The 60,948-nt window shown below is 49.8% G+C and overlaps 1 long non-coding RNA gene and 1 other non-coding gene across 3 annotated transcripts; both read right to left on the reverse strand.

The window, feature by feature from the left end:
- Nucleotides 1–18,290: 18,290 nt before the first annotated feature.
- Nucleotides 18,291–42,578, reverse strand: LOC129467843 (uncharacterized). 2 transcript variants are annotated; one of them, XR_008652489.2, is made up of 2 exons: nucleotides 42,222–42,578; nucleotides 18,291–18,563 (listed from the first exon to the last, which is right to left on the reverse strand). It is a non-coding gene; the product is annotated as an uncharacterized lncRNA (long non-coding RNA). The 2 variants fall into 2 exon arrangements; XR_008652490.2 differs by having other exon boundaries at nucleotides 42,161–42,578.
- A 16,520-nt stretch (nucleotides 42,579–59,098) lies between these two features.
- TRNAT-CGU (transfer RNA threonine (anticodon CGU)) lies at nucleotides 59,099–59,170 on the reverse strand. The gene has a single exon. It is a non-coding gene; the product is annotated as a tRNA-Thr (tRNA).
- Nucleotides 59,171–60,948: the final 1,778 nt, after the last annotated feature.

A 60,948-nucleotide genomic window follows, 5' to 3' on the forward strand; every position in this document is an offset into this window, starting at 1 on the left:
CGGGGAGCAGCACGGAGGGCTGGTGATGAAGGAACAGCCTCGGCTAGCGGGGGTTGAGTGGCAGCACCTCCGCTTGTGATGTGTGCTGAGTGAGTGTAGAGGCTCCCACCCACGGAGGGAAGGGAATGGCCAGCTGTTCATGTTTGATTGGGGCTTAACTTTCCCCAGCCTTCCCTTTCAATGTGGGGGGTGCGGTGGCTCATGCCTGTAATCCCAGCACTGTGGGAGGCTGAGGCGGGAGGATTGCCTGAGCCTAGGAGTTCAAGACCAGCCTGGGCAACACAGTGAGACTCCCATCTCTACCAAAAAAAAAAAATGAGCTGGGCACGGTAGTGTGTGCCTGCTGTCCCAGCTACTCAGGAGGCTGAGGTGGGAGCAACGCTTGAGCACAGGAGGTCAGGGCTGCAGTGAGCTGTGATCGTGCCACTGCACTTCAGCCTGGGTGACAGAGGGACTGTCTCAAAAAAAAAAAAAAAAAAAAAAGGCTTATGGGTCTGGCTTCCCTCTTGCCCACCCTTAACTCAGCCACAGGGTCCCAGTGCCTCTGGTCTGTCCAAGAGGGCCGCACCACAGATGTGCAGCTTCTGGCAGGGCAGCGAGGAGGGTCAGCTCCAGTGATGGCTGTCAGGTTCAATTTCTCTCCAGAGCCTCAGCCAATGACATTGGACGTTTCCAGCGCTAAGGGGACCGAGATGACGCATGAGAACCATGCCAACAGGCTTACCTCCAGATGGGACAAAATCGGAACCTGGCTACCATTGAGCATGGCTGGAAACATGTAGCTATGGTTTGAAACCCTGTGGGCAAGGAAGGTTTTGTCGCGACTACAGTCATTCAATCAACAGATACTGTGTGAGCTCCTGCTACACCTCAGACATGTTGGAGACACTGCCCGTGGTGTGTGGAGGTGAATGAGAGTAGAGTCTGTGGATCATGGGGCTTCTATTCTGGGGTTAGGGGTGGGGGTAGGAAAAAACCACCATGGAAATGAAGAAATGAGGATGTTGGCTTTTGAGTTGAGCTAGAAATGACCAGCAGGAATCAATCCTGCAGGGACCTGGGAGAGATGATGTTCCAGGCAGAAGGAATAGCATGTGTGAAGGACTAGGGGCAGGAAAGAGCTTGATGTGTTTGAGGAATCAGTGGGGCACCAGCGTTGGGGCTCTGTGAGCTGGAGGAAAATGGCAGGGTTGGGCTTGGAGAGGCAGTCAGGGCAGGGATTTGCGTACCTGGGGCCAGGGTGAGAGCTTCAGTGTTCTTGTAGTTTTCCAAGGGACACCCATTGAGAGTTGTAAGCAGAGGAATGATGTGATCTGGTTTTACCACAAAAGATCACTTTGGCTTCTGGACTGAGGTAGAATCAGGGCAGGGAGTTAAGATGTGGTTGGGGCGAGGAGGGAAATGGAAGCAGAGAAACTTGGTTGAACTCAGAATATTTCAGAGGTGGAGTCAGTAGAATTGGATATTGGGGTGTGAGAAAGAGAAGAATTTTGTGGACGACTGGGTTTTTGGTCTAGAGCAGCTGAGTGGAAGTAGAGTCATTGACTGGGAGAGGAAGTGGGTGTTGGGGCTGAGTGTCAGAAATCATACATTTTAGGCCAGGTGTGGTGGCTCATCCCAGCACTTTGGGAGGCCAAGGCGGGCAGATCACCTGAGGTCAGGAGTTTGAGACCAGCCTGGCCAACGTGGTGAAACCCCATCCCTACCAAAAAAAACAAAAATTAGCTGGGCGTGGTGGCGGGCTCCTGTAATACCAGCTACTTGGAAGGCTGAGGTAGGATAATTGCTTGAACCTGGGAGGCGAAGGTTGCAGTAAGCCGAGATTGAGCCGTTGCACTCCAGCCTGGGTGACAAGAGTGAAAATTAGCTGGGCTTGGTGGCAGGCACCTGTAATCCCAGCTACTTGAGACCTGAGGCAGGAGAATCACTTGAGCCTGGAGGCAGAGATTGCAGTAAGCTGAGATCGCACCACTGCACTCCAGCCTGGGCGACAGAATGAGACCCCATCTCAAAAAAAAAAAAAAAAAGTCTGGTAACAGCAGGTCTGAGACGGGAGAAGAGAGAGCCACTGAAGTAAAGGAAGGATGTCATGGAGGACTCCATGAATGTAGAACTTACTTCTTGGCTGGGTATGGTGGTTCATGTCTGTAATCTCAGCACTTTGGGAGGCTGAGGTGGGAGGATTGCTTGAGGCCAGGAGATCCAGACTACCCTGGAAAACATGGTGAGACCCCATCTCCATTATTTTTTAAAGGAAAAAAAAAAAGCTTACTTTCACTTGCTCAAACCCGGAATATATGAGTCATTGCTAATGGTGGCAGGCATTGTTGGTGACTGAGATGTATCCCACCAACCTGTCCCTGGCCTGGCTTCCAACTCTGGCACTTGCATTTCTTTGCCCAAGGACATCTTTTGACTTCTGGAGCCTATTCTACCCTTTCACGTAGCAGGAGAGAATACTGACATTGATATAGTTTGGCTGTGTCCCCACCCAAATCTCATCTTGAATTCCTATCTGTTGTGGGAGGAACCCAGTGGGATGTAATTGAATCATGTGGGCTAGTGTTTCTTGTCCCGTTCTCATGATAGTGAATAAGTCTCACGAGATCTGATGGTTTTATAAAGAGGAGTTCCCCTGCACAAGCTCTCCCTTTGCCTGCTGCCATCCATGTAAGATGTGACTTGCTCCTCCTCTTCCAATTGTGAGGCTTCCCCCGCCACATGGAACTGTAAGTCCATTAAATTTCTTTTTTTTTTTTTTTGTAAGTTACCCAGTCTCAGGTATGTCTTTATCAGCAGCATGAAAATGGACTAATACAGACATATTAACACTCCCTGGGAGCAGCCTTAAACCAACTACTGGCAAGGTCTGGAGTATAAATACCCCAGCTCTCTTGCCTCTCAGATGAGAACAGTGTATGTTCAACATTATCTCCCAAAGTTCCTGAGTGAGACTGAGCTGCAGTTGCCCACAGAGGTAACTCATTTCATAACACGCCCCTGCCTGTGGGTGGGCTTCCTTTCTTGTCTCTCTTCCCTACTTCCTACTCATGCTTCCTCAAGTCCCCCCACTTTTTTTTTTTTTTGGGGTGACACAGAGTTTCACTCTTGCCCAGGCTGGCGTGCAATGGTGCAATGTCGGCTCACTGCAATCTCCATCTCCTGCGTTCAAACGATTCTCCTGCCTCAGCCTCTCAGGTAGCTGGGATTACAGGCACATGCCACCATGCCTGGCTAATTTTTTATATTTAGTAGAGATGGGGTTTCACCATGTCGGTCAGGCTGGTCTCAAACTCCTGCCTTCAGGTGATCCACCCACCTCAGCTTCCCAAAGTGCTGGGATTACAGACATGAAGCGCTGTGCCTGGCCCTCGAGTCCCTTCTTATGTAAATGATTTCTACCACTCAAGTCCTTGTCTTATAGTCCACTTCTGGGAGAGATCAAGCTAATTTCTAATACTTCTTTTCACCCTCCAATCCAATCTCTAAGTCCTATCAATTCTTCCAAAATGCATTTCAAATTAATGTGTTTCTCAACTCCAGAGCCATTGCCCTGGCCCAAGCCACCACCATCTCTGACCTAGGTAACTGTACCAACAGCTTGATTAATGTCCCTCTTTTCATTCTTGCCTCTCTTTGGTCTGTTGTCCATACAGCAGAGGTATCTGTTAAAATCTAAGTAAAATAGACCAGGCATGGTGGCTGACACCTGTAATCCCAGCCCTTTGGGAGACCAAGGCAGGAGGATCACTTGAGGCCAGGAGTTTAAGACCAGCCTGGGCAACATACTAAGACCCTGTCTCTAAAAAAAAGTTGGCCGGGCATGGTGACACACACTTGTAGTTCCAGCTACTTGGAAGGCTGAGGTGGGAGGATCCTTTGAGCTCAGGTGTTTGAGGCTGTAGTAAGCTATGATTGTACTACTGCACTCCATCCAATTAATTGAACCCACTCAATCAAAAATTTAAAAAGTAAAAAGTAAATACAAATAAAAATAAAGAAAATAAATGAAAAAGAAAACCATGTTATTCTTCTGGTCAAAACTTCCCATTACTTTCCCAACACACTAGGAGAAAATTCCCAACTCTTTCATGTAGCCTCCAAGGCTGGCATGATCTGGCCTGGCCCACCCTTCCTTCCATCTTTGTCTCAACTCACTTTCCTCCCGACTTGCTCTGCTGCAGCCAGACCTAGAAATCTCAGGCTCTGTTCTTCCTTGGGGACATGGCCTGTGCAGTTCCTTTTACCCAGATATTTTTCCTGCAACTCTTTGTATGTTTCATTCTTGTAGACCCAGCTTAAACATTGTCTTCTTAGAGCAATCTTTCCTGATCACATGATCTAAAGTTATTCTACTCATAATTTTCTCTCCTTAGCACCTATAGGTTTCTTTCTCAATACTCTGTGTATTTTGTAATTGTTGGGTTATTGATTTACTTTTGTCTGTCTTATTCCTGAAATATCAAGCTTCATGAGATCACAGACCGTGTCTGTTCCTTACTGCCACATGCCTCACACCTTGTATGGTGACTGTCACATGGTAGGTGTGCAGCAATTGATTGTTGTATAAATAGAACATTGACGTTAATGTCTAGGGAATCCACCCCAGGACATACTTCTCTTCACATGGATGACGTGGCAGGGTATTTGTTGGTAATCAGGGACACTGTCCTCTTCATCTCTGTGACCACAGTCTCTGCTTCTGAGAGGCCCAGATCCTAGGGTGGGAGACCTGGGTTAAAATCCTGGCTTCACCTCTTATAATGTGTTTGTTCATCTTTGTTGCATAACAAACAATCCCCAAAATGTAGTGACTTAAAAGAATAACTTACTTTTCTACAAAAGTTAGCTGGGCGTTGTGGTGGGCGCCTGTAATCCCAGCTACTCGGGAGGCTGAGGCAGGAGAATAGCTTGAACTCGGGAGGTGGAGGTTTCAGTGAGCCAAGATCGCGCCACGGCACTCCAGCCTGGGTGACACAGTGAGACTCTGTCTCAAAAAAAAAAAAAAAAAAGAAAAGAATTTATTTTTCAGGCTGGCTGCTTCCTCTGACTTCACTCATGGCCTGCAGTCAGTTGGAGGTTACTGGGCTAGAGGGTCCAAGATGGCCTCCCTCACATGTGTGGCCGTTGGCTTTGGCTGTTGGCTGGGTTGCCTCAATTCTCCTTCATGTGACCTCTTGCCTTCCAACAGGAAAGACCAGCTTCCTTACATGGAAGCCTCGGGTAAGCATTCCAAGTCAGTTCACACAGAAGCTTCGAGGCTTCCTGAAAGCCTGTTCTCAGGACTTGCACAACACTACCTCTGGCATATTCTATCAGTTGAAGTAAGTCAAGAGGACAGCCTGTATTTAGAGGAATGGAGAAACAGACTTCACCTCCTTGTGAGAGGAGCCACGGGGAATTTCTGGCCATATTTAATCTATCACAGTAGGCTGTGAAGTCTGGGGCCAGCCACTTACCCTCTTGGTGCCTTACTTTCTTCTTCTGTAAACTGGGTCTTTTGGCAACTTTTTTTTTTTTTTTTTTTTTTTTTTTTTTTTTTTTTTTTTTGAGACGGAGTCTTGCTGTGTCGCTCAGGCTGGAGTGCAGTGGCGCAATCTCGGCTCACCGCAAGCTCCACCTCCCGGGTTCTTTCTGAGTAGCTGGGACTACAGGCGCCCGCCACCACGCCTGGCTAATTTTTTGTATTTTTAGTAGAGATGGGGTTTCACCATGGTCTCGATCTCCTGACCTCGTGATCTGCCCGCCTTGGCCTCCCAAAGTGCTGAGATTACAAGCGTGAGCCACCACGCCCGGCCTTGGCAACTATTTCATAGAATTGTTTGTGAACATTAAACAGATGATGTTTCCAAAGTGCTTACTGTAGAAACCTGTTTCTTAGAAAGTACCTAGTGGATAGGAACCACTGTTATTATTGTTGTTATTAATATTACTGTCATAATTATATTGAGAACTTAGCAAATTGATGGATGGATAGATGGGTAGGTAGATAGGTAGGTAGATGGATGGATAGGTTGGGTGGATGGATAGATGAGTAGGGAGGTGGGTGGATGGATGGGTGGGTTTAGGGGTGGATGGATGGATGAATGGATAGGTGGGTGGATGGGTGGATGGATGGATGGATGGATGGGTTTGGGGGTTGATGGATGGATGAATGGATAGGTAGGTAGATGGGTAGATGGATGGATGGATAGGTGGGTGGATGGATGGATGGGTAGGTGGATGGGCAGATGGATGGGTAGGTGGGTGGATGGATGAATGGATAGGTGGGTGGATGGATGGGTAGATGGATGGATAGGTCGGTGGATGGATGGATGGGTAGGTGGGCGGATGGGTTAGATGGATGAATGAATAGGTGAGTGGATGGATGGATGGATGGATGGGTAGGTGGATGGGTAGATAAATGGATGGATGGAAAGGTAGACAAACGGGTGCATAGATTGACAAATGGCTTTTGATGTTCAAACAACATGTAGCCCCACTGACTTATCTGTTAATGATAAGTCATCTTATTTCATGGGGTTTAGAATAAACAGTAGTTCTTTGCTGTTGAGTTCAAACACCCTTGATTTCTAAAGGGACCTGACCTCTCACTTAGTTTACTTTTTCATCACCTGTGTTTGTGTGGGAAGAGGGGTGGCGGGGGCGGCGGTGGGGGTGCGTGTCAGGCAATTCTACCGCAGGCTTTGTGTCTGGGAAATATGCGAGCTTGTGCGAGCACCCCTCTCACTCACATGCACTCTCCTCCACAGTCTGAGTTAAACGTCACCAGACTCTAACTGTGAAAAACAGCCAAGCTTGCCACCGCAGAGTTCAGCAGCAAAAGGAGTTTGCCGATACACATCCCTACGGGCTGGGGCCAAGTGCGGCCAGTGTGGGCAGCTGTGAGGGGCAGCCCTTCTGGCTCCTGCACAGTGGAGGCCACCTCCTCCCAGGTCCTGAGGCACAGAGCCCAGGTCTGGCATGCAGCACACACTATGAGCATGTGCACTCTGTGCTACTCTTGTCGTCTCTGTATCCCAGCATAGGGAACAGTGCCTGGGAGACACTAGTAAATATTTTCAGAATAAACGATGGCATGGCTGAGCATGCAGGGAGCTGTGTCCTCCCCAGCTCTCAGGCTTGAAGACTTTGTGCCCGAAAGCTGGGTGGGACCAAGGGGTTGACGGCAGGATTCTCAAACTTCCCCAGAGGCAAATGTGTGCCTTCATATCCTAAAACCCAACCAGGCAGGGTGCAGTGGCTCATGCCTGTAATCCCAACACTTTGGGAGGTAAAGGTGGGAGGATCGCTTGAGATCAGGAGTTTGAGACCAGCCTGGGCAGCAGAACGAGATCTTCTTTACAAAAATAAAAATAAAAAAATTAGCCAGGCATAGTGGCACATGCCTGTAGTTTGAGCTACTCGGGAAGCTGAGGCAGGAGGATCGCTTGAGTCCGGGAGGTTGAGGCTGCAGTGAGCTATGACTGTGCCATTCCATTCCAGCCTAGGTGACAAAATGAGACTCTCTCAAAAAATAATAATAGGCCGGGTGTGGTGGCTCATGCCTGTAATCCCAGCGCTTTGGGAGGCCGAGGCAGGCGGATCACAAGGTCAGGAGATCAAGACCATCCTGGCTAACACGGTGAAACCCCGTCTCTACTAAAAATTATCCAGGCGTGGTGGTGGGCGCCTGTAGTCCCAGCTACTCGGGAGGCTGAGGCAGGAGAATGGCGTGAACCCGGGAGGTGGAGCTTGCAGTGAGCTGAGATTGTGCCACTGCACTCTAGCCTGGGCGACAGAGCAAGACTCTGTCTCAATAAATAAATAAATAAATAAATAAATAAATAAATAAATAAAAATAATAATAAAACCCAACCTGTCCCGGCAAGGCGGTGTGATCAGATTTACATTTTGAAACAGTTCCTCTGGGTGTGATGGGGAGCTAGATTGGAGGAGAGGGGCAAGAGTGGCTATAGGAGAACCAGGAGAGATGCACTTCTAGAAGGCCAGGGAGAAATGAGGGCGGCCTGGTTATGGGTGGGGACATGGATGGGACAGGGAGAGAAGCTGCTGCGAGGGCCACCAAAGAAATTGCTCGGCAGGACTTAGTGAAGCTGGGATGTAGGAGACAAGGAACCTGGAGGGGTCAGAGATGGTACCTGGTTTCTTTTTTTTTTTGAGAAGGAGTCTCACTTTGTCACCCAGGCTGGAGTGCAATGGCATGGTCTCGGCTCACTGCAACCTCTGCCTCCCATGTTCAAGCGATTCTCCTCAGCCTCTCAAGTAGCTGGGACTACAGGCACGTGCCACCACACCCAGCTAATTTTTGTATTTTTAGTAGAGACGGGGTTATATTATGGGAGGCCCGCCTCGGCCTCCCAAAGTGCTGGGATTACAGGTGTGAGCCACCGTGCCTGGCTGGTACCTGGTTTCTAGTTAGTATCTCTAGAGTGCCAGATGAGGGACCTCAGAGGGAAATCAGTTTCGGTGGAGGCTCTTGAAGTCAGTTTTGGACAAGTTGAATTGGAGCCACAAAGACCCTAAAGAATTAGCCCAGGTTTGATCTCCTGAGAACATAGTGACCATGTTACCTGGGCAAGCCTCCCTTACCCTTCTGAGCCTCAGTTTCCCCATGTGCAAAATGGAGTGCCTCACCAGGTAATTGTGAAGACCCTATGCAGGAATATAATGAAACTGCCTGCCTTACAGCCAAGGCACCATGCAGAGAAGCTATGTAACCCCATTACTTAGCATTCTTCAGCAAGAAGCAACAGACACAAAGGTAAACTGGCTTAAGCAGTAAAAGAATTTACTATTCCTGTAACTGTCAAATCCAGGAAGTAGATCTGCCTTCCTCTACAGGTGCATCTGAGGCTCAAGCATTGTCATAGGGACTGCATATCTTTGGGGGCTTCTTATATTTCTCAGGCACCTTCCATGTGTGTTCCCAGTGGGCACCAGCTCAGCAACGGTAGGGTTGGGGAGTCTTTTCCTATCTGGCACTGAAGTCTCAAGGAAGATTCTGATTGGCCCAGCTTGGTCATGTGCTCATCACAGAGCCAATCACAGTAGCCAGGCCCGGGTCACATGACTTTCTGCTCCTAGAAGATGGCAGCAGGCAAGTGGAACCAACAGTGCAGCAGCTGTGAGGTTCCCAGCCGGTCCAGTGGGAGTTTTAGGATGGGAACAGATGAGAATGTGGTTTGTGGTGTACAGTAGAAACTCAGTTCATGGTGATGGTTTTTATTTCGATTCCAGAGGTAGATCACCAAATGGCCCTCCATTTGGGTATTTTAAAGTCCTTTACAAATATGACCTTCCCCCCTAAAATCCTAAGTTCAGAGGTATCCTCAGCCTCCTCCAGATAGTCTGTCACCATGCTTGGGAGATGGATGTGAGAGGTCAGTCCTGGGGGGCTTGCGGCACCCTTTCTGCAGCAGTGTTGGGGGTCACGTTGTCTGTGGTGAGCCATGAATGGGCTCTGAGCATCCCTGTCACTGACCCTAACCAGGAGACCCAGGGACTCCCCACGCCTCCTAGGGAAATTCCAAGGCGTCTGGTGTCCCCCAACAGCCAGATCAAGAAAACAGGTTCTGCAGAGTTAGGCAAAGACCTTTGCGGTTCATAACGTCAGCGAGAAAATTCCAAAACCTCTGAGCGAGCTGTAGTGTGGACGCTGCTTTCAACAACCTGGTTCTGATTGGAGCTGCCTGGTAACTCCCTGCCAGTTAGCAGCCATGCTGCGCAAACCTGGAACTTTATAGCTTAGCAACGAGAAATCTGGAAGAACTCTGGAATTAATTTAAGGAAAGGGGAAGGAAAACATCAAGAAGGGAATTAGCAGCCAAATAATCAGGCTGTGCGTTTGTATCATTACCTTTCCTGCCAAGATAAGTATTGAAACTTTTCAGCGTTAATTACCAGCAAAGAGGGAACCAGTGAGATATCTTGTCTCAAACTGTGGGGCTAATGTTTGTTTTTGTTTTGTTGTCCTAAGCTACTATTGAAGTAGGGATGTGAGCAGAGCTAAGAAAATGTGGTCAGAACAGGTACAGTAATTAAAAACCACACCAATCCTGCCTTCCACATCCTCCTCCAGGAGCCTCTCCCTTTGCCAGTCTTTTTCTGGGATCATTTTCCATCCTGTGACATCATGGATAGCAGCCTGTCTGAAATGGGCAGTAGAGACCCTGGTGGCTATGGAGGGTTTCTGTGATTTCAGATGGAGGCCCAGTTGGAGGTGATAGCACTCTTTGGTGGAGCCGTTCAATGACTTTATTTTTTTTTTTTCCTTTTTTTTTTAGACAGTCTCGCCCTGTCACCCAAGCTGGAATGCAGTGGCATGATCTCGGCTCACTGCAACCTCCGCCTCTCGGGTTCAAGCAATTCTTGTGCCTCAGCCTCCCGAGTAGCTGGGACTACAGCCATGGACCACCACGCCCGGCTAATTTTTTGTATTTTTAGTGGAGATGGAGTTTCACCATGTTGGCCAGGCTGGTCTCGAACTCATGACCTCAAGTGATCCAACTGCCTTGGCCTCCCAAAGTGCTGGGATCACCGTGCCCAGCCATTTTATTATTTTTATTTTTATTTTTTGAGATAGGGTCTCACTGTGTCTCCCAGGCTGGAGTGCAGTGATGTGATCTTGGCTCACTGCAACCTCTACCTCCCAGGTTCAAGCAATTCTCCTGCCTCAGCCTCCCGAGTAGCTGGGACTATACAGGTGCATGTAACCACACCCAGCTAATTGTTGTAATTTTTAGTAGAGATGGAGTTTCGCCATGTTGGTCAGGCTAGTCTCGAACTCATGACCTTAGGCATTCTGCCCACCTCGGCCTCCCAAAGTGCTGGGATTACAGGTGTGAGCCACACGTCTGGCCCATTCAATGACTTCTGAGTATCATTCATGTGTCTCCACTGAGTCAGGCTGTAAAACAGTGAACATCACACACCCACCCCTGCCCCTGTGGGCTGACAGTCTAGCCAGGGGTGGGGGAGGCTAGATATTAATAATCAGCTAATTATACAAATAGCTGTGTAATTACAATTGCACTGATGTCATGGAAGAAAAGGGTAGGATGCTAAGATAAAGGTTACGTGGGTGAGGGGAGGGTGCAGTGGGAAGTCTTTGGTTATCCTGTCCTTGCTTGGAATTTTGTAGGGGTGAGGTGGAGTGGGTTGCAGAGAGAGGCTGCACCAGGTGAACAGAGGCAGGCCCACCAAGGGTCTCCTGGGCCAGCAAATTTTATAGTTTGTCCTAAGGCAATGGGGGGAAAATGAGAAACCATTTAGGTTTGCATACTGGGACATGGGGCAATTAGGTTTATGATTTAGAGCACTTCAGCTGTTTGGGGGCAGAATAGGATGCCAGGCCATGGGCCCCCGCGGAGGCCACTGAGGTGACACATAGGTGGAACCTCCAGGGTATCATAGACATAAAACCCTAGTCTGTCAACAGGGTCTTGATGGTTCTTGTCAGCCAGCTCCATCCCAAAGCCTCATTTCCTGGAAATAACCATTTAAACACTTTACTGTCTATGGGACGGAATGCCCAGTTCATACCAGTTGGCCCAGAGCTTTCCTGGTTTTAGCACCTAATGTCTCCAGTCCCAAAAACCTCCTAGTCCTAGGCACACTGGGATGGCTGGCCACCCTACTTTGGGACAGGATTACATGGGGCAGTAAGAGTTGGCTTCCCGCACTGAATAGGGCTTCCCTGCACCATCTCCCCAAGCAGTGTGAACACAGGCTCAGCCACCCATTTGCTATGTGGCCCCAGTCAAGTTACTTGGCCTCTCTGGGCCACTGTTTCTTCATTTGGAAAATGATCTGGAGAGCTTTTCAGTCTTCTAGCAGCACTGACTTCCTGGCCCTGCTGTGGCATTTCAAAGCTTCATCAATGCCCAGAGGGCTGAGCACAGAAGACAGGGCCACAGAAGGCCACGCCAGTAGTGTGGCCTTCGGCAAGGTATCTCACCTCTCTGTGCCTAAGCTTCTTCCTCCACAGGATGGGAATAACATGACTTAGCTCATAGAAATGTGAGCACCAGGCCAGGCACAGTGGCTCACGCCTGTAACCCAGCACTTTGGGAGGTGGAGGCGGGTGGAACACTTGAGACCAGGAGTTCAAGACCAGCCTGGCCGACATGGTGAAACCCCATCTCTACTAAAAACACAAGTTAGCTGGGCATGGTGGTGTGTGCCTTTAATCCAAGCTACTCAGGAGGCTGAGGCAGGAGAATCACTTGAACCCGGGAGGCAAACGTTGCAGTGAGTAGAGATCATGCCACTGCACTCCAGCCTGGGCAACAGAGCGAGACTCCATCTCAATAAATTAAATAAATGAAATAAGAAATGTGAGCGCTAAATTAAATCAAATGATCCTGTGTGTTTGCCATAGCTAGATACTCATAGTTGAAAAGTATAGATGTTCTGGTTAATGAAAAGTATGACTAGGAGTTGCAACTGCTAGTTTTTTTAAAAAGTGGGATGTGAGGCCAGGCGCAGTGGCCTATGGAGATTGCTTCTCACCCCTGAGTAGAGTTCCATGAGTTGGAGACTAGATCCTTTTTTGTCACTGTCCATTCATAGTAAAGATGTGTTGAGCAACTAACTCAACAAAGGTCACATTATACCGGCTTTAGATATTTTATTATTATTTTATTTTGAGACGGTCTCGTTCTGTTCTCCAGGCTGGAGTGCTGTGGTGCAATCACAGCTCACTGCAGCCTTGACCTCCAGGGTTCAGGTGATTCTCCCACCTTAGTCTCTCGAGTAAGTTGGGACTACAGGAGTGTGCCCCCATGCCCTGCTAGTTTTTGTGTTTTTAGTAGAGACAAGGTTTTGCCATGTTGCCCTGGCTGGTTTTGAACTCCTGAGCTTAAGCAATCTGCCCACCTCAGCCTCCTAAAGTGCTGGGGTTACAGGCATGAGCCACCGTGCCCGGCCTATTTTTAAAAATTTTTGTAGAGATGAGGTCTTGCTATGTTGCCCAGACTGGTCTAAAACTCTTGGGCTCAAGTGATCTTTCTGCCTCAGCCTCGCAAAGTGCTGACATTACAGGCATGAGCCATGCCCAGTCGTGTCCCCCGCCTTTTTAAAACGAATAAAACTGTATGCCCATTTTATAGATGAAAAAAACGAGGCACAGGGAGGTTTCCAATCCTGCCATTAAGTGGTGAAGTCAGAATTTGAACCTGGATCTGATTGAGAGTCCGGTTCTCTCCACTGACTGGGCCCTACTTCTTCAGGGGGCACACAGGGAGGGCCAGAGGGATGGGGAATGGGTGCAGGGAGGCAGCTCTGGTGGGAATTTTCCCGAGGGAGCAGCAACACAGGGCCTGGCATGACACTGGTGGCCTGGCCTTACCCCTGTGGGGACCAGAACTTTGTGGATGCAGCTTTCCCTCCCCACTGGTTGCCATGGAGATGGGGGTGGGATGCGTGAAGATCTATCTCAAGCCTGCTACCCAGGCTTGTCCCAGAGATGCCAGCAGTGGGTGGACACACTAAGCATTGAGAGAAAGGAAGGAAAAGGCTGGTCTTTACCTTTCTTTTTGTGAAAAGCTTCAAGCACACATAGGAATGGAGCGTGTGGTACAATAAGCCTGGCTTCAGCAGTCCAGTCTCAGCCAACCTTATTCCATCCACACCCTCTTCCCCTTCCCTCATCCCAGATTACTCTGAAGCAAATTTCAGACATCAGTCATTTCTTTTACAAACATTTCAATGTATAACTCGAAAAAAATTATTTTGGCCACCTTTACTCCTCCCAAAACTATTTAACAGTAATGCTTTTACTATCAGCAAATACCCAGTTAGTATTTAAATTTCTCTGGTTATCTCCTAACGCGTTTCTTTTTTTTTCCTTTTTTTTTTTGAGACGGAGTCTTGCTCTGTCACCCAGGCTAGAGTGCGGTGGTGTGATCTCAGCTCGCTGCAACCTCCGCCTCCTGGGTTTAAGAGATTCTCCTGCCTCAGCCTCCTGAGTAGCTGAGATTACAGGTGCACGCCACTGCACCTGGCTAATTTTTGTATTTTTAGTAGAGATGGAGTTTCACCATCTTGGCCAGGCTGGTCTTGAACTCCTGACCTTGTGATCCACCCGCCTTGGCCTCCCAAAGTGCTGGGATTACAGGCATGAGCCACCGCTCCCAGCCAAAGGGTTTCTTTAGCTAGTTAAAATCAGGATCCAAATAAAGTTCGAATGTTGCCATCGGTTGGGATGGTTTTTGTATCTCTCCTAACTTGTAGGTTCTCTCCCCTTGTCTTTTTCTTCCCTTGCAACTTATTTGTTGAAGAAACTGGCTTGTTTGTTCTGTAGTTTCCTGTGGTCTGAATTTTGGTTATAGTATCTCCATAGAAGTGTCATGTGCTCCTTTTTCTGCTATACGTCTTAGAAATTGGTAGCTAGGCCTAGGAGCTCACTTAGATTGATGTTTGATTTTTTTTTTTTTTTTTTTTGTATGAGTACTTCTTACTGGTGGTTTTGTACTTCCATTCAAAGGCACATACTATCTGGTAGTTCCTCTTTGCAATGTTAGCACCTATTGTTGATGATCATTGTCTAGATCCACAATTTCTTTTTCTTTTTTTTTTGAGGGGTCTTGCTCTGTCATGTAGGTTAGAGTGCAGTGGTGCAATCACAGCTGACTGCAGCCTTGACCTCCTGGGCTCAAGGGATCCTCCCACCCGAGCCTCCCAAACAGCTGGGACTACAGGCACATGCCCAAACCTGGCATATGTATATATATATATATATATATATATATTTTTTTTTTTTTTTTTTTTTTGTAGAGACAGGATCTTGTTGCATAGACAGGTCTATGTTACCCAGGGTGGTCTTGAACTTCTGGCCTCAAGCAATCTTCCCACCTTGGCCTCCGAAAGTGTTGGGATTACAGGGATGCGCCACTACACCTGGCCCATTATTTCATTAGACGTTACAACATGGTGGCATACTGATTCTATGATTCTGTCTTTGGTAGTGGACATATGTCTCTAAAAGGTATCAATTTATCAACTATTTGGCTACCAAAAAGTATGGCTTGTACCAAAAAGGATAAATGCTTCTTTCCCTTTCTTTGACAGTTTTCAAAATGAGTTGGTTTTCCAATATCCTCCCATGGTGATAAATGAATTTTTCTTTTTCTATTTTTTTTTTTTAAAGTGTTGTCAACTCATAGATTTGGATATATATGACATGTTTCAATCCATTAAAGTCATTATTCCTTTTTTTTTTTTTTTTTTTTTTTGAGAGGGGAGTCTTGCTCTGTTACCTAGGCTGGAGTCTAGTGGCACAATCTTGGCTCTTGCAACTTCCGCCTCCTGGGTTCAAGCGATTCTCCTGCCTCAGCCTCCCAAGTAGCTGGGATTACATGTGTGTGCCACCACACCTGGCTAATTTTTTATGTTTTTGGTAGAGATGGGGTTTCGCCATGTTGGCCAGGCTGGTCTCGAACACCTGACCTCAAGTGATCCGCCCACCTTGGCCTCCCAAAGTGCTGGGATTACAGGCGTGAGCCACTGCACCCGGCCTATAGTCAATATTATTATTATTATTATTATTATTTTTGACACGGAGTCTCGCTCTGTCGCCCAGGCTGGAATGCAGTGGCCCAATCTTGGCTTACTGCAAGCTCTGCCTCCCGGGTTCATGCCATTATCCTGCCTCAGCCTCCCGAGTAGCTGGGACTACAGGTGCCCCACCACCACACCCAGCTAATTTTTTTGTATTTTTAGTAGAGACGGGGTTTCACTGTGTTAGCCAGGATGGTCTCCATCTCCTGACCTTGTGATCCACCTGCCTTGGCCTCCCAAAGTGCTGGGATTGCAGGCATGAGCCACCGTGCCCAGCCCATTATTGTTAATGATGCTCAAACTCTCCCCATTCGGAGCCACTCCACATTGTCTCCTGCATCCTTTTCAATGTGACCCTCACCTTCCTTGCTATCAAGGAAGCAAGGAATGACCAGATGTTCCAGGCTCATCTTGAATTTTTTTTCTTGCCTCAGACCAGGAATTGGTCATTTCTCCATGCCCTCGTTTCTAGTCGGAAGGGGCGTTTAGACACCATAACCTGGGTGCTGGGGTGTTCACTGCTACTGGATGGCTCATTATTTCTAAACTTTATGGTGGACAGAGTTAGCAAACACCTGCTTTACTTTGTAAGACAAAAATATAGCACGAATTCATACTGATGCTTCCAATTCCAATTTGGGGCTACAGGTTTTTCGCTTTGTCTCTGTGATCTTACGTGGGCATCTCCTTTCTTCCATGATCATGTGACAAAGCCTGTTTGCAAAAGCAAAGCTCCCTACTGTGATTCTTATCAAGCTGGAAGCGTGTGAGAAAGCACTCAAGTTTTTTCCCTTGGATATGAACCTGAGCTCTCTGATGAGGTGGTTTAGAAGTGGCCCTGGGAGAAGCCCTCTTCTTGGTCACAAGATACTGCATTCTCCTGGCAGATGAACCAGCTGCTTCCAGCGTCCTCTGTGTAGGTCCTCACACCTAGCTGCTCTACATGATGGCTGCACAGTGGCATCACATGGGGAAGTAGAAAAATCTCTGATGCCTGTCCCCACCCAGCTTAATCACAGTGAAGTCAGATTATCTGGGCCTGGGACCCTACTATCTTTTTTTTTTTAAAGAATTGCAGGGGCTAGGCGTGGCGGCTCACGCCTGTAATCCCAGCACTTTGGGAGGCCGAGGTGGGCGGATCACGAGGTCAGGAGATCGAGACTGTTCTGGCTAACATGGTGAAATCCTGTCTCTACTAAAAATACAAAAAATTAGCTGGGCATGGTGACGGGCACCTGTAGTCCCAGCTACTCGGGAGGCTGAGGCAGGAGAATGACGTGAACCCAGGATGTGGAGCTTGCAGTGAGCTGAGATTGCGCCACTGCACTCCAGCCTGGGAGACAGCGAGACTCGGTCTCAAAAAAAAAAAAAAAGAATTGCAGGTAGGCCAGGTGCGGTGGCTCACGCCTATAATCTCAACACTTTGGGAGGTTGAGGAGGGTGGGTCACCTGACATCAGGAGTTCAAGACCAGCCTGGCCAACATGGCGAAACCCCATCTCTACTAAAGATACAAAAATTAGCTCGGCGTGGTGGCGTGTGCCTATAATCCCAGCTACTTGGAAGGCTGAGACAGGAGAATTGCTTGAACCTGGGAGGCAGAGGTTGCAGTGAGCCAAGATCACACCACTACACTCCAGCCTGGGTGACGGAGCGAGACGCCATCTCAAAAAAAAAAAAAAAAGAATTGTAGGTAATTCTAATGTGTAGCCAGGGGTTAGAATCACTGCTCTGTTTCTTGCTTCTCAGCAGAGGGAAGAAAAAGAAGCAACAAGGCTGGCAGATGAACTCTGCCTTCAAAGCCCATTAGCTTCGGCTTGAATTCTGGCACTGCCAGGTTCTAGCTATGAAATCTGAATCTGGCCGGGCGTGGTGGCTCACGCCTGTAATCCCAACACTTTAAGATGCTGAGGCAGGTGGATCCCCTGAGGTCAGGAGTTCGAGACCAGCCTGGCCAGTGAAACCCCATCTCTATTAAAAATACAAAAATTAGCTGGGCATGGCGGCATGCACCTGTAGTCCCAGCTACTCAGGAGGCTGGGGCAGGAGAATCACTTGAATCCAGGAGGCGGAGGTTGCAGTGAGCCGAGATTGCACCACTGCATTCCAACCTGGACAATAGAGCGAGACTCCATCTCAAAAAACAAAACAAAACAAAAAGGGAAATCTGAGTCAGTGCTGATCAATAGCACTTGTGCAACCTTCAAATGGTCTATATCTGCACTGTCCAATGTGGTAGCCGTCAGCCACACAGGGCTGCTGGGCACTTGAACTCATTGTTAGTGCAACCTAGGGAGTAAATGTTAAAATTTCTTTAATTTTAACTAATTTACACATCAATAGCCACAAAGAGCCATCACAGCTACCACTCTAGAAAATGACCGAACATCTCATGGCTTCACATCCGTAAAATAGGGAATAATAGGGGTTATTTCACGGGATATTGTCAGGATTAGTGTCAGGATTAGATATAATGTATATAAAGTTCCTGGTTCCCACAAAACACTCAATAAAATGCTGCTTATTTATTAACATCAGCCTAATACTCAAAAAAAATTGCCTGGAAAACAAATGTTCAGAAGCACCCTACCACAGAGGCTAAAAATTCAGAGCCAGAAACTCAGAAAATATTCCTTAATTGTAGAAGTTCAATTGCAGCAGGAGGTTATCAGTTACAAGGGCTGTATTTCATTACAGATCCAGCCGCAGCTCAATAAATTAAGCAATCACTCAGAATAACATGTTGCTTTAATCCCCTCTCTTGGAGCGGTTTCAAGTTGTTTGGTTTTATACACGCTCAGCCCTGAAAGGGGACTCATACTGGGCTCATTTCTTTCCCCTCAATTCATCAGCCCCTCTCTGGAAACATCTTTGCATCTCCCAACCAGCAGGAGAGAGGATTCCAAGCCAAGCAGGCCTCCTTTTATCAAAACTGGAGCCTTTTCCATCCTCTGGCCTTGACGTGTTCCATGTTTCATTTGCTGAAATTACTGGCAGGTTTATCTGCAATGAAAAAAAAAGACACCTCTTAGCAGCCCAGTTCTGGGCATGTAGAGAGAGCTAACTCTCGGCGGCTTTTCCATTCTCATCTTCTCTCAAGTGGTTTATAATCTCACAGTAGAATTTTGTTTCCCCTAGAAACTTGGCACGGGAGGTGTCAGCCTAGGAACATATTTGTTTGTGTAAATTAAAAGAAGAATATGTTTTGACCATATTTAAGTTCTAACTGCACTAAAGAAATAAATACCGACTTGCACAACGCTTCTCGCTGCCGCACGGTTCTGGCTCACCTCCCCAAACGCTGCCTTTGTTAATAAAACCCACACTAACAAGAGCTCTAAATAGCTTATCTCCTCAGACAGCTACAGGAACATCAGAGGCCATGTCTGCCCGACCCAGGCCCACATAGAAAATCCACTTACCTCATTTGGGATTTGCTTCTCCTGACACACCACATTCTTGCTGGGGTAGAAAAGGGTATCAGAAACAGCACCCTTACCAATGTAGGTTTGTTTTTTCTTGGTGGGGAAGGGACAGGGTCTTACTTTGTCACCCAGGCTGGGGTACAGCGGTACAATCACAGCTCACTGCAGCCTCGACCTCCTGGTTCAAGCGATCCTCCTGCATCAGCCCCCCAAGTAGATGGGACTACAGGCATGCGCCACTATGCCTGCCTAATATTTGTATTTTTTATAGAGACAGGGTTTTGCCATGTTGTTCAGGCTGGTGTTGAACTCCTGAGCTCAAGCCATCCTCCAGCCTCAGTCTCTCAAAGTGCTGGGATTACAGGCGTGAGCCACCAAGCCCAGCCTCTACAGGTACACCCTTGATGTGCACGTGAATGATAACCTTTTGAAGGCCCTGGGCAATAGCTGTAGAAATTTACAATGCACACCTCTTGGCTGGGAGCAGGGGCTCACATCTGTAATCCTAGCACTCTGGGAGGCGGAAGGATGGCTTAAGCTCAGGAGTTCAAGACCACCCTGAGCAACATGGTAAGACCCTGTCTCTACTAAAAAATACCAAAAAAAATTAGCTGGGTGTGGTAGTGCAGGCCTGTAGTCCTAGCTATTTAGGAGGCTGAGGCAGGAGGATCACTTGAGCCCAGGAGGTGGAGGTTGCCGTGAGTCGAGATTGTGCCACTGCATTCCAGCCTGGGCAACAGTATGAGACTGTCTCAAAAAACAAACAAACAAACAAAAAAAACACATCTCCTCTGACTGACAAATTCCACTTCTAGGAATTTATACTACAAGTATTCTTGGCCACATGCCAAAGATTATAGATGTTTTAAAGGCAAAATCCTCGAGTTAACTGAAATGTTGGCCAGTAGAAGACAGGTTAAGTATGCTGCGATGCTAGAAGTCATTAGAAAGAATGAGGTGGGTCTAAGAGCTGTCGGGATATATTGTATACCCCCAACTTTCTTACCACTATGAGCCAAAAAAAGTGCACGCTTTCAAAATTTATAAAGATTGTGCAAACTGCCCACGGTGGTTATGTCTTATAAAGTGAAGTTGGAGTTAAAGAAAAATTGCAGGGCAGGCGTGGTGGCTCAAGCCTGTAGTCCCAGCACTTTGGGAGGATGAGGTGGGAGGGTTACTTGAGGCCAGGAGTTCGAGACTAGCCTGGGCAACATAGTGAGACCCTGTCTCTAAACACAATAAATGTAAAAAGGCAAATCGTCCCTTTATTTCCACCTTATTCTCTTTTGTATTTTTTCTTACTATAGGCATAATTTCATTTTTAAAATTTGGGATAATTAAAGCACATACAATGGTGTTTAAAAAATCATTTCCACACTCTGAGCTGTAGTAATAATAACACCGCAATGATACTCTCTTTATTGCATGCCTGCTAGGACAATGGAGTTGGGGGGAGGTGAGAATCTCTGCTTTTCTGATTTATTTATGCAGATAACCTGCAGTAGGCTAAATGGCAGCCCCCAGAGAGATAGTAAGTATGTCTGCTTTCAAACTGAATCACTGGAAAAAGACTGATTAAGGATCTTGAGAGGAGGCATTTGTTCTGGATTATCCAGATGGGAACTAAATGCAATCCATGTATCCTTAAAAGAGAGAAGCAGAGACCAGGACAGAGAGAAGAGGAAGGTAAGAAGACAGAGGCAGAGACTGGAGTGATGCGGCCACAAGCCAAGGAATGCCAGAGCCATTAGAAGGTGGAAGAGACAAGACACACATCTTCCCTAGTGTGCCTGGAGGGAGTGCAGCCCTGCTAGATTTACAACTTCTGGCCACCAGAACTTTGAAATGAATCTGCTGTGTTAAGCCCTGTAGTCTGTGATAATTTGTTATAGCAGTCCCAGGAAAAAAAGATATAACCAGACTTCCCTTATACCTATTAGAAGCATGAAATGCAGAGGTACATGAGAAAACAAGTTTGGTAGACCTGTGTATGTTGGCAAACACAAATAATCCATTCATTCCAGATACTTACTGAGCATCTATTAGGTGACAGACACAGTTCTAGGTGCTGAGGATACAGTCAGCAGAGAACACAACAAAGATGCGTGCCCACGTGGAGGTGACATTTCAATGAAGGAGAAATCAAAATAAATAGAACACGGAGGAGAGTGGATGGTGGTAGACGGTGCTACAGAGAGTGAGAAAGCAGAAAAGAGGGACCCGGGGGTCAAGGAAGGGGTACTGGAGTAGACTGGAGTAGAGGCTTGGAGGTGGTGAGGGCATGAGGTGTGTGTCTACCTGAGGGCAGACAGGTAGAAAAAGGAAAATAGGGATGGGGCATGGTGGCTCACGCCTGTAATCCCAGCACTTTGGGAGGCCAAGGTGGGTGGATCACTTGAGGTCAGGAGTTCGAGACCAGCCTGATCACCATGGTGAAACCCATCTCTAGTAAAAAAAATATATATATTATATATTATATATTTAATATATAATATATATTATATATAACATATAATATATATAACATATAAAACATATATATAATATATAAAATATATATATATACACACACAAACACACAGACACACAAAATTAGCTGGGCATGGTGGCGCATGCCTGTAATCCCAGCTACTGGGGAGGCTGAGGCAGGAGAATTGCGTGAACCCAGGAGGCGGAGGTTGCAGTGAGCTGAGAACGCGCCATTGCACTCCAGCCTGGACAAAAAGAGCAAAACTCCATTAAAAAAAAAAAGGAAAAAGGAGAACAGGTAGACAGGTATAGGGAACGAATACAGAACTTGAGCCTATGAGTGCCACATTGGTTGGACTAGAGAAAAAATAGGAAGGAACTCCCTTTTCCCCCCCTTCTTCCTCCCCCACCTCCCTCCCATACTTGCTACCTGCCTGCTGTGTACCAGGGCCTGAGGTACTCAGATGAGAATGAGGCCTCTTCCTCAAGCTCGATGCCTTCCCTCGTAGGGGAACAGTCATAAACAAATCATTACAAATATAACGTGGTAGGCGTCACAGCAGAGGCCAGGGCAGGCTGCACGCGCAGGCCAGCGTGGGAAGGTGGGTTTGGATTGAGGTTAAGGTTGGGGAGGTGGGAGTAAATTGATTAGGGCAGGACTTGAACTCCCAGCACATGTGTTGAGCTGCAATTCAGCGGGAAATTAACAGGAGGGGCGGTGGTGAACATGCAGATGGGTCTGGGATTCTTTTATTTTTAAGTACAGCTGGCACATCGGGACAAGAATATAAGTTCTGAGAATGACGTATCCCTTTCAGTTCTACACAATCCATGAAAAGGAAAACAGTTCCCAAGTCCTGAATTGGGACACTGTGGGTTGCAGACAACAGGCACTGAAGTTGATCTGAATGAGGTAGAACGAGGGATTTATTCACTGGGTAGCTACGATGAGGAAAGGGGAGAGGCTGTATTGCTCTCTAGCATCCAGGGACTGGAAGCTCTGGGTTCTCTTCCTGCCCTATCCCCCTCACTTCATCTTTCATTTCTCCTCCTCTCTGCTTATTGGCCTTATTGTCTGAGGCCACTGGTAGTGCCAAGTCCACCTCTTTAAGGCCTGGATGCCAGAGAGGAGGAGGCAGAGAAAGAAATACCCTCTCCGCAAGCTCTACAGACAATCTTGAATTTGCCCTGCTTGAGTCACATGACTACACCTGGAACAATTGCTGTGTCCCCGCTCAGAAGTGGGCTGCTATGATTGGTTATGACAGGTCACGTGTCTACACATGGACCAATTACTGTAGCCGAGGAACAAGTACCGTGGGCGGCCATTTTTGGCCATCTTCCCATGGTACGGCAGGTCTGTTATCAGAAGTGGGGGAGAGAGTGCTGGCAGGAACAGAGAGAGCCACCTGCCTCCCTCAGGGCCTTCTGACTGTGTTACTGCTTCATTCATTCTGCTGGGAATTGTCTCAATCTTGAGCCAGACTCTGCTTTAAGATCCCACTCTGGGCCAGGCGCAGTGGCTCACGCCTGTAATCCCAGCACTTTGGGAGCCCGAGGCAGGCAGATCACGAGGTCAGGAGATCAAGACCATCCTGGCTAACACGGTGAAACCCCGTCTCTACTAAAAAATAGAAAAAATTAGCCGGGCGTGGTAGCGGGCGCCTGTAGTCCCAGCTACTCGGGAGGCTGAGGCAGGAGAATGGCGTGAACCCGGGAGGCGGAGCTTGCAGTGAGCCAAGATTGCGCCACTGCACTCCAGCCTGGGCGACAGAGCGAGACTCTGTCTCAAAAAAAAAAAAAAAAAAAATCCCACTCTGGTTGTCTACAAACCCCAGAGCTGCTGGATGGGATTTACTCAGACCTGTTGCTGTAGTTCTTTTTTGTCATTATGCGATTTTGATCAGATTTAAAATGGTTTTTTAGTTATTGGTTTATGGTTGCCTCTGCCCATAAGTGTCAGAACCTTATCTGTCTTGATTACGATACAGCTCATGTCCCCAGCTCAGTCCCCAGCGCCTATGTACAGTAGGTACACAGGTAGTGAAATGAATGAACATCCTCCAGAGAACAGGAGGAGCTGCACAGTTCTCATCTGTTCTCAGTGAGTCCCTTTCTGTCACCCTCTCCGCTCCTTTCCCAGTCACCCTATACCCCTTCGTGACAAGGCTCTGTTAGTGTAAGTACATCTTGGGTCCTGTTAGTCTGAGTCCCTGGATGTCAACCCAACACACACTGGAGGTTCCGAATCTCTGGGTGTTTTGAGTAAAGATGATCCTTTGGCAAAGCTAATGGAGTTCTGTCTGAGCTCAGAGGGATTGGGCGTCATGACTGGTTGGCAATGTCTCCCGTGGCCACCTGCCATGTTGGGCATCCCTGGTCCTGCTCTGTGTCCTTTGCTAACCAGGGGACCTCTGTTTTTAAGACTGCAGCCCTGTCATCTGCTGGGATATCACAGTACACTCAGAATCCAGGACAAAATGGTGTGGCCAAATAAAACAACTGTGGGCGCTTAGGGAAGAAGGGAAGAAGGCTTAAGACAAACTTTTTTTTTTTTTGAGATGGAATCTTGCCGTCTCCCAGGCTGGAGTGCAGTGGCGTGATCTCCGTTCACTGCAAGCTCCACCTCCTGGGTTCATGCCATCCTCCTGCCTCAGCCTCCCGAGTAGCTGGGACTACAGGTGCCCACCACAACGCCCGGCTAGTTTTTTGTGTTTTTAGTGGAGACGGGGTTTCACCATGTTAGCCAGGATGGTCTCGATCTCCTGACCTCATGATCTGCCCACCTCGGCCTCCCAAAGTGCTGGGATTACAGGCGTGAGCCACTGCACCTGGCCAAATGGTTATTCTTTTTTTTAAGTGTTCATGACCCACATGTCAGCTGGGGTCATCTTATTTTTGGAAATTCAAATGAAATGGGCTTGAATCTTGTCCCACATGCCAGGGAAGACCCAACTATCCTTGGACTCTTTCCAGGGATTGGAGGTGAGGGGTGCTTCTGTCTCACCCAGACACCTAAGGCTCTATAAATTCCTGCATCCCCTTAATCAGTTCTGCTTGGGCACCTTTTTCCTGGCCTCAGGAGAAGGCTAGCCGTCATAGCCATCAGAGGCATGGAACGTGTGCAGTGACACAAGCCCACGCTGTTGCTGTCTTCAACTTTATAATAATTTTTGAACAAAGGGCTTCCCGTTTTCATTTTGCCCTGGGTCCTGCAAATTAGGTAGCCAGGCCTGCCCCACTCAGGGGCTGCTCCTTTCCTTCCCCACATTGATTCTGCCCCAATTCCTCCATTCTCCCCAAATCCCGTCCCACACAAGGATGTGGGTGCAGGAGACTTGGAAGCTTTGGGACAAAAGAAAATGTTGAGCTCTCAGACAAAGAAACAACATCAAGTGCGATGTTTGAGCTGCCTCTAAAATACTCAGTGGGAAACAACACAGGCAAAAGCTGAGAAGTGTCGAACCTGGATGATGAATACTGGATGCTTGTTACATACCATATACTACTATCAGGTATGGTGGGAAATTTCCATAATACATAGTGATAGGGTTTTATTTATTTATTTACAGACAGGGTTTGGCTCTGTTGCCCGGGCTGGAGTACAGTGATGTGATCACAGCTGACTGTAATCCCAACCTCTTGGGCTCAAGTGATCCTCTGGCCTTGGCCTCCCAAAGTGTTGGGATTACAGGTGTGAGCCATCACTCACAATTTAAACTATAATACAAAGTTTAAAAAGGCAATAAAGCCAGGCACGGTGACTCACGCCTGTAATGCCAGCACTTTGGGAGGCCGAGGCAGGCGGATCACAAGGTCAGGAGATCGAGACCATCCTGGCTAACATGGTGAAACTCCGTTACTACTAAAAATACCAAAAATTAGCTGGGTGTGGTGGCGGGCGCCTGTAGTCCCAGCTACTCGGGAGGCTGAGGCAGGAGAATGGCGTGAACCTGGGAGGCGGAGCTTGCAGTGAGCTGAGATGGCGCCACTGCACTCCAGCCTGGGCGACAGAGCCAGAGTCCATCTCAAAAAAAAAAAAAAAAAAAAAAAAAGCAATAAAGGCCAGGCACAGTGGCTCATGCCTCTAATCCCAACACTTTGGTAGGCTAAAGTGGAAGGATCACTTGAGCCTAGGAATTCAAGACCAGCTGGCAACATGGCAAGACCTCATCGCTACAAAAGATAAAAAATTAGCCAGGCATAGTGGCACGTGCTTGTGGTCCCAGCTACTCGGGAGGCTGAGGCAGGCAGATGGCCTGAGGTCAGGAGTTCAAGGCTGTGGTGAGCTGTGATCGCGCCACTGCACTCCAGCCTGAGTGACAGAGCCAGACCCCGTTTCAAGAAAATAAAAACAAAAATTAAAAATAAAAAGGCAATATATTGAGACTTGCCCCTGGCAGTCCCTCAGAATGTTAAACATAGGGTTGCCTTATGGCCCAGCAATTCTACTCTGACCTATATGCCTAAGAGAAATGAAAGCATCTGTTTACACATGAATGTTCATTGCTGCATTATTCATAGGAGCCAAAAAGTGTAAACAACCCATATGTCCATCACTGACAGTGGATAAACAAAATGGTGGCCCATCCATAAAATAGAATATAATTCAGCTGTAAGAAGGAATGAAATTCTGATCCATGCTACAGTGTGGCTGAACCTTGAGAATGTCCTGCTAAGTAAAAGGATCCAGTCACAAAGGACCGCATTAATTGTGTGATTCCATTTATAAGAAATGTGCAGAATAAACAAATCCACAGGGGCAGAAAGTAGATTCGTGATTGCTCAGGGTTGGGGGCATTGGAGGATTAGGATGCGGGATGGTTCTGGGTTTCTTTTTTTTTTTTTTTGAGATGGAGTCTCACTCTGTTGCCCAGGCTGGAGTGCAATGGTATGATCTCGGCTCACTGCAAGCTCCACCTCCTGGGTTCAAGCGATTCTCCTGCCTCAGCCTTCTGAGTAGCTGGGATTACAAGTACACGCCACCACGTCTGGCTAATTTTTGTACTTTTGGTAGAGACGGGGTTTCACCATGTTGGCCAGGCTGGTCTCAAACTCCTGACCTCAGATGATCCGCCTGCCTTGGCCTCCCAAAGTGCTGGGATTACAGGCGTGAGCCACTGCGCCTGGCCCAGGGTTTCTTTTTCAGTTGATGGTGTTCTAACATGGATTGTGATAGTTGCACAACTCTGTGTATACACTCAAAGACATTGAATCATACATGTTAAATGGGTGAAGTGTACGTTAAGTGAATAATCTCTCAATAAAGCTGTTTAAAAAAAGAAGTCACACCTTCCTCTCTGACCCTCCTGCTAGGAATCCTTTGTTTTTTGTTGTTGTTGTTGTTGTTTGTTTGTTTGTTTGTTTGTTTTGAGGCGGAGTCTCGCTCTGCTGCCCAGGCTGGAGTGCAGTGGCGCGATCTCAGCTCACTGCAAGCTCCGCCTCCCGGGTTCGCTCCATTCTCCTCCCCAGTAGCTGGGACTACAGACGCCCGCAACCACGCCTGGCTAATTTTTTGTATTTTTAGTAGAGACGGGGTTTCACTGTGTTAGCCAAGATGGTCTCAATCTCCTGACCTCGTGATCCGCCCGCCTCGGCCTCCCAAAGTGCTGGGATTACAGGCGTGAGCCACCGCGCCCGGCCAACTAGGAATCCTTTGGCTCCAGCTCTCTGCCCTCTTGGGAAATTCCCTCTTTCTCTTCTCCACCCTCTCCCTACACACACACACACACACACACACACACACACACACACACACACACCCCTGCCATTGTGTCTTAAGCTATTTTCAGCCGGGCATGGTGGCTTACGCCTGCAATTCCAGCACTTTGTGAGGCTGATGTAGGAGGATCACTTGAAGCCAGGAGTTCAAGACCAGCCTGGGCAACGTAGTGAGACCCCGACTCTATAAAAGAATAAAAAAATTAGCCAAGAGTGGCCAGGCGCGGTGACTCAAGCCTGTAATCCCAGCACTTTGGCAGGCTGAGGTCAGGAGATCGAGACCATCCTGGCTAACACAGTGAAACCCCGTCTCTACTGAAAATACAAAAAAAAAAAAAAAAAAAAAAAAAAATTAGCCGGGCATGGTGCTGGGTGCCTGTAGTCCCAGCTACTCAGGAGGCTGAGGCAGGAGAATGACGTGAACCCGGGAGGCAGAGCTTGCAGTGAGCCAAGATCGCGCCACTGCACTCCAGCCTGGGAGACAGAGCGAGACTCCGTCTCAAAAAAAAAAAAAAAAAAAAAAAGCCAAGAGTGATGTTCATCTGTAGTCCCAGGTACTCAGGAGGCTGAGGCAGGAGGATCACCTGAGCTCAGGAGTTTAAGGCTGCAGTGAGCTATAATGGCACCAGTGCACTCCAGCTTGGGCAACAGAGCAAGACCCTGATTCTAAAAAAAGATTTGTATTCTCACTTTAAAGAAGTGGCTTCCACAGGCAAAGTGAACCACTGAGGTATTTTTCTAAACTACAACACTTTCTTTCCTCTTTAAAAGTTACTCAGTTGACAGCTACTAAAATTACAATGTTGAAATCCCCAGGGTATTCTATTGTGGCTGTCACTAAGAAATCCTAATAGATCTAATTTCCAAGAGCTGCAGAATTCCCTCAGAGAAGGAGGAGCCAACTTAACCTCTCCAGAGACAGTGGTCATCTGTTCTGAAACCTAACTTTGTCACCTCACAGGTGGGGAGAAAAGAACGTTGCCAGGGCCAAGTTCATGATGTTCTAACTGAAGGAGAAGCTTTTGCTCTGGAACAGGAGTCAGGAAATATGGCCTGTGGGCCAAGTTTGGCCCACTCCTTGTTTTTGTAAATAAAGTTTTATTGCAACACACAGCCACATCCATTCGTTTGTGTACTATCTGTGGCTACTTTTGAGTTAAAATGCCAGAGTTGGCCGGGTGCGGTGGCTCACGCCTGTAATCCCAGCACTTTGGGAGGCCGAAGGGGGTGGATCACGAGGTCAGGAGATTGAGACCAGCCTGGCCAACATGGTGAAACCCCTATCTCTACTAAAAATACAAAAATTAGCTGGGCATTGTACCCTAGAACTTAAAGTATAATAATAAATAAAAAAATAAAACACCGAGACAAAAAAAATTAGCTAGGCATGGTAGCGGACACCTGTAATCTCAGCTACTCGGGAGGCTGAGGCAGGAGGATCACTTGAACCAGGGAATCGGAGGCTGCAGTGAGCCGAGATTGTGCCACCACACGCCAGCCTGGGCAACAGAGCAAGATTCCGTCCCTCCCATCCAAAAAAAAAAATGGCAGAGTTGAGCAGCTGCAACAGAGACTGTATTGCCTGCAAAGGCTAAAATCTTCACAATGTGGCCTTTTACGGAAATGGGCTGCTGACCCTTGGAATGGAAGATCCAGGCCTGAGCCCCAGTTCCTCACATGCCAGGTGTGTGGCCTTGGACAAGTCAGTGCATCTCTCTTTCCTCATCAGTAAGCTGGAGATAGCAACAATCCCTTTTTATATGTTGCTTATGCAACTGAAATGACTTCATACAGGTGCAGTACCTAGTACATACAAAGCATTCAATACGTATCAATGGTTATGATGTTATTTAGAAAGTGAGGACTGCTTCTGCTTCACAGCATTATTTGAAACAATGGATCATGCCTGTGCAAAGAGCTGGCAAAGAACAGTATAAATATACATTGGCCAGGTGCGGTGGCTCACACCTGTAAACCCAGCACTTTGGGAGGCTGAGGCAGGCAGATCACTTGAGGTCAGGAGTTCGAGACCAGCCTGGCCAACATGGTGAAAACCCATCTCTACTAAAAATACACAAATTAGCTGGGCGTGGTGGTGTGTGCCTATAATCCCAGCTACTGAGGTGAGGTGGGAGAATCACTTCAACCCTGGAGGTGGAGGTTGCAGTGAGCTGAGATGGCACCACTGCACTCTAGCCTGGGCAACAGAGTGAGACACTGTCTCAAAAAAAAAAATTTTCTTATAAATATCTTCTAGGCTTTTGAAACCATTCTTTGCTTCTTAGTACCATTTAGGAGTTTTGAATGTCAATAAACTTCCAACTTCAGAGGAAAAGGGACCTTTCCTTCAAACCCTCTCATTAACCAGTTCAGCAGACCATAACCCCTGACCCCCCGCTGGGTCTTGAACCTGCCTGAACTAACATCCAAGTATTCTTTGGGCTATACTCTGCCTCTTCCCCACTATAGGCACTCGAGAAGCCAAGCCCATATGCCTTTATTTTTAATTTATTTATTTTGAGATGGAGTCTCACTGTCACCCAGGCTGGAGTGCAGTGGTGAGATCTTGGCTCACTGCAACCTCTGCCACCAGGTTCAAGCGATTCTCATGCCTCAGCCTCCCGAGTAGCTGGGATTACAGGTGCACGCCACCACGCCCGGCTAATTTTTGTATTTTTACTAGAGACGGGGTTTTGCCATGTTGGCCAGGCTGGTCTCAAACTCCCGACCTCAGGTGATCCACCTGTCTTGGCCTCCCAAAGTGCTGGGAGCCACCGCGCCTGGCCTCCATATGCCTTTAAATACTTGTGTTACCTTTGAACCCCCCACCAGAGCCCGTTAAGCAGAAATCTACTCCAAGGTGTGAGCACACAGGTTTCGAGCAGGGGGAGGGTCTTAGGGGACCCTCAGGGGCTGTCCAGAAGCCTACTGGGGGATGGGGGGTGGTGATTGGGATGATTGACATCTGACACTGCACCAGTGACTTGCTTCCCTGGAAGGTGTCATTTAAGTAGGTTGGGTCCGGGGAGATACGGCAGTCTCCGATTCACTGGCTTCATGTTAAAACTATTAACTGAACATCTAACACAGACCAGGCCCTGAGGATACAGCAATGAAGGAGTGATGCGCTCTGCCCTTAGCAACTGCCCCTGCCTGCCTTTTAATGGTGGCAATTCAGCCCGGTAAGGAGTCTTCATATTCTCTCAGGATCTCAGTCTTACTACAAAACACCATGCTGATGACTTGGAAGATGACTGTGGGCCTGACTGTGTGATATATGGCTGGTAGGAATTAAGAGTGACACCTCTGGAGTGCCTTAGATCAGGGCAGGACTGGCTACATAATTTGCAAAATGAAAATTTGAGGCCCCTAGTTCCAAAGTTATTAAGGCTGGGGCAAAATTATTAAGGTGGCACTATCACAGCTCACTGCAGACTGGACCTCCTGGGCTCAAGCCAGCCTCCCCCTCGTCAGCCTCCTGAGTAGCTGGGACTACCAGGGCATGCCACCATGCCTTGGGTCATTTTTTTGTTTTTGTTTTTAAAGAAATGAGAATGTGGCTATGTTGCCCAGGCTGGTCTCCAGCCCCTGGTCGCAAGCAATCCCCATGCCTTGGCCTCAGAGCAGTCAACTAAGCGCGGGTCCCAGCCCCTGGAAACCAGCCCTGCATCTGAGGTCATACTGCTTGCCCGCTGGTTAACCTTAAATACCTCTCTTCACCGGCCTAAGCCTCAGTTTCCCCAGCCTCAGATGTCAGTCAGGCTCACCTGCAGGTTGGTTGTGGCCATTAGGTGAGATGAGGCCTGTAAAGCGCTTCGCACGGAGGACAGGCTCGGCCACATTACTGATGTTCCTGGCCTGCTGTGGCTGGCGCATTTCATCTTACAATAATAGTTCACATTTATTATTCTTATATAATAGCTAAGACTTATATAGCACATCGTCAATGTCAGGCGCCGTGCTTAGTTCTCTACAGACGTTCATGTATTTCATCCTCACCACATCCCTATGCTGTGCCCTAATATTCTAGTAACTGTAGATGGGGGGAACTGAGGCACAAAGAGGGCAAGTATCTTGGCAGAGGTCACCCGACCACTCAGTAGAAGAGTCAAGTTCAAACACAGGACAGCTGGCTCCCGGGTCTCTATTCTTAACCCTACCTATTGTTGGGGCTCAGAAAACGATACCCCAAAATATGGCTCTTTGATGTGCTGAACTGAAGCAGCCTCAAGGTCTCTCCAACACCACCACCCCCGCCCCCACCCCCAATCCTGTTTCTCCATCCTCTGTCCGTCCCAAAGCATAGGAGGAGCCTGCTGGAGTTCCCTTATCTACCTGGAAACCACACCCGCCAAAGAGGAACACAATTGCCTTGGACTCCTTCCCTGAAATTTCATTAACCAGAGATGAAAACTCATATCACAGAGGAAGAGAATGAAATGAAACACCGCACCTGGAGCGCAGACGGACTTCATCCCAAGCTATCATCTGTCCTCCGATCCCATTCGACTCCCTAAAGGAATTATTCACTGACCGTTGTCCCAGCATCAGACCCATTCATTCCTCCTAAAAATCATTTACTACCCCTGAGAGTGGCCGCATTTCCCCCATCTCCCTTCTATGACGGAGGTATTTATTTATATTTTTATATTTTTTTGAGACAAGGTCTCAGTTACCCAGGCTAGAGTGCAGCGGCGTGATCTCGGCTCACTACAACCTCTGCTTCTGGGGCTGAAGAGATCCTCCCACCTCAGCCTCCCGAGTAGCTGGGACCACAGGTGTGCACCACCAAGCCTGGCTAATTTTTTTTTTTTTTTTTTTTTTTTGTATTTCTGGTAGAGACAGGGTTTCGCCATGTTGCCCAGGCTGGTCTCAAACTAGTGAGCTCAAGCAATCCACTTGCCTCGGCCTCCCAGACTGCCAGGATTACAGGTGTGAGCCACCGTGCCCAGCGATGGACTTCACTGGGTTATTGGATAATCATTCTGCTGCCACTCCCCTGGCATTTATGCATGGTGAATAAATTCATATGCCTTTTTTTTTTTGAGACAGAGTCTCGCTCTGTCGCCCAGGCTGGAGTGCAGTGAGGCGATCTCGGCTCACTGCAAGCTCTGCCCCCCGGGTTCAGGCCATTCTCCTGCCTCAGCCTCCCGAGTAGCTGGGACTACAGGCGTGCGCCACCTTGCCTGGCTAATTTTTGTATTTTTAGTAGAGACGGGGTGTCACCATGTTAGCCAGGATGGTCTCGATCTCCTGACCTCGTGATCCTCACACCTCTGCCTCCCAAAGCGCTGGGATTACAGGCATGAGCCACCACGCCCGGCTCATATGCCTTTTTCTCCTATTAATCCACTTGTTGTCAGTCATTTCTTTGGTAAAAATTTTTAAAAAATAAATATAAAATAGGGACAAGGTCTCACTATGTTGCCCAGGAAGATTTTGAACTCCTGAGCTCAAGTGATCCTCCCACCTCGGCCTCCCAAAGTGCTTGGATTACTGGAGTGAGCCACCATGCCCGGCCTGTCAGTTATTTTTAGCAAACTTTTAGAGGGTGAAGGGGCAGCCTTCCCTTGCCTCCTATGCTATGTGTTCTGGGAGTTGACTCATGACAGACATGTATGCATGATCCCTTCCTGAGATCCTAACACCAAGTATTCAGTTTGAAATTTTCATCGTAACGTGGGATTATTTTTTTTTTTCCTTTTTTTTTTTTTTTTTTGAGACGGAGTCTTGCTCTGTTGCCCAGGCTGGAGTGCAGTGGTGCAATCTCGGTTCGCTGTAAGCTCCGCCTCCTGGGTTCACGCCATTCTCCTGCCTCAGCCTCCCGAGTAGCTGGGACTACAGGCGCCTGCCACCACGGCTGGCTAACTTTTTTGTATTTTTAGTAGAGAGGGGGTTTCACCATGTTAGCCGGTATGGTCTCGATCCCCTGACCTCGTGATCCACCCGCCTTGGCCTCCCAAAGTGCTGGGATTACAGGCGTGAGCCACCGCGCCCAGCTGGATTATTTCTTTGATTCTTTTGTCTGTCTCCCCTGACTCAACTGTGAGCCCCATGCGGGCAGGGGCTGTCTGGCTCCCTGCTGTACCTCCAGCACCTGGCACCCAGCTCAGCACACATTAGGGCCTCAGCAGCCATCTGTCCAGGGAAGGAAGGGCAGAAGCAGTGTCTAGCCACAGCAATCCGACAGAAGCAACAGCCACAGCTCTCTTGAGTTTCTAGACTGTGTGATTTACAAGCTTGTTCTGGGCAGGACTCGGTGGCATGCACCTGTAGCCCAACCACTTTGGGGGGCTGAGGTAGGACGATCGCTTGAGCTCAGGAGTTCGAGGCCGCAGTGAGCTATGACTGTACCACTGCAATCCAGCCTGGGTGACAAAGAGAGACCCTGTCTCAATTTAAAAAAAAAAAAAAAAAAAGGTTGTTTTGGGGGAATCTCCAACAGCTCAAGAAACCATCTCATCGGCTCCAGGCTTTTCTCATTTGAGGTCCCCCGACACTGTGCAGGTGGAGAGATTTAAGGGGCTCCTGAGAGCCCAGCCCCCATCCTGGCAGGCTGCAGGGGGTGGGTGGGGGGTGCGTTCTGGCAGCAGGGCCGGCAGCTGTCTGCAGGCCTCTCGGTGCCTGCCCTAGCTGGCCAGCGGGGGCCCGCTGCCACCCCCCACCCCATGACGCAGCAGAAAGTGAAACCAGAGTTGGCCCCTCCCGGCTGGGACTGATCACCCACTGTTGCCCTGCAAAACCACAGTCCCAGGGGGCTGGTGGGCAGCTGGCGCCCAGGTCCGGCACAGTGAGCCCTGTCAGGCAAGTGCCCCTAGAGGCCAAGGGAGGTGTCCTGGCCAGAAAGGAGGGTGCTGAGTCATCATGACCCTAAAACGAGAGAGAAATCTGAGCTATGGATCAACGCAGGGGTGGGGGGTGAGGGGTCCCAGTGGTGTTGGTGAGCAGGGAAGGGTGGTTTCCCGACCCCCAAAAGGAAGATGTGTGACACCCAGTTTTGTCATGCTGGAGCCCTCTACAGATCTGAATTGGCAACTCCCCCATCTCCCCCCACCCCTCCCCACACCGACTGCAGGAGTGCGGAAAATCCCTGAGATAAACAAGAATTCTTTAAAAGTGGACCTCTGAAACTTTACACACGACTTTCTTGATTTCTGTCCCATCCTCAGGGCACCTGTAGTTGCTTAATATTTTTCTTCCAAAAAACCCACTCTTTTTTGTTTAACTGACATCAATTGATGGAAAAAAAAAAAGGGCCCCTGTCTCCCGACTCTAAATGGAAAACCAACCAATTGCCTGAAGTAGAAATCAGCGGTGCAAAGAATACCTACTAGAATAATTTTCACCTTTAGCCGGCGCCGCTTAAAATCAGAGATGTGCAAATCAGACTTGGGAGACATCTATTCCGAGTTACAGGTTTCATGCCTGAGGAGCTGGTGGCTCAGAGAGACTGACTCACTTGTCCAGGGTGACACAGCAAGAGAGGCGCAGAGCTCGGGCTGGAATGCAGGCCTGGCTGATCCCAGAACCCCAGGCTCCGTGCTGGGCTGCTGTCTCCCCACCCATGAATTCCTCTGCGTGTATTCATATTATTACTTCCCATGTATGCGTGGACTCCCCGATTTTCAAAGCACCTTCAGAGCTTATACAACGTTAGAGCTTATTATATATAACATTGGATACATCCAAGAACCCTTTGAAGCCAGAGCAGGGGGTGCTGCCCCTCCCTTGGTGTATGGGGAAACTGAGGCAGCGAGCGGGGAAAGTGTTCTGTCTCAGGGAGCTAGCAGGAAAGCCAGGACTGCCCAGGGCCCCCTGCCAAGGCGATGATCCCGGAGGCCCTGGCTGCAAGGACCAGGCCTCGTCAAACAGGTAACACTTGTTTCTTTCTGCTTTCCCTACCTCCCCCTACAACCCCCCAGAGCAAACGCTGACGCTCATGGGGAGCCACAGCTGTACTCCTTCCCAGGCCAGATCTCAGCGTCCGCTTCTGGAGGGCAGAAGCACATTTAGCAACCAGTGTCTGCGCATGGCGTCTTTCAATTTTTCACAGTGATAACAGGTTTTGAGCACAAGAAGGCATCTACCAGGGAGCCAGAAGGCGCTACGGCAGAAGAGTTTGGGGAATAGCTTTCTCTCTTCTTTGAGTTGCTGGAGGAACTCCGAGCTGATGTCTTTCTGGCCCAGGGACCCCCGAGGAATACTGCAAGAGCAATAAGGATTTTTAGGGGCATTATGATAGTGGAATGGAAACACATCTGCCCCCAAAAGTCCCTCATTTTCCCTGCGGTAACGAACCAGCTGGCAGGAAGTGGTAGCTCTCAGAGCACCAAGAGCCAAAACTAAAAAGGAAAAAATGTACAAAGTTAGAGCAAACTTTAAACAAGTGAGCGCTTTCATGGTGTACGGTGGCTCCGTGCAGACTCACGGAACGGACCTTATCTTCTCAATAATTGGCTAAATAGGTCTCAGTGCAGCAGCTTCCATACAGACGTGCTCAGAAAACCACAGATCTGGAATCCCAGAGCAGGTTCCCAAAATGGATACAAGGATTATTCCCTAAAGCCAGGCGCATCATAGGAGACGCAACGTTTCCCCCAAACTTCGAATGACTGTTCCAGACCCTCATTAATGATCTAAGTGAACAACAAATCCTTCAACACCTCCTCCTCTGGAATGGGAGAAACTTAGTCCCCTTGGAAATGCTGATGAAAATATCTGGTTTCCACAACACGGACGGAAGGGCTAAGGCTTGGGTAGGGGAGTTGAGTGGTTATCGCTGGTGGGGCAAAAGGGGCAAACTGGCTGGGCGTGGGGGCTCACGCCTGTAATCCCTGCACTTTGGGAGGCCAAAGTGGGAGGACTGCTTGAGGCCAGGAGTTTGAGAACAGCCTGGGCAACACAGTGAGACCCCCCCAGTCTCTGCAAAAAATAGCCAGGCGTGGTGGTGTGCGCCTGTAGTCCCAAGCTACTCAGGAGGATGAGGCTTCAGCCCAGGAAGTTCAGGCTGCAGTGAGCCATGCTCACCACTGCACTCCAGCCTGGGCAACAGAGTGAGACACTGTCTCAGAAAAAACGGGATGGGTTTTACTGCTAAGGTCCTGGGTGCCATCTCTTGGTTCAGCCACTAAGATCTGAGGACTAAGGAGTTCAGGGTGTCTTCCCCAGGGCATATGACCTTTGAGGCCCTGAAGGTGGGTGCCCCCTGTGCCTGCCAGCATCCTCAGAGCCGGGAAAGGGTTAACCCCTCCACATGGCTGACACCAGAGGAGGAGCTTACTACACAGGCTGGGATATCACACTGGGCCATCTCAGAGGAGAGGGCCTGAAAACAGCCTCTGTGAGTTCTGTGAATGGAAGTGGATTCACTGCCTTCAGATTGAGAATGGGGTGAAAAGGCATCCCCATACAGAACCGACGCCCCAGTCGCTAGCTGGCTCCTTGGCACCCGTCGCGTGGCCCCGAAGCTCTGGCAGGGACTCTGGGCATCTGTACCATTGAGCACCCGGCCATCTCGGCCAGGCCTGTGAGGGAGCGATTCTACCCTTGACATGTGACAGCCGGCAACTAGGGCCCAGATCTCTTCTTTCAAGTAGCACCTAAAATATTCTCCGGGTGAACCTAGGGCTAAATACGGCATGGCCTACAAGTGCCGGGTCTGGACCTTTTAACACCATTCTAAGATACGATCGAGAACCCACAAGGCCTTTGGTGGCCTGGAGTCCAGTTACTGGGGCCAAATGGGAGTCTCACGGGTTTGGCTGACTCAGGGCTGGGTGCAACCTCCTGGAGCAGGCACATGTTGGTGCCAGGGCAGAGAGGCTGCAGACAGTTTTCTTGTGTGTTTGAGCCCAGAATGCCAGCCCAGTTCTCACTCTGGGCCGACCCCCAAGGTGGCTTAGTTGGTGGCCCCTTTTTCTGTCCACCTGGCCCACTTCTTTCCACTTCCAGCCTGCAGCCCTGCCCCTCCTGGCCTAGGTTTTCCTCCCAGCCTGATCAAAGCAAAAGGCTCAGCTTCCAGGTGGGAGGCCTCACGGAGCTGGAGAAGAGACCAGCAAACACACGCACAGTAACTCAGATGTGTTATGTGTTGTCTTGCTGGCTGGGAGCTACGCCTCCTAGGCCCACCCCAAGTCGAAGGATCGCAGCCCTAGTGCTCGAGAGCAAGGGCTTGGGGCTGGGCTGCAAAAGCTCAGCTTTGCCTCTGAATCTTCTAGAGCCACGTTTGCACTCACACAGGACAGATTTGCTCTGAGACTGTGGGATAGCCTCATCTATTCCCCTTTGAGCATTTGTAAAGCAAAGTGGGGTTCTGCCCTCGCCAGAGCCCACAGGGTCACCAGGCTATTAAACCCTGCAGAGTCTCTGGGGAGGCTGCCTTTGAGAGCCAAATACCCCATCTTCTGGCTGAACTGCTGCAGGCTTCGTCCCGGGAGGAAAGACCCCCAGGCACCTGTCTGGACTTGTCTGGGCACCAGTAGTGGCTCTGAGGCCACATCTGGGCCTCAGCTGGCAGAGGTCTGGGCTGTCTTGGGCACAAATGCCAATGCCAACAGGCCCAGCACTGATCTCACACGATTCCAGCAAGAGAGCCTAGATTTTTGCACGTCTCTGAGAAAACTGTCACACCACACCGCACAGCTAACCTTAGGGGCAACCAGCCACTAACTCCCCTCCCTGCCCAGGCGAAGTCCCCTTTGCTGCAGTGGTGCAGCATTTCAGGGACACGGAGAAAGAAGTTTGGTTTGTGGTTCCGTAAATTCAGATGGATGATGTAAAATCAGAAACCTTATTTTAAAGCTTGGTAAATATGTGCATATGTCCCCTACAACTGGGGACGCTGGAAAGGCAGCATCTGAACACTGGCTGCTTTGAAAAGAGGTCATGAGAAAGGCAGAAGGGGTCAGCTGGGCATGGGGTGATGGAGGGAACCCCAAGTCCACTCCTTCTAAATTCTTTCAACGTCCATCTCTTTCCCTGAAGAGTCTGCTTGGCTACTAGGCCTGAAAAGTATGTTATTTATATGTTTGTGAGCGTCAGGGTTTATTTTCACCTGTTCCAGATACAAGAAGCAAAAAGAACTCTACATTTTTCTGTTTGGGGTGCTCAGGCGAGAAAGAAAATGCCTGCTTCAAGTAATTGATCAGCAATGTTTTGTTTGTACACGCACTTTATTCTGGTGAGTGATTTTAAGTACCAAGTTTACCTTAACTTTTCACTGCATTCATTTTTATCCTCATGGCTAAAATAGCTGTATTTGCTCCACAATCTAAATTAAGGCAGGGTGAGCTGATCGAGTTTTAGGAAGCTGTAGTTGATCTGGCAAGAATTTCCATCTTTCTGTTAACATTAAGTTGGGGGGTTGCTGGGAAGGGAAACAGAGAGTGTTCCCTTGGAGGGACTTTTCCAAGTTTCATTGGTTTGAGTCACCAACGCATATTTTATTTTTAACGAAGTATCATATTCATTGCAGAACCACCTCTAAATATTTTACTCCTGGCCATACCGTATTCTTTTCTATGGAAACATCTTTTTTGCCTCTCTGAGATCAGCTATGGCTTGGGGATTGCTAAGAACAAAATTCAAAGTTGCTTGTGTTTTGTTTTGTTTTTTCTTAAATCCACACTTCTTTGGGGGTTGGTGGGGGTGGGGAGGGAACAGCAACTGCTTAATGAAGTTTCTCACACAGAGGCAAAAAGAGAAAAGTCAAAATGTATTCGGTGTATCCAGCAGTTCCATGTTGAATTTTTTTTTTCCTTATTGGTTGAGGGGGGTGTGTGGGAGGGTGGTGGGAAGGATCTGAAAAGAAGCTGTGATTCTTTGCTGAATTAATGATGACTTCTCACTGCAAAATGCTGATTTATAATCTCTTCACCATACTAGACTGTTTCCAGACTCAGAGGGGGGTTAAAGTTTGCTAAATGTATTCATAATTACATGCACAGTTTCAGACGGCTGAATATAAGTAATGCTTGTGCTGTTGCGAACGCTCACCATTAAAGCAGAAATTGTTTCACATTTAGCACTAAATTCTGTCTGATTTTGCACACTTAACAATTCAGTAATTTTAACATTCGGCTTCGTCGCCTCCATTATAGCTCAGTATCTTGGAGAAACAGTCAGTGTTCCGGCCTCGTTAATTCATGTAAAACACCCTATTTGTAGAAGTATCATTAAAGGCTAATTTGATGAGATATCCTTATTTAGCAAAGCAAATAGGATTTGACAGTCAGCTCCGGGTGGCGATTTAGCAAAGCACAAACACAATTCACAACGTGACAATTTCCCATCCACGCGCCTCGCTGGAATTGTGGACTCCTGAAAATTGTGCTGTTTCATCGTGTCCCATACTAAAGAGAAAGAACTCTGGAAGTAAAGAACTGTTTTTGCCAAGGCAGCACAAATGTCATCTGTGTGTACATGTGCCATGTCTTTCAAATCCTAAATCTTGTATCAAGAACGCTGTGTTCAAAGGTTTTTTCCAGGTACAGCTCACTTTTCTATTCCCTGCTGTGTAGACTTAATTTAAATCTAAACTTGCAAATAACTTAGGATGTGTGAAAGTCTATATAGGTTACAACTATATAGGGTGTGTGTGTGTGTGTGTGTGTGTGTGTACACACAACTGAAGGTTAATGTTCTGCAAAGGGGATTTATACCCACTACCGTTGCTTTAGAGACTTCTCCTGAACGTATTATCCAGCCTTCTATAAAATGCCTGGCTGGGTGCAGTGGCTCACGCCTGTAATCCCAGCACTTTGGGAGCCTGAGGTGCGCGGATCACGAGGTTAGGAGATCGAGACCATCCTGGCTAACACGGTGAAACCCCGTCTCTACTAAAAATACAAAAAATTAGCCGGGCGTGGTGGCGGGCGCCTGTAATCCCAGCTACTCGTGAGGCTGAGGCAGGAGAATCGCCTGAACCTGGGAAGCAGAGGTTGCAGTGAGCCAAGATCGCGCCACTGCACTCCGGCCTGGTCGACAGAGCGAGATTCCGTCCCAAAAAACAAAAAAACAAGACAAAAAGAACGCCTTCAACAGCGAAGTAGCAAAGAGTTGCAAAGAAATGTTGCAATTACAGGTGGAAGCAAACAGCTGGTTTCTCCTAATTTAACAAACGTAAAGACAAATCTAATGTCATTACAATTCATCATTTCAGGAGCGCCTTATTTGGGGGCTTCAAACACTTTGCCACAACTGACATTCTACTAATTCCTTTCCAATCCAATCCTGTCCCTTAAACCACTGTGGGGGTGGTCGGGGGGATGTACTTTGTCCTCCCTGCATCGTTTTTCGGCCTCCCAAGGAGAGAAGCCCTTGGAAAACACAGTAGGTTCGGCAAACTGAGAACACACACTTATAAGAATACCGCCCTCGAAGGGACCTTTTAGTTTTATGGAAAGTAGCAAACCTCCCCCTCTTTCCCCGCCCCCCCGCCAGCCGGGTTTTAGACGCGCTCCCTGGGGGTGGTAGCTCTCTGCCCTCACCCTCCCGGGACTGCCGGGGCCTGAGTCCCTCGCTGTCCAGAATGACCCCAAAAGCGGGACTTTGAGGGCCAGTTGGATAAAACATAAACTCATCTCGCCCTCAAAACCCCGATTCTGAGACCACAGCCTCCAAAAGCCTCTTTTCCCAAGGAGTGAGTCCCCATTCACGGCTGACAGCACCGGGGCAGGCCGCCTTTGAGGCAAGAGTTTGGAGAACCCGGATCACTGAAGGAATCGTTACTGGGTGTTCCCTCGGGGCGGCGGTTCATCTCACCAAAATTCCAGGGGATCGCTGTGGGAGGAGGGGACATTTGCCCACACCATGGCTGAGGGCAAGAGAATCGCTTGATCCCCGGGTGTCTCTTCCCTCCCGGAGCAATCACCAATCTCGCCCAGCAAACAGGCCTGAAAGCTTCCCAGACAACACGAGGGGTGCCCCAAACGTCCCTTAGCAGCGGATAAATCGGGTGTCCGAGGTGCCTCGTACAGTTCCCCCCACCCCATCTCCAGCTAAATAAAGTTTGGTTATTTGTGTCCTTAATCGTCTCTCATTAAAGTCAAATTCGCTGCGCGCCCAAGTTGGGGGAAATGATTTCCATTTTAATAGCTCAATTAGCCTCTAGGTTCTGGAAAGGCCACTCCCCCACGCACCTTTTCTCCTCATTTTAACCCCCCTCCCTTTTTCACAACTTCTCCTAAAAATAAATTATAAATATGGATGTGTCCTCAGAGGACATAAGCGGCGCATTCCAACGCTCCGCTTGGTGGGGATTGGAAGCAAAGAGAAACCAGAAACGCCACTCCCCCCCACCCCCAAATCAAAATGCCTTTTTCTTTTTTTTTTCTAACTTCTTTTTCCTAACTTGGTGTTGCCTCGGGCACAGACACCCCGCTCCGCACCGCGGAACCTAGTTTTTTTTGCCACCGTCCTACAGAGGCTAAAGCCAACGCGCCAGAGCTGCCTGCTTCTCGGGGGGAGGAAGCAGACAACTTTAGGGGGCGGCGGTAACTCTGGGGACGGTGGTTCCAGGCTGGTCCGGAATCCCCGGGGCCCGGCCCCCGCAGGCGCCGCCGCCCATGCCAGCGGGGCCCGGGCGCACGTGGAGCGGCGGGCGCGGCCGGCCTGCTCCGCGCGCGGCATTGAGATCGGGGTCACGCAGCGAGTCAGTTTCCCGAGCGGGCTTTCCGGGGTGGGGGCGGGGACGCGGACGCTCCACCGCCTAGTCAATTTCCAAGCCCAGGCACGAGGGAGGCTGGGGGCGGCCTCGCCCCCTTCCTACCTCCCGGCTTCACACGCCCCTCTGGGGAGAGGGGGAGGGGTCCGAGGGGGAGCCGGAGTGGCGGCAGCGGCGGCGGCGATCGCAGCCCAGACAAGCGTCTCGCGCCGAGTCCCGAGAGAACCGCGCGCTCCCCCGCCGCCACCTCCCCGCTCCCGTTCCCACCCACCCCGCAGACAGCCGCCCCACACCCCTTCGGCCCTGGGGGCCTGGGCACCCACCTGCCGCGATCCCTACCCTGGCTGGCGGAAGGTGCCAGGCGGGAAGAAGGGGAGCACTCACCGCCGCTGCCGCCTCCGGGGGTGCACGGGCACCCCCACCCAAGGCTGCGCCTTCCCGGGCTCCGGGCAGGCGTGCGCCGGGCGGGGGGCGCCCCGCGGGCCCTGCAGCCTCCGCCTCGATTGGAGCCCAGCCTTAAATCCTCCACCGTGAAGAAGAAGGGTACTTCCAGAAAAAAAATCCGCCCCTCCCCAGACGAGATCCAAGTGATGGGCGGGGAGCGTAGAAAATCCTTTTCTGCAGAGAGCGCGCAGCCGACCGGGCTGCACCCGGCCTCCACGGTCCGCTGCCGCCACAAAGCCGCGCCCCCGCCCCCCCCAGCCCCCCCAGCGCCCTATGGCCGGCCCGGGGCGGGGGCTGGGCCAGCCCGGGGTTGGCCGCGCTGGGGAGGCGGCGGCGGCAGCGGCCCAGGCGGCAGGGCGGCTCCTCCCCGGCCAGGCAGAGAGGGCGAGAGCCTGGAAGCCGAGCGCGCCCGCCCGGGTGGGGGTGGGGGTGGGGGTGGGGGTGGGGGCGGGGGCCGGGGTGGGGGCCGGGGTGGGGGTGGGGGCGGGGGCCGGGGTGGGGGGGCGCCTTCTTAGAAGCCCTCGCCAAATATAGTCAGCGGATAGGGGCATTCCTAGAAATGCGGCGGCGACGTCAGCCTCGACCTGGGGGCGGGGGGCAGAGCCCGGGGTGCTTCAAACAGGGGGCACGGAGGAGGGGTAAAGAGTCCCCACTTCCACTACCACCGCAGCCCAGAGACGAAACGGAGGCCGGGCTTCCCTCCCGAGGGGCGTGCGGAGTCCTCCAAAGGCGCTTGAGGTATCCGGGAGCTAGGGGCGCATCCACTGAAGATTCAGACCCGGTCTGCCCCCCTCTTTCGGGAATACCCAGTGCCAATGCCAGCTGGCGCTTTTGGCCCTTCCCCCAATTTTCAGCACCTCCCGCCCCCCCCTCCCCCCCGCCGCACAAACACACACAACCCCCGTGAACAAACAGTAAAAGTAGGAGCAGCACCGAAGCCTCTTACACCCACCCCATGACGGTCTCTCACCTCCTCTGGGATGGCTGGAGTCCCCCGGATCCCCAGGGTTGAAACTGCACAGACACGCTGTGTTCCCAAGAACTCCCCCAAATACCAATCCAGCTTCGGGCCAGAAAATAAAGTTGTGCTTCCTCCTCCCCAGTCCAATGTCACTTTGTTGCTGCTTCCGGGGCTAAGGGCTCTTGGAGAGGTGCTGGAACTTGGGGGTAGGGCATAAGGGTGTCCCCTCCACCTGGCAAAGATCTGGCCTCTGGTGCTGACACTCTCACCAGCCATAGCTGTAATACTTTTCATTTCCCGCAGTAAGGGAGATGTCCCCCCCCCGCCCCAGCAGCTCATCCCCTTCCTAAAATCTGCCCCCCCACACCCCTGCCCAGGGACCCCCAAATCCATTGCAGAAGTGGCCCCTCTTTCGCAAAGAGAATCCACATAACTGAGACATGACTTGTCCCTCTCCACCGCCCAGCCTCTCTGCGCGAAAACGTGACTGGCCTGAACCTCCCAGGATCATAAAAAATGTATTTTGCTGTCCTCTGTTGGCCAACACGGGTCACACTCATAAAACACACCACCCAACCTAGCGGGCAGTCCTGATGCCACAGAGGAGGTCCCAGGGACCCCAGCCAGGGGGAGTGAGCTGGACTCCTCTCCTTCTGCCCGTGGTGTTCCTGCCCTCTCCATCCTCTTTCTTTTTTTCTTTTTTCTTTCTTTCTTTTTTTTTTTTTTTTTTTTTTTGAGACAGAGTTTCGCTCCTGTTGCCCAGACTGGAGTGCAGTGGCGCGATCTCGGCTCACTGCAACCTCTACCTCCCAGGTGTAGGCGATTCTCCTGCCTCAGCCTCCTGAGTAGCTGGGATTACAGGCACGCGCCACCATGCCCAGCTAATTTGTGTATTTTTAGTAGAGGTGGGGTTTCACCATGCTGGCCAGGCTGGTCTCGAACTCCCAACCTCGGGTGATCCACCCGCGTCGGCCTCCCAAAGTGCTGGGATTATGGGTCATCTTTCTTATCTTGCAGCCGATGCACAGTACTTGCTCATGTCCCCTTTTCCTCATTGGGCCTTAATTCCAGAAATCTGGAGGGATTTCTTCCTTGCTCTAGGGGAGGCAAGGAAGGCTGTGTTTACTCTGGACCCGGGGTGGGGGGGGCACGGGGACCTTGGGATGGTTTTTCCAATGGCAACTTGGAGAGGAAATGTAGCAAAAAAAGGCCACAGGGGATCACTGATAATGACAGCCCTCATTCCCCCCACCCCACCCCCAAGACCTAAGCACGTGAAGAATAGTAACTTACTGAACTTACCCATTTTCCAGACGAAAAGACTGAGGCCAGGCCAGGAACCGTTGGCTCATGCCTGTAATCCCAGCACTTCGGGAGGCTGAGGCGGGTGGATCATTTGAGGTCAGAAGTTTGAGACCAGCCTGGACAACATGGTGAAACCCCGTCTCTACTAAAAATACAAAAAAGTTAACGGGGCATGGTGGTGAGCACCTGTGGTCCCAGCTACTTGGGAAGCTGAGGCAGGAGAATGGCTTGATCCTGGGAGGCGAAGGCTGCAGTGAGCCAAGATTGTGCCACTGCACTCCAGCCTGGGAGACAAAGCGAGACTCTGTCTCAAAAATAAAAAAAATAAAATAAAACAAAAGACTGAAGCTTAGAGGTCAGTTGTTCATGGAACTAACACCTGCTGGCCCTCTGTGTGCCAGGCACAGAGCTGCTGCTACAGCCCCTAGAGCTGAGGTGGTAAACAGCACAGGTCCCTGCCCTTGAGGAACTAGATGTCTCAGGGAGAGACTTGAGTCAACAGGTGAGCACTTCGCTGCCGTTATGGTCCAGGGCACCGCGACAGAGCGAGGCTGGGCTGGGGGTGTCCTACCCTGGCCCTTCCTGCAGGGGTTGTCTCCATCCAGCCTGCAGTATCCTTGCCGGCTCTTCTTGCAAGCTGCATTGAAAGAGAGCGGCTGTGTCTCCCCCTGCTGCGTGTCGCCAGCTCGGGGGACCCTGGGCACTGCTTCGCCTCTCTGGGCCTCTGTTTCCTCTTTGGTAAAGTAGGAGCCACAAGGCCTGCCTTATAGGACTTTTAGGGGGATTGCCTGAGACAGACAACCTGTAGGAGTACATGGCAACAGTGATTGGTGAGCTTGGTGCTGTCACCTGGAGGAGGGGATGTCTGAGCTGAAACGATGAAAAAGGAAAACACTGGGACAGGGCGCAGTGGCCCACACCTGTGATGCCAGCACTTCGGGAGGCCAAGGATCACCTGAGGTCAGGAGTTGGAGACCAGCCTGGCCAACATGGTGAAACCCCGTCTCTACTAAAAATACAAAAATTAGCCAGGTGTGGTGGCGTGTGCCTGTAATCCCAGCTATGCCAGAAACTGAGGTGGGAGAATCGCTTGAACCCGGAAGGTAGAGGTTGCAGTGAGCCGAGATTGCACCATTGCACTCCGGCCTGGGCAACAGAGCGAGACTCTGTCTCAAAAAAAGAATACACAGGCCTGCTGGGAGGGATCGAGTCGGGGCAGCAGGCACGGCATGTGCAAAGGCCTGGCCCCTCTGGGGAATTAAAATAGCTGCAGCAGTGCTGGCTCAGGGGCCTCCAGGTGCTGCCCCCACCCACATCTGTGCCCTGAGCCACAAGATTCTGGAAGCTCACCTCATCTCTCCAGTTCAGGCCCTGCCTGGACTCTGGGACACCTGGATCAGGTGCAGAAGGAAAAACCAGGCCACCAAAGGCAGCCAGGGCCCGGCCTTTATCTTGCAATTGAAATCCCCTTCAGAGATGCCCCCTGGATCCTTCTGAGGCCTGCCCTTGCCAGGCCTGGCTTGGCTTCCCCGTGACTCAAGCGAGTGGCGGCCTGAAATCCAGTTCAGCAGTGGAAGCACCGCCAGACTCCGGAACACAGCCCGCTCTTGGGCCGGAAGCCCCGGAGGCCCACCCTGGCCTTCTCCCAGGAAGGAGCCCCGCCCGCACCCAGGTTTCTGGCCCCAGGGCGATGCCAAGGCCCCAGCCAGAACTAGGGAGCGGCCACACTAGGCAGAAGGAGCTCTGGAGGGCTGCAGCCATGCTCAGCCTCTGGGAAAGGCTTGGACTCCGGGCTCCCAGGCCTGCACAGAGAGGGTGGGCGCAGGCCTTGCCCTGCCCGCCTGTGGGCGCTTTTCTTGGGGCCTGGGGAAGGAGGACAGGATGGTACTAGCGCCCAGTTACCACCACCTCCTGAGCCTCCCAAAATACCCACAATGAGAAACTTCCCAGGCAAACATACAGAATGTATTGTACAATAGGTTTTATTTTTATTTATTTATTTATTTATTTTGAGACGGAGTCTCACTCTGTCGCCCAGGCTGGAGTGCAGTGGCACAATCTTGGCTCACTGCAAGCTCCGCCTCCTGGGTTCACGCCATTCTCCTGCCTCAGCCTCCGAAGTAGCTGGGACAGGCACCTGCCACCACGCCCGGCTAATTTTTTTGTATTTTTTAGTGGAAACGGGGTTTCACTGTATTAGCCAGGATGGTCTCGATCTCCTGACCTCGTGATCCGCCCGCCTTGGCCTCCCAAAGTGCTGGGATTACAGGTGTGAGCCACTGCACCCGGCCTGTACAATAGGTTTTAAACGCTTGGATTGAACAAACGTAGGCTTGTAAAAAACAGACACACACACGTCCATAGCCATGCGGTGATGCTAGCCATGGGACAATGGCAGAATATAGGTGCTTCCAGAGGGATCCTTGGGACAGTTTGGTTTTTTGGTGGTTATTTATTTATTTATTTATTTTGGGTTTCGCTCTTGTTGCCCAGGCTGGAGTACAGTGGCACGACCTCAGCTCACTGCAACCTCTGCCTCCTGGGTTCAAGCAGTTCTCCTGCCTCAGCCTCCCAAGTAGCTGGGATTAGAGCCATGTGCCACCACGCCCGGCTAATTTTTTTTTTGGTATTTTTAGTGGAGACGGGGTTTCGCCATGTTGGTGAGGTTGGTCTTAAACTCCCAACCTCAAGTGATCCGCCCACCTCGGCCTCTCAGAGTGCTGGGATTACAGGCGTGAGCCACTGCGCCCATTTTGGGACACTGTTTGAAGTGGTGTGATGGCTGACTTTCTCATTCAACCCCATCAGAAGAAGGCTGTGCCCACCCTGTGATACCTTCTGGAGAGAACGTTAAGAAACGAATCTAGGCCTGATGCAGTGGCTCGCACCCGTGATGATGGAACTTCAGGCATTGGTAGAAGGAGGACCACTTGAGGCCAAGAGCACAAGATCAGCCTGGGAAACATGGTGAGACCCCTATGTTGAAAGAGAGAAAGAGAGGCCGGGCGTGGTGGCTCATGCCTGTAATCCCAGCACTTTGGGAGGCCGAGGCGGGCGGATCACGAGGTCAGGAGATTGAGACCACGGTGAAACCCCGTCTCTACTAAAATACAAAAAATTAGCCGGGCGTGGTGGCGGGCGCCTGTAGTCCCAGCTACTCGGAGAGGCTGAGGCAGGAGAATGGCGTGAACCCGAGAGGCGGAGCTTGCAGTGAGCCGAGATAGCGCCACTGCACTCCAGCCTGGGCGACAGAGCGAGACTCCGTCTCAAAAAAAAAAAAAAAAAAAAAAAAAGAGAGAAAGAGAGAGAAGGGGAGGGAAGGAAGGAAAAGAAAGAAGGAAAAGAAGGAAGGAAAGAAAGAAAGAGAAAGAAAGGAAGGAAAGGAAGGAAGGAGGGAAGGTAGGGAAGGAAGGAGAGAGAAAGAAAGAAAAGAAAAGAAAAGAGGAAAGCAAGCAAGCCTGGTGTGCAGGTGGGCACCTGTAGTCCCAGCTACTTGTGAGGCTGAGGCTGGAGGATACTTGAACCCAGGAGTTTGAGATTGCAGTGAGCTATGATCATGCCACTACACTCCAGCCTGGGTGACAGAGCAATATCTTGTCTCTAAAAAAAGGAATCTAGTCTAAAACTCTTTCTGAATACAAGATTTCAGGTCAAGTGGCTCTTACAAGATAGATCTAAAACTACCTAGAAACCAGAAGTGTCTTCACCCACCTCAGCCTTGGACCCTTGACAGGGGGCGACTGGAAGGCCTTTCATTGTGCCCTTGCCCGCCTGCCTTGGTATTTGCCCCTCTGCAAGTAACAGCAGAAATTTGGGTCAAGGGCGGTGAAGTAAAACCAACTTTCTGTGGCCCAGGCCCTCGGAGCTGAGATGTCAGATGACAAGAGCTGCCTACACTTCCTTAAAGCTATCCAGGGCCTTATAAAAATATTCCAGAGGCCAGGCACAGTGGCTCATGCCTGTAATCCCAGCACTTTGGGAGCCCACAGCGGGCGGATCATGAGGTTGGGAGTTCAAGACCAGCCTGACCAACATGGTGAAACCCCGTCTCTACTAAAAATACAAAAATTAGCCGGGTGTGGTGGTGGGTGCCTGTAATCCCAGCTACTCAGGAGGCTGAGATAGGAGAATCACTTGAACCCGGGAGGCAGAGGTTGCAGTGAGCCGAGATCGCGCCACTACACTCCAGCCTGGGTGACAGAGTAAGACTCTGTCTCAAAAAAAAAAAAAAAAAAAACAAATTCCAGGCCGCAGGCACGGTGGCTCACGCCTGTAATCCCAGGACTTTGGGAGGCCGAGGCAGGTGGATCACTTGTCACTTGAGGTCAGAAGTTTGAGACCAGCCTGGACAACATGGTAAAACCCTGTCTCTACTAAAAATACAAAAATTAGCTGGAAGTGTTGACGGGTGCCTGTAATCCCAGCTACTCGGGAGGCTGAGGCATGAGAATCGCTTGACCTGGGAGGCAGAGGTTGCAGTGAGCCGAGATGGCACCACTGCACTCCAGCCTGGGCAATAGAGAGAGACTCAGTCTAAAAAAGAAAAAAATTCCAGGCCGGGTACAGTGGCTCACGCCTGTAATCCCAGCACTTTGGGAGGCTTGAAGCAGGTGGATTGCTTGAGCCCAGGAGTTCAAGACCAGCCTAGGCAACATAGTGAGACTGTGTCTCTACAAAAATAAAAATAAAACAACTAGCCGGGTTTGGTGGCACATGCCTGTAGTCCCAGCTACTCAGGAGACTGAGGCAGGAGGATCACTTGAGCCCTGGAGGTTGAGCCTGCAGCGAGCTGTGATAGCGCCACTGCACTCCAGCCTGGGCAACAGAGTGAGACCCTATCTCAAAAAAAAATCAGATATACAGAGTCACCAGTTCCTTAAAATAAGAAAGATAATAATAATAATAATAGAATAAAATAAAATTCCAGGTCCCTGTGGACCTCAGCTTTACTTTTCTTTGTGGAATGAAAAACACAGGGAAAGTCAGAGGTATAGATGCTTCTGCTCTGTGTTGGCCTTCGGGGCAGAGCCTATGATAGTGCCAAGCTTTTATCATGTCCTGACTCTGTGCTCGGCATTTTCTACACCTGAGACCACTTCCCCATCAAAGCAACTCTACAAAGCAGGAACTGTCATTTATTCCCATTTGACAGATGAGGAAACTGAGGCCACAGCAGTGCAGTCACTTGCCCAGGCTCCTCAGTCCAGAAACTGCTAAAAGGATGCTGGGAAGCTGAGTGCGAGCTGCCAGCCCCCTCATCCTCAGCCCCATGGGTGGTGTTGACAGCTCCCTGGGGCATCCTAGTAGCTTCCAAAGGCAGCGAAGACAAAGACAGGAAGTGACTTGCACAAGGCCCCCCTTTGGGTATCCCCACTTTTTTTGCTCTGTCGGCCAGGCTGGAGTGCAGTGGCACGATCTCGGCTCGCTGCAACCTCCATCTCCTGGGCTCAAGCAATTCTCCTGCCTCAGCCTCCCAAGTAGCTGAGATTACACGTGTGTGCCACCATGCCTGGCTAATTTTCATATTTTTAGTAGAGGCAGGGTTTCACCATCTTGGCCAGGCTGGTCTTGAACTCCTGACCTCAGGTAATCCACCCACCTTGGCCTCCCAAATTGCTGGGATTATAGGCATGAGCCACTGCGCTTGGCCCAGTTACCCCTGCTTTTGAACAGATGCCTCCATGTCTTTGATGCTAGGGTCTAGGCTGGAGCATCTTCTGCTAGCCCCCTGTCCCCACCCACCGGGCATCTCCTCCACGCCTTCCAAGCCCCACCAGGAGCTTTAGTTAGGTGAGTGCTATCTCTGCTCATGCCCATGTGCGTCTGTCCTTTTCTTTTTTCTTTTCTTTTTTTGAGACAGGGTCTCACTCCCATCGCCCAGGCTGGAGTGTGGTTGTGCGATCTCACCTCACTGCAGTTTCCACTTCCCAGGCTCAGGTGATCCTCCCACCTCAGCCTCCCTAGCAGCTGGGACTCCAGACACGTGCCACCACCAGCTGGTTTTTTCATTTTTAGTAGAGATCAGGTCTCACTGTGTTGCCCAGGCCGGTCTTGAATTCCTGGGCTCAAGTGATCCTCCTGCCTTGGCCTCCTGAAGTGCTGGGATTACAGGCTCAAGCCACTGCTCCCGGCCTGTCCTTTTCTTCTCATATCACATTCATTAGTCCCCTGCCATTTGTCTGTGAATCCCCTGGGGGAGGCAACCCATCTCTTGTGACCAGCAGCCCTGGCACCATGCCAGGTCTAGCAGACGGTGGGGCACAATGAAGATGTGTTAGAAAATGAATGACAGGCCAGGCACAGTGGCTCATGCCTGTAATCCCAGCACTTTGGGAGGCCAAGGTAGGCAGATCATCTGAGGTCAGGAGTTTGAGACCAGCCTGGCCAACATGGTGAAACCCTGTCTCTACTAAAAACATAAAAATTAGCTGGGCGTGGTGGCGCACACCTGTAATCCCAGCTCTTTGGGAGGCTGAGGCAGAAGAATCGTTTGAACCTGGGAGGCAGAGGCTGCAGTGAGCGGAGATCACGCCACTGCACTCCAGCCTCTATCTCAAAAAAAAAAAAAAATGAATAAAAGAAGAAGCCTGGTGCAGTGGCTCAGGCCTGTAACCCTAACACTTTGGGAGGTTGAGGTGGGTGGATCACTTGAGGTCAGGAGTTGGAAACCAGCCTGGCGACATGGTGAAACCCTGTCTCTAGTAAAAAATACCAAAAAATTAGCTGTGCATGGTGGTGGGTGGCTGTAATCCCAGCTACTTGGGAGGCTGTGGCAGGAGAATCGCTTGAACCTAGGAGGTGGAGGTTGCAGTGAGCCGAGATCGTGCCACTGCACTCCAGCCTGGGCGAGAGGGCAAGAATCTGTCACACACACACACACACACACACACACACGCACACACACACACACACACAAAGGAGGGAGGGAGGGAATGGGGTTGGGATTGCAGTACCTTCCCCCTGTGATGATGGCAGGGCTCCCAGGAGGCCGAGAGCTCCAGGCCCTGGGTGGACAGAAAGTCAAACTGCCCCAGATCTACAAAAGGGTCCATGGTTCCTGGTGGGCTGGGAAAAAGATCCTTGCTGGCTAAGGCGGTGATACCACAGTCACTCCAGAGGCTGGTTCAGAACCTGGCTTCACCATGAAAAGAGGCACTAGAAATGCAGCCATGACTCGGGATCAATTCTTAGCCCTTTCGAGTTTCAGATCCTTTGGTAGCAATGATGGGGATGTGAAAGGGTTAAGTTGCATGGTACCTGTCACTGCTTGTATGGTCTGGCGTGTACTAAGCACTCAATAAATTGTAGCAATTATCATCTGCTATTAGATGTGGTGATAAACGGTTGTGCCTGCATATGCTATGAGTAGATTTAGAAGTGCCAGGAGAGCTCTCTTCTCTCCTTTAAGACATAGTTGGTTGGCCGGGCGCGGTGGCTCATGCTTGTAATCCCAGCACTTTGGGAGGCCGAGGCGGGCGGATCACGAGGTCAGAAGATCGAGACCACGGTGAAACCCCGTCTCTACTAAAAATACAAAAAAATTAGCCGGGCGTGGTGGCGGCACCTGTAGTCCCAGCTACTCGGAGAGGCTGAGGCAGGAGAATGGCGTGAACCCGGGAGACGGAGCTTGCAGTGAGCCGAGGTCGCGCCACTGCGCTCCAGCCTGGGTGACAGAGCGAGACTCCGTCTCAAAAAAAAAAAAAAAAAAAAAGACATAGTTGGTTGTCCCTGGTTTCAGCTTCATCCTTGCCACTCAGTCCACTGAAATCAAAGTGGAGGAGGCACTGGTCTGGGTGAGTGGGCCAGCCTGGACCAGCCTGGCCTGGCTGGACCTGGTCACCCGGGGAGGAAAATTTAGCCTCAGAGTTTTGGCAGAGTGGCCAAAGTGTGTTAAGAAACTAGAGGAAGGCCAGGCACGGTAGCTCACGCCTGTAATCCCAGCACTTTGGGAGGCCAAGGCAGGAGGATCGCTTGAGTGCAGGAGTTTGAGACCAGCCTGGGCAACATAGTAAGACCTAGTCTCTACTAAAAAAAAATTCTTTTTAAAGTAGCTTGGCCTGGTGGCATGCGCCTGTAGTCCCAGCTACTTGAGAGGCTGAGGCAGGAGGATTGCTTGAGACTAGGAGTTTGAGGCTGCAGTGAGCTATGATCACACCACTGCACTGCAGCCTGGGTGACAGAGGAAAAGTCTAAAAAAAAAAACAAAACAAAAAACACTAATGTAATTCTAACCTAAGTGGAAATGAAAGAATTGATCAGCTTCCCTATCGGCATAGAACTTTTCTCTGGAACCCACATGACTAGGGTTGCGGCGCCGACTCTCAGACCAATACCAGCTTAAAAATAAATGCTGCTGCATTTGAAGTGTTTTGACCAGAGGTTGCACTTGGCAGCCTGCAGGCCAAGTTGAGCCCACAGATGTGTTTCATTTGGCCTGTGGAGCATTTAAAATAATAAATTTGATTTAGTGGCCAAAATTTTTAAATCAGGAAATTTCGTATTTTAAAAATCCAGATTTCTGGCCGCTTCTAAAAAAAATGGATGATCCAAAAGATTTGGCAGCAGAGATCCTGTGTTCCCACAGGGCCACAGTCGCTTGGGGCCAAATAGTGGTATATTTGTTGTTGGGGTATGCTAGCTGCTGTTACAGACAACCCGAGTCTTTCAGTGGCTTAGGACAATACATGTTTATTTCTTGCTCATATCGCTGTCCAAGGAATAGGGGACGGGCATGATTCTCAGAAGACAGGGATAACTTTGGGGGGCATCCTAGAGTCTATTTACCATACTTCTCAAAGGAAGATGAGGGGCTTGTTATTTGCGTGTTTCGAGAATTGCTACAGGTTTTGCATTTAGCAAGGCCTAAGTTTGGGGGTTCTTTTTTACCTACAGCAAGTAAAAATCAGCTTGCTCACCTGAATTAGAAGGGCAGAGTGGAAGCAAAAAAAAAAAAAACCCGGAATGGTGGGAAACGTTCGTTGTGCGCCAGCCTGGTGATTTGCTCAGCAAAACTCAAGTTGATGTGATATAAACAACGTCTGCTGCTTCCAGGGGCCTGCCACAATATTTTCTTTTAAGTGCTACTCACGCCTGAAATACACTTCTGGTTTTGAAATGTGGTTCTCAGCCCATGTACGTCTACAAACCACCCGCTCCCTTATTAAGAGTTCCATTTTTAATTCTTGAATGTAGGTTTCCTAAGCACATGATGTCAGCCCAAATGGGAAACCTGACAGGGCAGGGGGACTGGAGGCCTCCCCTTGGAGAGGGTCAGCGTGATGACAGGACAGGGCTTTTGCACTGGGAACTTAGCATCATCTCCATGCAAGTGGCCACTCCGTGTTAACGCCTCTGCTCCCCAGAGCCCAGAGATCTGATTACTCTTTATATTTTCTCTTTTTTCTGTTAACTTTGTACGTTTTGCTGCAAAAATAGTGAATCCAAAAGCCATGTAGCATCTCTTTGCCAAGGCCATGATATTAGGAAAAAACTTGGAATTTTCTCTGCAATTTCCTCTCCACCTCTCACCCCACCTGGAGATATTATCAACAACATGAGATATGGTGAAGCCTTCGCATGGGGTATGGACTTTCTCTACATTCCAAGAAACCAAAACCAACACACATATACACATATATGTGATGATAAATGTGTATTTATCTTTACAAAAACGAGATACCAAAGATTAGTTACACAAGATGAATAAGTTTGAGATCTGCTGTATATAGCTAACAGTAGGATACAGTACACATAAACATTTGTTAAGAGGGTAGATCCCATGTTAAATATTCTTACACCATACACAAAAGGACACATGGAAAGTTTTGGAGGTGATAGATATGTTTATTACCTTTTTTTTTTTTTTTCTTTTTGAGACAGAGTCTTGCTCTGTTTCCCAGGTTGGAGTGCAGTGCAGTGGCGTCGTCTCAGCTCATTGCAACCTCTGCCTCCTGGGTTCAAGTGATTCTCATGCCTCAGCCTCCTGAGTAGCTGGGACTTCGGGCACACGCCACCATACCCAGGTAATTTTTGTATTTTTAGTAGAGATGGGGTTTCACCATTTCAGCCAGGCTAGTCTTGAACTCCTTGCCTCAAGTGATCAGCCTGCCTCGGCATCCCTAAGTGCTGAGATTACAAGATAACACTTGATTCTTGATTGCGGTGAGACTATCAGCAGGTGCATGCATATGTCCAAATGCATCAAATTATACACATTAAATATGTGCAGTTTTCTGGTATATCAATTATACCTCCAGACATCTTTAAAACAAACAAAAAACAGAAAAACCCAGACTATCAACTTTTCTCACTTAACTATATTCATTATCATGTCAGATCAATCCATCAATCATTCCTTTAAATGGCTTCCTACCATATCATGACATGGATGGGTCAGCATTTACTGAACCATCCTGGCTGACGGATGTTTAAAATGTTGTCATCAGAAGAACTCCATGACAGAGGAAGCGAGTGAATGTGTGTCATTCCAAATTTACAATGGGAGAAAATGAGGCACGGAGCCGTTAAAGTGGCCAATCCAAGGCTCCCACCAGTTCCCAAGAGATGCAGGGACAGAGTGGAGTCTAGCACTGCTCTTGCTTCATGCCTCCACAAGGTGTCACTGTTGAACTTGCTCCTGCACAGCCTCTGTTGACAAACTGCCCCTCCTTGCTTAAGCTAGGATCCTCACAGGAACCTCGCTTCCCTCTCTTGCTTCAGAAGTCCTGTTAGGCTGGGGGTAGTGGTGCACACCTGTAGTCACAGCTACTTGGAAAGCTGAGGCAGAAGGATCGTTTGAACCCAGGAGTTGGAGGCTGCAGTGAGCTATGATTGTGCTACTGCATTCCAGTCTGGGCAACAGAGCAAGACTGGATCTCTACAAGATAAATAAATGAAAAGTTCTGTTAAACCCTATTCTGCCACTAATTAACTGTGAATAACAGAAAGCTGGGTTGGAAGAGTTTAATTCCCTCTTTCCCAGAAAGCCATGGGCTCCTTATGCAAATCTACCTCTTCCCTCCTACATGGTCATTTTGCATGCTGGGATCCCTAAGGGTCTCTCTAGGCTCTGTCTTACCTGCCTCTCTTTCCTCCCCAACCCCCAGCATCAGAGCCCTTCTTATCTTCCCTTTACACGTCCAACAGAGACGAGGGATTGAATCTGCAAAGAACAAAGTGTTGACTTCAAGGTGACTTTCAGACATGAAATTCATACAGAAGTTATAGAAATCCAAACATGGCTTTATAGATTCATGAACACAAGTGGTTTAAATGAACACAACACGTCTTGCTTATTCAGAAACATGATCAGCTTTGCCTGTTTCAGTCTAAACAGAACCTGCTTTAAGGATTTAGCTCACTAGTTTCCAATACTGCAGCATGTGCCAAAGTGCTTTTGCAGCTCTGGCACCCCAGATTTCAAGAAGAAGTTACAGTTTTGAGACCTATGTGTCATCTTTCAGGCTTTAAAATAAAAAACAAAGCAAAACAGCAAGCACTTCTTCATACACAAATATATATATCCTTATTCATTCTGTGCACACTTTTTTGCATAAATGGTATCTACAGTATTGTAAATTGTGTTTTTCTAATACATTCTCCACCTGATACAGACAGGCTGTAGTGGGGATGGATGAGAATGGGCTCTCTCCCCGGGTGATGTCACAGAGAAGGAGTGCTAGTCTACTCTGTGGATGGGGACAGAAAGACAAGGACAGGAAATCTGGGTGGACAATTCGATGCTCTTCACAGATACTGGCCTACTTGCCCAGGAGCAGTGTTTTTTTGTTTTGTTTTGTTTTGTTTTTGAGACGGAGTTTCACTCCTGTCACCCAGGCTGGAGTGCAATGGCGCAATCTTGGCTCACTGCAACCTCTGCCTCCTGGGTTCAAGCGATTCTCCTGCCTCAGCCTCCCGAGTAGCCGGGACTACAGGCACCCACCACCATGCCTGACTAATTTTTGTATTTTTCGTAGAGACGGGGTTTCACCATGTTGGCCAGGCTGGTCTTGAACTCCTGACCTGAGGTGATACACCTGCCTTAGCCTCCCAAAGTGCTGGGATTACAGGCGTGAGCCACCATGCCTGGCCCATACGTGATCTTTTGTGGCACCTATTCAAAAAGAAATGAATGGGCCAGGCACGGTGGCTCATGCCTGTACTCCCAGCACTTTGGGAGGCTGAGGCAGGAGGCTGAAGTGGGAGGATCATTTGAGCCCAGGAGTTTGAGACCAGCCTGAGCAACATAAGGAGACACCAATCTCGACCCCCCACCCCCCGAAAAAAAAAAAAAAAAGCCAGATGTGGTGCTAGCGCCTGTAGTCCTGGCTACTTGAAAGACTGAGTTGGGAGGATTACTTGAGCCCAGGAGTTTGAGGCTGCAGTGAGCTATGACAGCACCATTGCACTCCAGCCTGGGCAATAGAGCGAGACCCTGTCTCCAAAAAAGAAAGTAAAATAAAAAGAAATGAATAGATGCTCCAGTGGAGACAAGAGAACATTCAACATTTATTCGCTTTAATTCTGAATTGTTCTAATTTGCCTGTGTCCCAAAAGGTTATTGTGTTTGGGTAGGGGTTTTGAGGGATGGGGTGATTCTGGAAAAAAATTGCACATGCAATACACAGAAATCATCTCGAAGAAAACCAAACAATGTAGATAGAGCACACGTTTACCCGGTAAGAAGTGAAGGAGCCCTTTCAACAGCTTTCCTAGTCTACTTCCCTGCCAGGGGATGATGCCATTTTGGCGTGTACCCTTCCACACTTTGTGTACTGCTCCTGGGGACCAGCAGCACCAGCATCACCCCAAGACACTTCTTAGAAATGCGGCGTCTGAGGCCCCACTCCAGACCTACTGAGTCTCAACCTGCTTCTTAGCAAGATTCCCCAAGTCAAAGTGTAAGAAGCACTGGTATTTTCTATTTTTATATCATTAACTTACCTATTTATATACATGCCTACACACAGGCTCCTTCCTGGTTTTAGAATATGGCTGTCGTGGCCCAGTATGGGGGCTGACGCCTGCAATCCCAGCACTTTGTGAAGCCGAGGTGGATGGATCACTTGAGGTGAGGAGTTTGAGACCAGACTGGCCAACATGGTGAAGCCCCGTCTCTACTAAAAATACAAAAATTAGCCGGGTGTGGTGGCGCACGCCTGTAATCCCAGCTACTCGGAAGGCTGAGGCAGGAGGATTGCTTGCACCCGGGAGGCAGAGATCTCGGAGTGAGCCGAGATCATGCCACTGCACTCCAACCTGGGTAACTGAGCCAGACTCCGCCTCAAAAAAAAAAAAAAAAAAAAAAGAAAAAGGAAAAACAGAATATGGCTCTCGTTTGAACATCTCAAGGTACGGTCCAACATCAGCTTCTCCTGGGAGCTCGTTAGAAATGCAAATGACCTGGGTCCAGCTCAGAGCTGCTGAATGCGGAAGCCCTGGGCTGGGGCCCAGCAATCTGTTTAACAAGGCCTCTAGGGGAGGCTGATGCACGCTCACAAGTGTGGAACCCCTGCTGTAGAAGGGGGACACTTACCCCCGGGAGCTCCTGCTCCCTCCCTCTCTCCCTGTCACCTCCCGAGAGCCTGTTCTGGCCTGGCCAGTTCACCGAGGGACGCCCAGAATCCAGTTCTACCAGGCACACACGAGGCGCTCCACGAATGCCTCCTCCAGTTAGGAACCTCAGACTGATACGGCCTTCCCCAAATTCGCTCAAGCTGGTTTTCAGAGTTCACGATGCGGCGGTCCTGGAGGTTGGGGTCATTGCATAACGTCTTCAAAGGCATTCCAGTAGCCCCTTGGTGCATCCTTCGTGATGCAAAGAAAGCCTGTGCGATCTGACTGGAGCTCCGTCTACGGAGGCCGCCTCCACAGCAGCCTCTCCTGGCAGCTGCTTCACAAGCGCCCATTTTACAGAGGGGCAAGCGGAGGCTCAGAGCGGGAGGTTTCAGATTTGCGTGTCATAATTGCTCCAAGCCTGGGCAGGGCTGCTTCCCTTTCGAATGCAATGCCTACAGTGGATTTCCTTTCAAAAATAGCAAGCCAGACAGACGCCATCTGACTCTGGGTGTAGGCTCTGTATCAGGCAACGGCAGGGCTTTTGTTAGAGCGGATAAAATTGGATTTTCCTGTGCAGAAGAATGTGGCGGGGCCCTTAAGCCAAATGCCAGCAGCTGGAGGTCTCCTTGCCCCAGGGGTGTTGGGGCTTCCCTGAGGCCATGATCAGCAGGCGACCCTTTGAGTTTGCGAGCCCCGCCCCACCCCTAGAGCCCTCCATCTTCTCCCAGGGGATGAAGCCCCCAGGGGTAGCTGTGTGTACGGAGCCGATCGCCGGGGCCGGCCAGACTTGCGGACCATACGCCCATACGCGCCGAGGCTGGACCACCCAGCCTTCCACCTTCTGCGAGGGAAGGAGGGAAGCTTGAACCCAAACCCTTAAAGGAAAACAGTTGGCTGGGTCTAACAGTCCAGGGGGAAAGATCTACTCGCAGAGTGCGACAGGAGTCGACCAACTCCTAAAAAGTCTCCACCCTACACGACAAGGCTGGACGCCAGGCACGGACGGGGTTCGAACCCGTGATCTTCGGTTTACGAGACCGACGCCTTACCACTTGGCCACCGCGCCTGCGTTGCGATGGCGGTCTCGCGAACCTCTATCCTGGCGCCGCTCCCGTGCGCTCGCCCAGCGGGCACGAGCGCGCACCGTCTCCCTCCCCGTTGCGGACGACGGGGCGGTGCTTCAACGGGCGCGCGCCAGCGGGCTCGGGGGCGCAGCTCACGAGGTCCTCAGTTGCCCGCAGCGGGTTGGGGAACCTCTGGAGCCGGGGCGCGGCTGGAGCGGTGTCCCGAGGGTCCCGCGGGCGGGGCACCGGCCGGCATCTCAGAGGCCGGGTTCGAATGCCAGCCCCGCCAGCGATGTAGGGCTTCGAGGCGGCTCGACTGGGAGCCTCAGTTTCCCCTCTAGAGTGAGGCACCCAGGAAGCCAAGGAATGGTAGCAGGTTTCCTTATCAGCCTGACTGCGGGCCGTCCACCGCCGCCTTGCGGAGGGCCCACGCCCAGCCAGGGTTGCTGGATGGAGGCGTGAGATTTAGAAAATAAAAGCTCCTGGAATCTCCGCGCTTCTGGAGGCCCGGGGCGGAAGGATCGCTTGAGCCCAGGAGATCGGAGCTGCAGGGAGTCGAGATCGCGCCACTGCACACCAGCCTTGGCGACAGAGGCAGACCTTGTCTCAAAAGAAAAAAATAAAAACAAACAAACAAAGCCGAAAGTTTCTTCTTCCCCCAGTTTACCTGTTTAGCCTGGATGTGTGCCTGGTCCCAAGACCAGCAGCAGCACCTGGGATTTTGTGAGAAATGCAACTTCTCTCCCGCCCAGACCTGCTGACTTGGCGGCTAAGTCAGCCCCAAGGCACCTGACAGTTTAATGTGCACGCTCATATTTATAGATCCAAACATGCCCTTTGATTTCCACACAAACAGACTGATTTACTGTTCTCTGCACTTTGAGTTTTCATGAATTAATGTATGATGTGTTAATTCAATGGCTCTTGGTAGGTAATACAGTTTAATCACAATAGCATTATTTGAGAAATAATAACAATTTCTATTCATGAATGTGTAATATTAACACAATATAGCAAATCAAATTTATACTATAATTAATGGGATTATTATGCACGGGTGGGTTACCTTAGTCTCTAGTAGCTACCTGGTTTTCCATTGAGTGGCTGTGCTACAATTGATTTAATCTGTTGCTGGGAGCTGGGCATTAGGTTGACTGGAGGGTTTTTTTTGCTCACAGAACATTCTGCTATGTGTGTCTCTGCCTGCTGGTACCAGTGATGCGGTGGGGTATATAGGGGCCTATACTAAGAACGTCCACAGCCTGCCATGCAGGTGTATAGGCAAATAGGAAGCTGAAAAATACCAGAGAGATGCTTTAAATGTCAAGGTTCGGGCAGGTGAGTGGGAAATGCATAATTTTCCCTCCAGGCATTAGGACTGGAACCCTGAGGCCTTGCACCTCTAAGTGCAGATCACCTGGTAGCTCCCCGATTAAAAGAAAGAAAGACTTGGAGAACATTTTCAGAAAACATGCATTACCAAGCATTGCTTCTGAATGGCAGATGATAATACTGGCTCCACTGTCCCCATCTTTTTTTGAGGGGGAGGGGTGGTGTTTATTGGGTTGTTGGAATTACTGTGCAGGAGTGGCAGAGGCTTATGAAAAGAAATTAGCAAATGAAGGAAAATCACATGGGGGCTGGGTCCAAAACTAACTGGCAGGTAGAATGGAAACTGGATTTTAACGGGTACTTTAAAAATCTTTGTCTTCTGAAGGAAGGGAGGCAGTTGAAAGCCTCAGGTGTCCCAGGCACATGAAAAGCGGCGTATGCACCTTGA

The sequence above is a fragment of the Symphalangus syndactylus genome, chromosome 18 (genome assembly GCF_028878055.3).
Source record: "Symphalangus syndactylus isolate Jambi chromosome 18, NHGRI_mSymSyn1-v2.1_pri, whole genome shotgun sequence".
Taxonomy (NCBI): domain Eukaryota; kingdom Metazoa; phylum Chordata; class Mammalia; order Primates; family Hylobatidae; genus Symphalangus; species Symphalangus syndactylus.